Genomic DNA, 72,089 nt, shown 5'->3' on the forward strand with positions numbered 1-72,089 from the left:
GCCCTAATTTTTGGCCTAATGCGCCAAATGGATTGGCTTGTGTGACATGCATGCGCCATTTCATTTGACGTATTCACTTGTCTGGGGTCCCAAACAAAGACAGTTTAGTAAATACCCCAAAAACTTGGTTTTTTCTGTATTATTTTTATTAAACATGGTTATTTTAATTTTTTTTCACCGGTATATCTACATGTATTGCTTCTCCATGTCAATAATCAATAATTTTTAAATATATCGATTGATTCAACCTTTGTGTGTTACCTGCATTCCTATCATAATCATGATGTACTCTTTATATTTATATTCATCTCGCTTGGCTGATATTTTAAATGATTATATCTTATAGATTTTCAACTTTAGAGACAAGTCCATAAACAAATGGCTGAAGATGACTCAAGTAACAACTAATGTTTCCCACTACAAGAAAATGTAGGATTAACTACCAAAATTTTACTACCAATTATTTTCATGGTTAATCTCAAGTTACAAAACAACCATTTAACTTATAATAACAAACTACTTTATTTTACAATATAATAATAAATTACTCACTTAATATTTCATTTGTAAATATTATTATAGTTATTTTTTTAGTTAACACGTATTCATTCATTTTTTTTTATTTTTTTACTAGTTTTATTATTATTATTTTTATTATTATTATTATTATTATTATAATTATTATTATACATTTATATAATTTTACTAATTAGGTTTAATAGAATATTTCAATTTCACCCGAAACTCACCTAAAACCCCTTTTCTCTGAATTGCTTTTCCTTCTTCAACCTTCAACCAAAATCACTTTTCTCCATGAAACACTTTTTCTTCACCAAATAATCACTTTTTCTCTGAACAAATTATTGTTTCTCTGTCATCAAAACCGCTGCATCTCCTTCAACAATCCAAATCACTGCTTCTCAGTCATCGATTGATATCGCTTCTCCGTCATCGCTCCAAAATCCTGCTTCTCTTCATCAATCCAAAATCGTTGCTTCTCCTTCATAGATTGAAATCGCTCATGAAATTCTCAAAACCTACTAATTGAGGTAATTGTTTTTTTGTGAATAAAGTCTCACATAATCACTTATTCACTCTAGTAAAATTTATCTGAAGAATTTCTCCGATTCACACGGTTTCTGTCATAACAAATCTTTGTTGCAGAATCTCTTTTCGATCTTCACTACAACGGTGCATTTTCTCCGATCGACATTATTGATATTCCTTTTTACTAATTTTAAGGTATAGTTAATGTTGATTTTAAATTTTTCAGATGTAATTATCATTAATTTCTCCATATGAATGCTGTAATGTTAATAGATGTATATATTTCTCAGATTAGTATAATCATTAATGTTTATTTGACAAAATTTGGTACTCTGATATCCGCTATGCAATGTTATAGTGGTTTAAATTAAATATGTTGAATGATTCTCTATTGAATGATTAAGATATATATATATATATATATATATATATATATATATATATATATATATATATATATATATATATATATATATATATATATATATATATATATATATAAGTAATTAGTTTGTTTTAAGCAAATATTCACATTTAGTCCCACCAACTAGAAATATCAATCTTCTCTATTGAATGATTAAGATATATATGTAAGTAATTCGTTTATTTTCAGCAAATAGGTTTTTTATCATCTTCTGAAACAACAGTTTCGTAAAGCTTCATCAACACAAAAAAAAGGTATCTGATTTTCCAACAAAATCAAGTCCCTTGTAATGGTTCTGCTTAACCAAGCCTGTGTTAGAATAAAATCATCATTGTGTATCCTTCTAAATGACTTGGATGGCACGTAATCATGTTCATGTTTTGAAGTATCTGATTTCCATGAACTGTTTCTCAACAAAAGTTCCATGATGAACACTGCATCTAGCAAAATAGTTTCCACAAACTCCTCTTTAATAATACTAAATTTCTCCGCGTAACACTTTTGTATTACTTGTTCTTTGCTTTCAAGATAGAGTTTGTAGTTCTTCGTGGATTGTTGGTTGGTTGAAGATAGACGTTCCCAGAAGAAATGGTAGTATCTTATTTTGTGTTGTTGCATAGGTTGAAGTTCTTGTTCTCCAAGGTGAATGCGACCGATTGAGATAAGTTGAGGAGTGTAAGCTTCTAGTCTAACCTTTCTGAGATTGTGAGGAACATTGTAGATGGTACACTCAGCTAGACTTAACTCTTCTAGGTCTTTAACGTGGATGATCTTTTTCACCATTTCATGTTCAGGTTTTGATAAAGCAGCAGAAGTAGAAACATAGGCCATGTTGTTACAATTGTTATCTTTTGAAGTTATTCCTTATGATCATGGTGATGTTTTTTTTTGCAGGCATTGTTAGGCAGACCATTGAGGATAAATTTCTAATTTACGTTTTAAATGCTTGAAGGTTAAATCACAGACAGTTGAAGACACACACAGACAAGGCATACATTTATGGATCGTAGCTTTGATGTTAGAAGCATGGTTGTCAAGATCTCGATCTAGATCTTAAAATTTTAAGATTTTACGATCTCACTCACCCTCAACGATCCCGATCTTAAGTAGAATCACATGTTGTAATCAAATTGTAAAAATTTCCCTAATGTCTAGTAATTGGCCAAATATGTCCCTAATGTCTAACAAATTGTCCATGTGGTAGTAATAACATATAAAAACTCAATATACATGTCTAAAGAATTTGAAAAGAAGTCATTTTATCACTAATACACTTGTCTAGTAAAATATATCATGCAATTTTATGTTTTACGATCTTGTTACTCTCTCCCGATCTTACAAATATAATTAGGTAGGATCTTCCGATCTTAGCTACGATTTTATATTCTACGATCTTGCTATTCTCTCCGGATCTTATGTAAGATCTCGATCTTGACAACCTTGGTTAGAAGAACTAAGTCTGCCCCATTTGTTGATGTCACTAGTCATTCCAAAACCATGGAGGAAGATATCAAGAAAGCTGTGGATAAGGCAATGACCTCTTTTGTCCAAACACATTTGGCGCCCATGCAAAGGGAAGTACCTGAAAAAACTCATGGAGATACAAGGTGAAAGAATGTTTTAGAATGTTTTCCAATCTATTTTGAAAACCGGAGTTAATATGGAACCTAAGTTGTGATTTCTAAATTAGAAGTAAAATAGAATATTATTGTAATGTATAATGTTTTAGTGATGTTAAATATATTAAAAGCTTGATTTTAGAATATTATTGTGTTTAAGTGTTGTTAAATATATTAAAAAATAATAATTTGGTTATTTAATGACTAGTGTATTTTCATTTTAGTAATAAAGTATAAATTATATTATATTTAAAAATTAAATTAATTAATTTAAATAAATATCAACAATTTCAATACTTTTAAAAATTAATTTATACAAATAACTTTTTACAAATAGTATAATTAGTTTTTATTTAAATAATTATAAAAAGTATGAATTAGTCTAATTAAGATTTATTTAAAAAAGAAAATAAAAAATTGTTGTAAAATTGTTTTAAATATTTAGCTTGAGATTTGTTATGATATTTTCGTAGTCATACTGTAGCTGTTTAGTTGGGAAGTATAAATTGAACTTCGAAATTTTGCTACTGTTTTGTTGTGGTTTAGCTAGGAATAATTTAATATTAGTTTGAATTTTGCTAGAAATTTTTTGCCAAGATAATTAGCCACTCAATTCATGCTAGGGCATATATTGTAGTTAATCCCCAATAAATCTCCAACTATTTTTGTTTGATAGAGATTAGCTACGAATTAGCTAGTGTATTTGCCCTAGCTAATTTAAGATTTTCTTGTTGTGTCCCTCACTAAAGATTCAATGTGACTTGATAAAGAATTTCAATGTGATAGGCAGGTTACTTTAATCGTAATTGGCTTTATTGTTACATGAAAACAGTAATCAAGTCGATGCATATATGATATATCCAAGTAGACTGATCTTGAAGATGCAATTGGGAGAACCAATGGTTAATATATTTGAATCGGTAAGTCAGTTTTATTAGTATTTTAAAATTATGTTGCAGATTTCATAGTAGACTGAAGCACATACATAAAGAGTAAATTAAATCACAGGTTGGCTGGATCGTTCTTCGAATATTATTGGGCGTAAAATTAAAGGCAAGGAAAATAAAAACTAAATCTAACGTAAGGTTAGATCTATGAAAGGTTCACAACAATTTCTGGTGTATAAATTGTTATCAGAAAAGAAAGCAGTGAATAAAAATGCAGGAGAAAAATAAACGTTTGAAAAGTAATTTCGGCAGCACTTCGTTAGCAAAAATGGGGGCCTGGAGGACTGAAGTATCAGCCTCCTTTTATAGCTGAGGGTCTGCAAATTCGTTCCTTGAAAATAGGCACTTTTGACTTGGGACTCGGAGACGCACGTCTCCACATTTTTAGGTGGCCTTGGCAACAGACTTGAGACGTGCGTCTCAAGTGGAGAATTATTAGGAACGGTTGCAGACGCATGTCTCCTCTTCATGACATGGCATGGACGTGGAAAGTAGAGTGTGAGACGGACGTCTCCACTCTTTACTTGGTCTTCTTCAATGTGGGCCACGCGCTGAAGTGGTCGTGTCCAGCTCCTTCGTGGGCTGGGCTTGCATCTTTGCCCAATTGAGTCTTCTTTGCACCCCTTTATTTGTTTGGCACCACTCTTTTATAAATATGGATGTTTTTTGCTCTATTTCTTTTCCTTTTCACGAATAGCTTCAATACGAACGCAATACCTGAAACATCTTAAATACCCGCATAATATCATAATAAAATAATATAATTAAATGAAAATGCTAATAATATCTATGGATTTTAAGCTAAATATATGATATAAAATCGTGTTATCAATCCCAATATCCAAACCGATTAAAATTATATGGTTTGGTTTGGATTGGATTTGTAAATTTTTGCGATAAAGCCCAAATTGAACCGAACTAAGAAATAACGGGTTGGTTTGGGTTGGTTTGATCGGGTAGATAAACGATGCAAAAATATTTGAAAAAAAATAATTTATTTTTCAAAATTAATTTTTTATAATAATATAAATAAATAGTATTAATAGTGTTCAATTGTAGCACGTTTTCCCTAATAGATTAAAAATATCTAACTAGAACAATATCTAACATAAAGATTTTTGAATCTAAATATAATTACCTATAATTAATTACTTGAGTTAGTATGATAATGAGTTTATTTCATAACTCTATGCTCAATTACCACAATACATTAATACTTTTCTAATAACTAATTAAAATAACATAACTTATCCACATATAACATTTCACTTTTTCCTTGTTGAAGTTGAATGTTTGGTAGTAATTTTTATAATAATTAATTATGATTCGTTTGGGTTGGATTTCCGGGTAGAAAATTGAAAATCTGATGCCCGAACCAATTGTCATTGGATTTCATTGGTTTGGTTCGTTCCTTGCCCGAATTGAAATAATGTCCAACCCAAACGTTATGGAGTGGTTTGAATTGCGGTTTGGTTCGGAATCGTAATGTATCCACTTAAGAGGCTATGTGGCTAGGTTGATATGGATTTTATTAGAACGGTTTTTATGTGCAACCATGAAAAACTATTGTCACAATAAACCGCTCTCTTAAGTATACCAATCAAAACGGTTTTATATTAATGCATAGGAGCCGTTGCCGTTGGGAACTCTGCAAAAAGTTCGCAAATGATACCTTAAACAACGCTTATTTACACAGCATAGTCGTATGCTAAAAAACAGTTTTCATAGGCTAAGGCAACGCCTTGATTTACCACGGCTTGAAATCCGTTATTATAGCATAAGGAAACGGTTTTTTTCATGTTTTGCAACGGTTTTTTAGCGTTGCCGTTGGGCAAAAATGTTGTAGTGTAATTTCATGTAGAAACTTACTGTATCTCTAAGAATATACTTTTAGACTCATAACTTTTTATAACTTATTGTACACATTTATTGGATCTCAAATGACGTCCTCTTAGACTAATAATTTCTTGTAACTTTTTGTACAAATTTACTGTATCTCAAATAATATACTTGTAGACTATTAATTTTTTTTGAAACTTGTACAAATTTATTGTCTCTCGAATAATAGATTTTAGACTATTAATTTTTTGTTACTTGTAAATTCACCGTATCTTAGTATGTTTGAACTTCTTGTTATGGCAATGGGAAAGGTTTTGGAAGAAAACTTCCTATTGTCTACTTTTTATCACTACAAACAACATATAGACACGATACACGAGATAGACGAGTAAGACACGAGACCCGTAAGAGAGACACATTTATAACACCACAGCCGTGATTGAGTTGTGCAATACAGATAATAATATAAGGAAGAAGACTACAAGACATTATGTTTCTTGTATTTAAATTTAAAATACATAGAGTTGTTGCTCATAGTGTGTTATATCTTAGAAATTTTTGATAGGATGTTTAGACATCAGAAGTGACTTCTAGTCAGTGTGTCATAAACAGATGTACTTAAAAATAAGAGAAATCTGCTTGAATAAGAAGCACTCATGTAATCTCCAGAAGATGCCTTGAGCGACCAGTTGCGGTCAGAAGCTTAAGAAGACAATTGGCCGAGGTCATGGTGGAAATCTCTTGGAGACCAAGTGAAGGTCAGGAGTCCATGAGTCATTGGATGTTATATCTCGTGGAGATCACTGAATAGTCCATTGCAGTCCGTCAAAACAGGTAGCTTTGCAAGGAGTTAGTCACAACGCGTTGTTGTGCATGTTACTAGATTGATGAACGTTATATCCACAAGTGATCACTGAACGGTTTAGTCATCTAAGGGTTAGTCACTCGCGGGTAGCTTGTGCAGGGTTAGTTACAATAGTTGGCTATGCAGGATAGTGAAACACGGCGGGGATCGTGCAGATGTAATCAAGTTTGGTTATAGTGGATTAAGATCTTTGTTGAGAAGTAAATCACCTGAAGAAGGTGGACTGGAGGTAGCCTTATTCAAAATGTGAACCAGGATAAAAATGAATGTGTCTTTTACTTTCTGCACTATTCTTTTTAACTTAGAACAATCAAGCAAAAGCTCCTCATAATTGTACTAAGCAAGTTAGAAGTTCTGATGACACCAAGAAGTTGAAATGAACATCTTATTGGTTATGTAGTTCTACATCCTCATGCTTCCGCAACATCAAAGCATATTCCAATGGATGATAAAAACGAAAGAAAGAAAAGACGTTATTAAAGAAAGAGAATTTTAATTGATAAAGAACACAATTCAACCTCCCCTTTCTTGTTTTTTTCTTCACCTTCACCGGTATCTTAAACCACGTGATCATGATCAAGTGGCTGCAGTCCTAAGGATATGATGGGGTTCCTGTACAATATTTCCATATGAACTTAGATCTAATGTCCCATATTTTGCCGCATTGAAAAATGTTTAATATTATAATAAATAAAACAAAAAGGGAAAAAATTTCAGAAGTACTTCTCCCCATAAGTGCATACTCTTTCCACTATTATTTTCTATAACTTATTTTAATTTAAAATAAAATAATTATGTATTAGATATTTTTTATGTTATTTTACATTTATAAGTTACTAGAACCTCTAATTTTACCAAACACTTCAATTAACATATTAGTTATCCGTCTCAACCATCAGCCATAAATTATAAGCTATCAATCATCAGCCATCATCCATAATCTATAAGCTAATAGTTAGCTTGTCAGCCAACTGTTGTTTTTACTAAATAGACCCTAAGTTGTGTCATAAAGCACACATTAAGCATATCCAAATTAGTAACTGTTATAGAGATAAATTTTTAGGTATACACGTACTTGGGTACCAGTACTTTTAATACATATTAATTGAATTTTTAATTTATTTTAAAATAAAATAATATAAAATGTTACACGACAATGAATAATTTTATCGGATTGAATGAGAGTACTGATATCTAATTAAATTAAGGGTAATGCTAACAAGTGCCCCAGGGGCACTGGTTAAGAGATTAAAAAGGTAAGTTGAACATTATTTAATAAAGTAAAAAAATATGTTTTTACCTAAAATATATGTATTAAATGAACTGAAAATATAAATAATTAACTTTTTTAAAGAAGATTAGGTGTATTCAATGCATTGAATCTAAAATATTTTATTAATTTGGAATGTTTAACCAGTGTCCCTGGGTACTCGTTAGCATGACCCTTAAATTAAATGTACCGGAGTGTCCATCATATTTTTTTAAAACTTTTAAGAAAAAAAAACTTTTTTAAATCTTTAATATCCTAATGAATTTCAAAAAATAAAATGGTAGCCTTTTATTTTTTGATATTAAATGTAGTTGACACTTTGCAAATCCTCAGGTTTAATGACTCGGTATCACTATCCTTACGGCCAAGCAAGCAAGTTGTAAATGGTAAGCACCAATAACAAGGTTGCATCTATGCGTATTTTAATATTAGTTTGTTAGAGCATATAATATATATACACCTGCTTACTCCATTTTCACTCAACCACTCCTCCACTTCTCATTTTGTAAGAGTTAGGGTTTCACTTTTTATTTTAGTTTTTATTTTTTTTTGCAGTTGAAGCAGCTGTTGCTATCCGTGGGATTTCTATAGTTCGTCACACGTGCATCAACCCTGAAATTATAAGCTGTTTTTACTCTTTCAATAAAAATTTAAAAGGGAAATGCTAACCAGTGCCCTTAGGGCAATGATTAAAACTTTAAAAATAGTAAATTTATCTTAATAATCTGCGTATTTAATGCTTCAAAAATTGAAATGTTAAATTTTTTATAATATATATATTTTTTTAGAATGTTTAACCATTGCCGTGAGGACACTGATTAGCAAGACCCAAATTTAAAATATAAAAAAAAATATTAATTGTTATGATTTTAATAATTATTGAAATGTTAAACGCCCATTGTGAGTATTAATTTCACACATATTAAAGCTGAATTGTTATTTGTAAAATAGTAATAATAAAAGGATTTCTTTTATTTCGCTCTCAACAACAACTAATTTAATAGGTTAGATAGCATTTGATAATAGTTGAGTTAAAATTGAATTTTTTTTTTTTTGGAATCGGTTGAAATTGATATGGAGCTAAAACTGAATTTAAGTTAATATTGTTATTACTGCCGATGGGAATTCTTGAAGGTCTTTTAAAATTGTCTTTGAATGCATGTTATATATCTAACTTTATTAGACGCTTTGGTATCTTTCTTCTTTAAATAATATGTTTTGTGTAATCGTTATATTTGAAAAAAAATTGTATCATATTATTTGTCATTTTACATTACCAATATAATTTTATATTTAATTTTAAAATTGTACCCTCTAGTAAATACTATTAATTTATTGTTTTTCACTCAATATTAATGAAGATAATTTCATAAAATCATCATTCTCTCCCTTTTATTTATTACAACAAACCATTTAGGACGGAAGGATTATATACTATTAGACTAACTTTTTGTAACTTCTTATACAAATTGTAAAGATTAAAAATGGAATGAAATTGAATAATATTATTCTTGGAATGAATATCAGGCATTTTATAGTCTTTTACTTGAAGCAAAACAGAAAAGCCACGTTTCATGGCAATTTATTTGAAAATTCAAAAGTAACTAAACCTTGAAAATAGGGCATCATACGACTAAGGATTGATTGAGAACGTGAATAAACGGGAGGGGATGATATTCAAAATTAGATATTAATTTTTTATTCATGTTCTCATAAATATCAAATCTTATGGTGTTATATTTTTTAGGATTATATGTTTTTAAATTTTCAAGTAACTTGCCATGAAAAATGACTTTTCTGTTTTGCACTATAAAGTGTCTGATTTATTTCAAGAACAATACAATTCTTTTCCATTTTCACGATATTTCTCTTATAAACTTAACATTTCCTTCATTACTAGTTGATGTGGACCCTAGTGTGGATCAAGGCTAATGATGTGGGTGACTCACACTTATGGGAGAGAATGTTGGGTTGCAAGTGCTAAAGTCCCACTCCAACATCTCAAATTATGTACTTTTAGATTGATAACTTTTTGTAACTTGTACAAATTTGCTGTATCTCAAATAAATTAAAAGAAATAATATAAAATAAGCGTGATATTTATTATTATTAAATTTTATGGTAGAGTGGGCGAAGAGTTTTTGGAGTTCTTCGGAGGTAGACTTTTCTTTTTCTAACTCTATGGGGAGATAGGGGGGGGGGGGGGGGGGGGGGTTGATTAAAATTTGGAGGAAGGATGTGGTGGAGGTATTAAGTAGTTTTAAAAGAGAAGGTTTCTTGGGGATTCACGTTCGGTGGAAAAATCATTTGTACTATGTGGTGAATATTTATTCTCCTTGTGATTTGAGCAGGAAAAATTTTTGTGGAATGACTTGCTTGCTTGTAAGGAGTCGTTCAAAGATGGGGAGTGGATTATGGGAGGAGACTTTAACGCCATTGAGAATACTAGCGAAAGAAAGGGAAGGGGGTTGTTATGAACCATAGAGAGTTGGACCTTTTTTCGAAGTTCATCATAAAGAGTGAGTTGGTGGATATTCCTTGCAAAGGAAAAAAGTTCTCTTGGTTTAGTGGAGATGGTAAATCTATGAGTAGAATTGACTGTTTTCTTTTGTCGAGTAATGTGGTTGATAGGTGGAAGATTTCCGGCCAACTTATTGGAGATAGAGACATGTCGGATCATTGCCCGATTTGGTTAATGAAGGATAATTCTAATTGGGGTCCAAAGCCTTTTAGATTTTATAACGAATGGTTTTCTCTTGGTTCGTTTGTTCCTTTTGTGGAGAAAGAATGGAAAAGTTTGAAGGTGGAAGGGAGAGGGGATTTTGTTCTTTAGGAGAAACTTAGGCTTCTAAAAGACAAACTTAGAAGTTGGAATAAGGAAGTTTTTGGGAAGATCGATCTTGAAATGAAGGAAGGGGTCTGTGATATGAATAAGGCCGATGAGAGGTTAGTTTCCGGTTTTAATTCTCCTTCTTTGGATGAAAACCCCTTTCTTAGAAAGGAAGCTTGTAGTAAATTTTGGAAGAATTTGAGAATTAAGGAGAATATGATTCTTCAAAAGTCTAGATGTTCTTGGCTTAAAGAAGGAGATGCTAATAGTAGTTTTTTTCATAAGGTTATGAAGCAAAGGAGGAGCCATAATCAAATTGGTCCTATTCTCTCTTCGGGAGAAATGATAGATTCGGTGGATGGAGTTAAAGAAGGATGTTTAATCACTTTGAGAAGAAATTTGTTGAAAAGGAGGTGGTGAGACCTTTGTTGGAAGGTATTCTGTTTAATTGTATTAGTAGGGAGGAGGCGAATGGTCTTGAGAGACCTTTTCTTGAAAGGGAAATAAAGGAGGCGGTGTGGAAGTGTGGTGGGAATAAAAGTCCGGGTCCGGACGGTTATTCTTTCCTCTTTTTTAAGAAGTGTTGGCATTTCATTAAAGAATATTTCATTCGCTTTTTCAATTACTTTTTTGGTGGGAATTCCGTATCGAAGGCCATTACTTCTTCTTTTTTGACTTTAGTCCCGAAATCCCTTAATCCCATTTCCTTGGATGATTATAGACCTATTTGTTTGGTGGGTTGTTTATATAAGGTGGTGGCGAAGCTCTTGGCGGGGAGGCTTAAAGGAGTTCTTAATTCGATCATTTCCGCTTGTCAAAGTGCCTTTTTTCCCGGTAGACAATTGCTAGATGGTGTGTTAGTAGCAAACGAAGTGGTGGATTATGCAAAAAAATAAGATAGTAAGTGTATTCTCTTTAAAGTTGATTTCGAAAAGGCTTATGATAAGGTTAGTTGGAGTTTTTTACGTTATATGCTTAAAAGGTTGGGTTTTGGGGAAAAATTGATGAAATGGATGGAAGCTTTGATATTTACTAGTAATATGTCGGTGCTCGTAACTGGGAGTCCTAAGAAGGAGTTTAGTGTTTCTAGAGGTTTGAGACAAGGAGACCCTCTCTCTCCTTTCCTTTTTGTGATAGTTGCGGAAGGTGTAACGCCCCATAAATTTCTTTATTTAATTTAATTAATTTTTTAATTAAATATTAGAATTAATTGAATTATTTGAGAAATATGGATTAATGAGGCTAAAGGGCCAGTGTCGCGAGTAGCAATTGGGGGGTGTGTCAGTTGCAAAGCCTTTTACTAAACAAAGATTATATTTTTCATAAAATAGAAAAAAGGAAGATTTTGTGAAAAGAGAACCAAAAAGGAGAAAAGAAGGCTGAATGTGAAATTGGGAGAAGAGCAAGTGCGAAGAGCAAGAGTATCCAAGAATTCGACATCGAGGTAAGGGGGGATTCTTCTCATTAACCTCTATTATGAGTATTATGAATGATTCGATTGAATTCGTATGTTAGGATTCTGAATTGGATTATATGTCGGTGTTTGGGGTTTTGTAGAGTTTAAGTTCAATTTATGGTGTGTGATGCAATTGGACTATCGTGAATGATGATTGATGTTGGATATTGATGTTAGAACCTGTTTGAAGTATGTGTAAATGTGCATTTTTGTGCGGTGATAAGATTTTGGACGTTTTGGTATGATTGGGTTCGCACTTGGAATGAATGAAGTGCTGCAGAAAAGTGATTTTTCTTCTATATCAGTAATGTAACCGGTTACATGAGGGAGGTAACCGATTACATGGTCTCAAATAAGCGAAGAACTGCATTTCGCGATGATGTAACCGGTTACATCATTTAGGTAACCGGTTACCACTGGGCGAAATTGAAAAATAAAAGTTACTGTCAGTGATGTAACCGGTTACATCATTTAAGTAACCGGTTACCACTGAAGCTTTTTGAAAAATATTTATTTTAAATAACCTTAACTTTTAAACCGTTAATTCTTTCTGTGCGCCGTTTCGAGAACCCGTTAGATGAATTAATCCCCTGTTTTATGAATTATATTAGGGAGTTATAACTTAAAATCATTTTTCTTGGTTTTGAGAATTGGTATTTGGTGGTAGATTGAGTAACAGTACGAACATGCTATGCGGTGTTTTAGCTAGTATGATTGCTGAGGTGATAATATATTGTTGTGTTAAATGTATTATGTTGTGGTAAATATCAAATGGTTGTGATATTATTATGCTTGTGTGTTGTGAATAAATGATTATGAATCGTTGGTGGATGTTAATGATGCGCATGTCGTGGTTGATGCATGCATTTCATAATCATGTTGTGGGTTGTATCCCTTATGGTGGTGGGACAGCGGTAGCTAATTCCCATCGTGTGGAATTAGTGAGAGAAGTAGCCGAATCTTTATGGTGGTGGATTGGTGAGATGGGTTATCCAATGCTTGGTACCACATGCATTTAGTTGCATTGCATTAGGTTGTTGTGTATAATTATAACATGAATGAAAGTTGTCCAATGTTATAATTTGTGTGCATTGGTATGGATGATTGCATTGATGAATGTTGCTATGCTATCTGAATATAATTGATTTGGGTGAATAATGTATGGACGAAGTTGTATTGTTTATATTCCTATAACATTTGTTAATGCGAATGACACTCACCCTTACTGTTGTTATTTTTCAGTTTGAGGAGTAGCTTGTGTACTTGGTGAGGATTAGCTCGTCAAGTAGTTCGTTAGAGTCCGTTGGATCTGTGTCATGCTCTGGCCGTGTAACACTGGGGACGTTATTTTAGAATTGGCTGATAAACTCTTGTTTTGTTTACAGTTTATGGTTGAATCATGAGTCTCCGACTCCGGATGTTTGATTCTTTAGTTGTTAAGAATATTCCGCTGTGTTAACATGCTACCTGAATAATTTTTGGTTTATCGTTCCTTTTATGGCATGACATGAATATTTATTTATTTTATTGGAGTTGTAATACCCTTTTCATGTTTTACTCTGATTTTGGTGTTAATTTTCCGCGGGGTTTAGAAGGGTGTTACAGAAGGCCTTTCGGGTTTAATTAGAAAATCTATCGAAGTGAGGGAATTTCAGAGGTTTACTATTTAGGGTTCTTGTAGTGTTGATGTTCTCCAATTTGCAGATGACACTCTTATCGTCAGGAATGGAAATTGGAAACATTTTTGGGCGATAAAGGCGGTGCTTCGGGCTTTTGAATTAGTTTCCGGGCTTGGTATCAATTATCACAAAAACAAGTTGATTGGCATAAATACTAATAGGAGTTTTTTGGAGGCGGCATCCTTCCTTCTCACTTGTAAGGTGGAGAATCCTAACTTTTATTTTCTTGGTATTCCTATAGGTTTCAACCCGAGGAAGGATGCCACTTGGAACCCTCTTTTGTTAAAGATGAAGAATCGTTTTAAATGATGGACGAACCGCTCCTTGAATTTGGGAGGTAGAATCACTCTTTTAAAGTCCGTGCTTAGCTCTTTGACCATTTTCACTATGTCTTTTTATAGAATGCCTAAAAAAGTGGTCAAAAGGTTTAAAGCTTTGCAAAGTAAATTTTTGTGGGGAGGAATGGAGGAAAAGAGGAGGATTCATTGGGTGAAGTGGGAGGAAGTGACTTTACCTTTTGAGATGAGGGGTTTAGGAGTAAAAAATATCGAGTTGTTCAATTTGGCTCTTCTTAACAAGTGGAGGTGGCGGATCCTTCAAGGGAATGACGGTATGTGGTTAGACGTTTTGAAAGCTCGGTATGGAGACATATCTGCTTTTACTTTTTGTGGTGGTAAGGGTTCTAAAGGTATTTCCTCTTGCTCCTTTTGGTGGAAAGACTTGTTTAACGTTAGTTCTTCTTTTTCTTTGGATCCTATTGTCGAGTGTAGTAATTTCTCTATTAATAATGGATTTATTACACCATTTTGGGAATCAAAATGGTTGAATGGTACTCCTTTGCAAGAAGCTTTTCCGGTTTTGTATGAATTTTCTTTCTTGAAGAAAGTTTCGGTTGCGGCTATAGGAGGATGGTCGGATGGTGTTTGGATTTGGGGTGATTTTGGAGTTTCCGAGGCTCTTTTGACTAATCCCGTTATCGTGGAAGATTTATGCAATTTGAGGATGAGTTTGGAGGATTTTAAGGGGTGGAATCCCGAAAAAGACAAAGTGGTGTGGACCGGAAATTCCGAAAATTCCTTTTCGGTAGCTTCGTGTTATTCCTTCTACGATTCCATTAGATTTCCTTTTGGTCCTCCTAATATTCATGAAGGTGAGTTTGGTTTGATTTGGAAGTTGGAGGTCCCTTTTAAGATAAAGGCTTTTGGTTGGAGGTTGTTTCTAAAGAGATTACCAACAAAGGACCTTTTGAAGATTCGAGGTATGCATCTTCCTCTTGAGAATCTTTAATGTACTTTTTGTGGTAATTGTTTGGAAAGTAGGAATCATCTCTTTTTTAATTATGGGGTGGTAAAGAAAATTTGGGATGAAATAGCTTGTTGGGTGGGTAAAGGGGCTAGTGTTAGTGAAGAGTGTTTGTCGAATTTTATGGATTGACACTTATTTTTTAGTGTGAATATGGTGAAAGAAAGAAAATTGGGGATTATTTGGCTTGCTACTTCTTGGGCCATTTGGTTGGTTAGAAACGGTGTGTGTTTCCGGAATGAATTATGGAATGTTAACGACACCGTTTGGAACATTAAGCTTTTGGCATGGAGGTGGTCTTTTGTGGGAATATTACTCGATCCAATTACTCTTTTTACGAGTTTTGTAAGGAGCCGTTGTTCTTCCTCTCGTAATTGTAATTGGTATATAATTTTCTTTTGTCGATTTTATCCGTCTCTTTTGTAATCGGGTTGGAGAACCATTAGTTCTCCCTTTTATAATATCTTGATTACTAAAAAAAAAATTAAATTTTATATTGAAATAAAATAAATATAGCAAATTATATAATTGATCTCCGTTTTAGAGCTAAAAATTATTAAGTGTCTTAATAACTTTTATATTTAAGATAAATAATAAAAAAAATAATTAAAGGATAATATGTAGTAGATATAATTACAAAATTATTTTTAAATGTGCTGCTTTAAATTATTAAGAGATTTAACAACTTTTGTATTTTCGGTATTAAATGTGACTAAAAATATTTAAAAATTTCTATATAAAATAATTGTCTCATAAGATTTTTTTAAAAAGGTAGTAAGTATTATTTTTATATTATTATTTTTACAGTAATGTTCTAAGAAAAACACACATCTTTTTTAATCATTAATATCCTAACAAATTTCATAAAAAAATGATAATCTTTTTCTTTTTATATTAAATGTATTGGGTTTATTGACTCGGTATCACTATCCTTACGGTCAAGCAAGCAAGTTGTAAATGGTAAGCACCAATAACAAGGTTGCATCTATGCGTATTTGAATATTAGGTTGTTAGAGCATATAATATAAAAACTCTTGCTTACTCTTCTTCGTGTCCTCTATGATCCATTTTCCCAATTTATATATTAAATGACCAAGAGTTCACCAAGATTACAAAAGGAGGCTAACAATAAGCTAAAAGAGAAGAAAATTACTATCCAAATGAACTCTAACTTAAATATAGCAAATGGTTTTTCTAAATTCATAGAAATTATAATTGGATTGAGTAATTTTCCCGATAAAGGACCACCTTCAAATTAACGCTTTACAACTCCAAACGACATCCCTAGCATTCCAAACGTTATTCTTGAAAATAATCACATTCCTACACAACCACAAGCTCCAAACAATAGCCTTCCTTTATTTTTATGTTCAAACTCCGATAAGAAGAGCATCACTTGGCAACACTCTCTTTAAAATCTATCATATTATCAAATGTCAAACCCAACATTCGGCCATCTCCTTCCAAACCACCTCCACCTTACTACAATATAACAACGCATGACTCAAGAATTCCGAGAATTCGTCACAAAAAACACGATGAATATTTGAAGAAATATATGATTCATAATACCTCTACTCACCAACAAATCCTTAGAAGGATTCCTGTTAATAAAACAACGCCAATCGAATGCTCTCACTTTTAATGACATTTCCATTTTCGAAATAACAGAGAAAGCTCCGTCATAACGATTATTTGGACCGAAAGGGATGTACCTTTTTCTTAGCTCCGCGTAACACGAGGAAACCGAGAACACGCCATCACCGGATGGCTGCCAGACAGTCCTGTCGGACCCCGTTGCTGGATGAACCGTGGCTGGCAGCAAGTTCTTCAGCGCCAGTAAGTCTGCAGCGCACGAAACAGCAGCCGCCGGAGCGACACCGAGGTTGTTCCACCTCCAAGATCCGTTCTCCCAACCTCCCATGCAAGCTGTAAAAACTTTCTGCAATTTTGAAAAATTATATAGAACCCGAAAAACAGTCTTGAGAGTTCGCCATCCACCCAATTCGAGGAAGAAAAACCATCCCCCACTTGGAATTTACAGCAGCTAGAAAAAAGTCATCCGATATGTTTTTCCCCACCGAACAAACATCTGCCCACCAAACCGAGCTACCACCACTATACGTTATCTTTTTACCGGCATTAACAGCTCTTAATTTGACATCTTCTACTTAGCCTTCAATATGCGATACCATAAAGAATTGGTTGATTCTAATATTCTCCATCTCCATTTAAAAAGGAGAGACTTGTTAAAATCATCCCTTCTTTTTAATCCAAGACCTTCGTCAACCTCCGGCAAATAAACATCGTTTCAATTTAGCCGATGTGTTTTCCTTTTCCCTTCCGTTCCTCCCAACAAAAAATTACTTTGAATTTTCTTAATCTCCCTAACAACCTTCAAAGGAGCTTAGTAAAAGGATAACTCAAAACCGACTTTATAAGAGTTAATTTCCCGCCAAAACTAACCCACCTACCATTCCAAGAACATAACCGCCTGCTTATTCTATCCACCAAAGGTTTCCAAGTGCTAACTCTTCTCGAATTGGAATCGATCATAATTCCAAGAAATTTGAAATTTTGTGATTCCGTTCTACAAGCAAGGAACGAAGAAGCCACTTCCAAGTAATATGAACTAAGAGTTAGGGTTTCAGTTTTTACCTGTTTTTTTTTTTTTGGTTGGAGCAGCTGTAGGGATATGTCCATCTAGGTTTTCACATTTTTGTTTCACTGCTAAGTATATGCCAGAGATCAACGTCTAACCTTTGTTCATGGTCAAACTTCTTTATAAATTTCTTTTATCGTAAGATTTCTTATTTGGACATTGTCACTGACACACGAAAAGTACAACTGCAGTAATCTTGTTCTCTATTCTAATATTTTGTTCAATTTATACTTCAAATCTAAAACCTCTCTTTTACAATACTAATTCACTGTATCTCATATAATAGACTATTAGACTATTAATTTTTTGTTACTTGTTAACTTATTGTATCTTAGTATGCTTGAACTTCTTGTTATTGTAATGCGAAAGGTTTTGGAAAAAAACTTATTATAGTCTGCTTTTCGTGACATCATATAGACACGATTCGCGGGATAGAGGAGTTAGACACAAGACCTGTGAGAGAGAAACATTTGTAAAACCACAACCATGATTGAGTTGTGCAATTTAGATAATAATATGAGGTATAAAAGTGATTCAATTCAATGGAATTAAGTTCTATTCCTTCTTGCTCAACACTCTCAGCAACCATTTGTTCAAGCCATTATTTTTAAAATTATAGAAAAATCCAAAAGACTAAAATTAGTTCTTCAAATAAGTTAAAACTTAAAACATTTTAGCTGCTCATATTATAACCTCATGACACAAACCCGAGAGGGTTGGTCTAGCGGTAGAGCTTGGGCTTTAAGGGCGTGCTTTCCTTGAGGTCCTGAGTTCGAAGAAATCTGGGGCCAACTTTCACAATATATCATTCTAGTACGACTAAGAACTCGAAATAATAGCTATCCAAATACACCCCAACTTACTTTTGCTAATATTCTTGGATTTACAAAAAGAAAACAACCATATTGATTTTATTTAAGTTTTGACTTTTCATGTGACTTTACCTCCATTTATTCTTTGAAAATAAAACCAGTGGTGTAAAATAATTTTAAAAATAAATTATAAAGAAAATAAATAAATTTTTATTCTTTGTGTATTTCCCCTTCTTCTTTATGCATATCTATACACTTATTCTTTTTTATCATAGATATATTCTTTTGTGATATAATCAGTAGCGGATTTACTTAAAATATTCGGGGGTGTCATAAATATTAATTAAAATATTATAATTATTATTCTTTAGAATTATATATAATTTTATAAAAATAAATAAACAAAAATCAAACAGATATATTTATATATAAAAAATAACTAATTAGTTAATTTAATATATTTATAAATTTTGTAAGATTTTCTAATTTAAATATAAATCAAAAAAAATAATCAAATTTCTATAAAAACTTTCAATATGAGCCTATATTAGTCTAAATTAATAAGAAAAATTATAAATACTTATTTAACAAATTTATAGTTATAAATTGTTAGTTTAGATAAACTTGAAAATAAAAACCCAATAAATTAATAGCCACTGCCAACACCAGTCCCTTCTTCTCGAGCATCATTCAACATTCACCGTTAAACTCTCTCTCTCTCTCTTCTTAATTTTTTTTAGCTTTTGACTCATTTAATAAAAATATCCTATTATTTCTCACTATCTCACCCATATTTTCCGCATCCGCATTGTATGCCTACTCTATAGGGAGAAGAAAGAAAAAACCACACGACACAACAATTCCTCTGAATTTTCCTTATTTCCTTCCTAATCGTAACCACTCATTTTCTTTCATCTGCTCATTGCTCTTCATTCAATTTTTCAATCTCTCAACAAATGCTCTCATTTTTCTTTGATTCCAGTTTTATCATCTTTTCATTTTCAATCCCAATTATCACGAGTAAAAAAAATAAACTGTTGCGAGAGTATGAAAATATCAGCATTTTACTGTTCCAACTGATACATTTTTATGGGAACGTATCCACGTTGATCAGCCTTTGAATAAAAGGATCACTGATGATGTTTTTTATGGGAAGGTATTCATTTTTTTGATTAATCACATGCCGATGTCGATGCATTGGTAGAAAATGTCTAATATTATCTCATTATACCTATGAAATAATATGCTTTCAAAAACCAATCTCTTCCCCTTCCTCTTCTAGTCTTACACTAAGTAAAGATCCACCGCATTAACCTTTCTTTCCTCTCTCTTTCAAATTTCTCTATAGACTTTACAAATCAATTTGTGACCTTTATGTGTATGATTTCTCATTTTAACATTTTTGGCACCTTCACCGGCACCGAAAAGTACCGTGAATCCTCTTCTCTATTTTGATATTTTATTCTATTTAGGTTTCAAACATAAAACCTCTTCTTTAAAACCCTAATTTTAAATCCAAAATTGCTAATTCTTTTAAATTCATTCAAATTTTCAGATCTCTTGTGAAATGACATAAAACACAACGCTCTGAAACTCATGCCATTTGTGACAATGTATCCAGTTGTATCCGTGATGGATCACAGGTAGGGATGTTCAAATAAACCGGTTATTGGATTTATCCATATCCATATCCATAACCGGTTATTAAAAACCGGTTAATTATCAATATGGTTTTAACCAAATCCATATTTTGGATATATTATTAATATGGTTTTAACCAAATCCATATTTTGGATAACCATATCCAACATAAAAATTTAATTGGTCTATTATTTTTAAATCACAAAAAAATATAAATTTTAAAAATATTTTGCAGAAAGAAAATAAAAACATAAAAATGAAAAATCGAGTTTTTCAAAAGTTCGGAAAAATCGAATTTTCTGAAAATACCAAAAAAATGAGTTTTTTTGAAAAATTGAAAAATCGAGTTTTTTTGAAAAATTGAAAAATCGAGTTTTTTTTAAAATACGAAAAAATCGATTTTTTCGGAAATACGAATAAATTCAGTTTTTTGGAAATACGAAAAAATTGAGTTTTTCTAAAATAGATGATAAATCGAGTTTTTTTCGAAAAAAAAATGAAAAATTGAGTTTTCGGAAACACGAATAATTGAGTTTTTCAGAAATATGAAAGAACGAGTTTTTTTTTTTGAAAAAATGAAAAATCGAGTTTTTTTTGAAAAAACGAAATAATCGAGTTTTTTTGAAAAATCAAAAAAATCTAGTTTTTTCGGAAACCCAAAAAAATTGAGTTTTTTTTCGGAAACACGAAAAAAATCGAGTTTTTTTTCCGTAAAAACAAAAAATCGAGTATTTTGGAAAAACAAAAAATTCGAGTTTTTTTGAAAAATCGTGTCTTTAAAAAATATGAAAAGTCGATTTTCCAAAAAAAAATTATTTTAATAACTTCATTTTAAATTATATTTTTAAAATGAAATTTTTAAATTTAAAACCGGTTATTAAATCTGGTTATGGATATAACCGGTTTATAACCGGTTTTGAAAAAATAAATCCGATTATGACAATTGGTTTTAAAATCCGGTTATGCTAAATGGATAATATATGGATATGGACTGGTTATGGATAATAACCGTCCATGAGCACCCCTAATCACAGGTAACTAACCTCCACTTTACTTAAGTTTTGTTTCCAAAATAATTTCTTTTCTTTTTTTATACTTCTAATCATTGTTTGGTTTTTCATATAGCTGCTGCTTCCACCAATTTAGTTTTGGTTATTGAGCTTTGCAGCACTTACCCAAAAGGACTAAGGTCTGTTTTTTTCCTTCTTGACTAAAGGTGTATGTTGGAAAATTATGTCACTATTGTAATATTTCTGCTCTCTGTCACTCCGTCTTCTTTCCCTTTCATGTATGGTTTTAAATTGCGGACCGCATCATCGGTTGTTGCCGCAATATAACGGTTGCGGTAGTGTCCGCATCTGCATCAGATCGTAATGGCGGTGTGATCGTAAATCACATTTAAAACCGCATTATAACGCCGCAACGACCGCATCATACCACTGCAATGGTCGGATCAACCTGCATCAAACCGCGTGTGCCCGCAATAGATTATATATTGCTAGCAAAAATCATTTAATCTATCTTCCTTTCTATTTTTATCCTAGATTCAAGGTATGTTTTGAAATTAATGATTTTCAAAGTGATGGCGAATTATATATGGCTAAATATATTTTTAGCTTCTGTAAATAGGGTAATATTCAATTTTATTTCCTCAAAAAAATTCCTTCAAATAATAGTTCTTGTAATTTTTTCCGTCGAAACATTTTGTCCCTCGAGTTAATTTCCACAAACAGAGACTTAGGTGGAATTTGTTTCGTTGATGAATGGAACGAGTTTAGTGAAGAAGAAGAATGAAACGAGTTGCCGTGAAGAATAAACGAGTTGGGAAAAATTAATGGAAGTAGCCAATCGTTGAGTCATTTTAATGGGAGGGACCAATACTATATATGGAGAAGTTTACCAGAGTTGTTATTTAAAAGAAAATTTGACAACAATAGTTAGGATTATTACCATTAATACAGTATATTTAAATTTATTATATGAATTACTTAAATTTATTATATGAATTACTTAAATTTATAATATACTAATATTTATTATTTTATTCTCAATATATATTAAAAAATTTATTTATACATTATACATTCAATAAAAATTAATTGGCATGAGCACCCATGGGATGAAATACTGATTGTTATAAAATGTCATTTAATAGTAACCAATCTCTTCCTCTTCTACTTTCTCTCCGTGCAATATCATTCAACATTCAACATTATTTCTCACCGTTAAAATCTCTCTCTCTCTCTCTCTCTCTCTCTCTCTCTCTCTCTCTCTCTCTCTCTCTCTCTCTCTCTCTCTCTCTCTCTCTCTCTCTCTCTCTCTCTCTCTCATTTTTAGCTCTTGACTCAATTAATAAAATTTTCCTATTATTTCCCTCTTATTAATTCTCCTATTATAAGCAAGAAATATTAATTATTTTTAGCTCTTGACTCAGTTAATAAAATTTACCTACATTACTTTATTAGTATTTGTTGTTCCAATAAAACTAATTATTTTCAATGCCAATTTATGGAAAAGCCACCATACTGGTAGTAGGAAATCATGGCTCAAAACAGTTTCAAACTGCCTCAGTCATCTCCGTGTTATTCTGGCATAGGGCATATACCGGTTCAATACCCTTGCCTAATGGGATATATAAATGATGCAATATCAATGGTTCCTCTAGACGGCATCATCTTGATTTTCAATGGATTCTTGCTTTTTCTTTGTTGGATCAGTAATCCAATACCAATATTAGTTGCAATTTATTAAAACCCATCGATTTGTTGATTTCTGTATTCAGTTTGTTGTTTCTGTTCTTCGTATTTCCTTTGTTGTGTATGTGAATTTTTATTGACACAGAAAGAAAGAACGACAGGCTCAAAAATGAAGAGAGTGAGATATTCGTTAACACAGAGAAATCAGGAACGACGACATTGTGTAAGTATTGTCAACAATCAGGTGTGTGAGGTTGAATATCTTATTTGCTTACTATGGTTATTTTGATCAACAGTCATTTAACTTGCATCTTTATGATCATATTGATACCAACCATAAGAATGCTTGCAACAAACACATGTCATTTTATAGGTATAGGTGTTTCCGATATTGTTTTTTTTTAATAAGCAATTCATTATAAAGCTCGCACTAGGGGTGCAACCCTTACAAAGAGACGCTAAATAGCGTTTGAACAAGATAAAGGAAGTTTAAACCATTCATAGTAAGTGGCATTGAACTTAGGATAATCAAAAGACAACCATCTCCACGAAAGGAAGATGATATTGGAACAAACCACATCATAGCAAAAAACTTCCCCCTTGAAGATAATGGAGTTTCGCATAATCCGAATGCACCAAATGATAGCAATCCAAATTATGTTTATCTTCACCCTATGATTAACATTTTTCACCTTATCTTGTAAGACTCCGTAATCCAAAAATTCCACTCCGTTCAATACCTCCTTTATACCCACCCAACCATACATTTGGTTCCAAATTTCCTTCACCACATGACAATTAAAAAAGAGATGAGAAATCACTTCCGGATGGTTGCCACAAAACACACAATCTTTGTTAATGATGCTAGAAACTCCTCTTTTCAATAACTCATCTATGGAAGGAATTTTTCCAATGAAGAATCTCCAAGTAAAGACTTTAATTTTAGGAGGAATTTTTAGCTCCCACATCACTTTCAACAAATTGATCAAGTGGCTAGGCCACACAAAAGATTTGAAACCATTAACAATATTAGAAACACTTCTTACCGAAAACTCCTTTTCCGAATTGATGCGCCACATGAAGCTATCCTCCTCCAATTCTACCGGGGTATAAGCGTTTAAATCGTCACAAAAACGGGCCCAAGAGGGCAGCCCCCGGGCTGCCGCAAACGCTGTAGAAGTGGCTGCCCCATTTGCTAAGACCATGGCTGCCCCGGTCGGCAAAACGGCTGCTGTCCCGTGCGAAAGTGCAATGGCAGCTCCTCCATTAAATAAGGCCTCCAACGCCCAATGGCGCTTTCCGTTGTTCCATACCAACACATCCGCCACCGCACAATTTTTAATGGTTGACAAATCAAACACATCCGGATAACGCTCACGAAGAGATTGATCTCCCAACCACAAACTATGCCAAAAAAGAATATTTTTACCATTTTTACAACAAGACAAAAAACAACCGGTAAAACCGCTATCAACAAAATCATCTAACAAGTTATTGTTAGAAATGTCTCTCCACCAAATTGAATCGTCATTTCTACTCATGTCTCCATTAGGAACTTGCATCATGAGTTTATGACAATGATATCTCAACGAAATGAATCTACTCCATATAGCATTATCCTCTCTCAAAATTCTCCACTTCCATTTCAAAAGAAGAGCTTTGTTAACTTCCGCCACATCTCTCACACCAAGCCTACCCTTATCTTTCGGTCTACACACATACTTCCACTTCACCCAATGTATACACTTTTTAACCTCCCTCCCTTCCCATAAAAAGTCACTTTGAAGCCTTCTTAATTATCTCTTGTAACACCTTACCCGGAGCTTTAAAAAACGATAACGTGAAGGTTGGTATGGCATTTAAAACCGCATTTACAAGGGTAACTCTTCCCCCCAAAGAAATACATTTCACAATAAAACTGAAAAATATGATCTATTAACCAGAGAACAAAACCTATACATAAGTCAACAAAAGAACAAAACCTATACAAAGTCAACAAATGTTAAGATGAAAGAAAACAAAATTTGTTACCGCCATTATTTCAACCAAAAAAGAGAAAAAAATTTCAACAATAATAGGCTAATAGTAATAGTTCTGTGATCTATTCAGGACATGAGTTAAGAAGAAGGGTCCCCATTGGCTTCTTGATAATTCTATATCTCATTCCTCTTTATGGCACTGGCAATAGCCTGCAAAGGAATTTTGGAGGCAAGGCTGATTTCATATGTCTTGGAACGGAAGGAGAATAGAATTATCAAGTAGCCAGTTGGGGTGCTTCATATTATACTGAGGTAATAGTGTGTGGTTTTCATAACTTAATATATATATATAAATAAAATATATATATATTAGGTTATGAAAACCACGCACTGTTTGGCAGCATGTTGCCTCAGTATAATATGAAGCACCCTAATTGGCTACTTGATAATTCTCTTCTCCTTCCGTTCCAAGACATATGAAATCAGCCTTGCCTCCAAAATTCCTTTCCAGGCTATTGCTAATGCCTTAAAGAGGAATGAGATAGAGAATTATCAAGAAGCCAATGGGGACCCTTCTTCTTAACTCATGTCCTGAATAGATCACAGAACTATTACTATTAGTCTACTATTGTTGAAATTTTGTTCGCTTTTTTGGTTGAAATAATGGCTATAACAAATTTTGTTTTCTTTCATCTTAACATTTGTTGACTTATGCATAGGTTTTGTTGACTTATCACAAACTTTTTTGGTTTTCTTTCACCCCAAACATTTGAGAATCAAACTTTCATTTGAAAAAATATAATGTGAGTTTCCCAAGTTTTTTAAATATCAAGTTTCCATTATGCTTATCTTGGATACTCTGTTAACTCTGACAACAAAAATTCAAAACAATTCCCTAAGTTGCCTCTTGGCGTTATTGGTCTTGTGGTTTTCTATCTTAACTCTTAATTTATATTATCTTCCCCGAAATGTAGTGGGTTGTATAAGTTTGTGATCATTTCAAAAAATGTTGATGGCGGGGAAGAAGCCTTCTCGATGTCTTGTTGATCATGTTCTAGTTTTTGTTCATGGTCCTAATAAAACTCAAGTAGTTCTCATTTTCTTACATTTTCATTTATGTTCATGTCTTCTTTTTGATCCACTTATGTATAAATAATATCTATGATTAATGAGTTTAGGGTATGTTAGATGGAGGATTTTAAAGAGGATATGAAAGTTTTTTTTCTAGGTTAAGGAGGCTGTAAAATGTTCAAATTATGTTTGATTTAAGTTGAAATAAATATGATTACCAAAGTATAGACTTATTCCTCCAAAACTCTTTTGATTCTTACGGGCAATTGGTTTAGTTTCCTCTCTATATACATTCTCACAAAATGTGAAATATGTAAACTAAGAAAATCGTGATGGTAAGCTACAGAAACAGAATTTTAAAATATGTTTCAACTTTTCAAGAATTTCAGTCCTCTTTTCCATTTGAGTTGTGGACATCCTATGGCTGATACTTAGAAGTGTATTCTATTATATATTTAATTAGTTTCTTTTAGCAGAATTTGCACTAAATTTTCTTTTGATGAACATGTTCCTTAGTCATCATGAAACCGGTATATCTACATGTATTGCTTCTCCATGTCAATAATCAATAATTTTTAAATATATCGATTGATTCAACTTTTGTGTGTTACCTGCATTCCTATCATAAACATGATGTACTCTTTATCTTCATATTCATGTCGCTTGGCTGATATTTTAAATGATTATATCTTATAGATTTTCAACTTTAGAGACAAGTCCATAAACAAATGGCTGAAGATGACTCAAGTAACAACTAATGTTTCCCTCACTAAAGATTCATTGTGACTTGATAAAGAATTTCAATGTGATAGGCAGGTTACTTTACTCCTAATTGGCTTTATTGTTACGTGAAAACAGTAATCAAATCGATGCATATATGATATATCCAAGTAGAATGATCTTGAAGATGCAACTGGGAGAACCGATGGTTAATATATTTGAATCGGTAAGTCAGTTTTATTAGTATTTTAAAATTATGTTGCAGATTTCATAGTAGACTGAAGCACATGCATAAAGAGTAAATTAAATCACATGTACAATGAATGATTTCAAGTTTTATCTTCTCATAGTAAAAATAAAAACAATTATACATTGGAGAACTCTTAGTTCTCCCTTATATATGATTTACATATTATGTTGTCAAATTGTTTGGTCATCTTTTTTTTGTGTAAGCAAGAAATATATTAATGAGAGAACTAAGGGTTCTCCAACCTTGATACACAAAACCGGAACAAGTCCGACAAAAAAAAACAATATTACAAACCAATTACAATTACGATAAAAAAGACACCGGGTCTTTACAAAAATCGTAAAAGTTACAATTGGAATATGTAATATCTCCAAAAGAAGACCATCTCCACACTAAGATCTTGATTTTCCACACAATATCATTTACATTCCAAACCTCCTGACTAAAGCAAAAACTATTTCTAGTTAGCCAAATTATCCAACAAGTGGCCAACCATAACACCCCCAATTTACCTTCTTTGATTCTTCTCATACAACTCATGGTATACCATTCCTTAAAAAGTGGAATGCAATCTTCTTCCTTCCATCCCGAATAATCCACCCACTCACCAATGTCTTTCCAAACAAGTTTAATAACATTACATTTAATAAAAATATGGTCTCTATCTTCCAAATGTAATCCACAGAAAACACAAAATAAATTAGAAGCGGGCAAGGCAATACCTCTAACTTTCAATAAATCTTTGGTTGGTAGCCTATTCACAAAAAGTCTCCAAGCAAAGGCCTTTATTTTGAAAGGGACCTCCATCTTCCAAATCTTTTCCAACACATCATCATTCCTATTGATAGGACCAAAAGGAACACGCCGGCTAGCATACCGACTATAACAAGATGATACCGAAAAGCACTTATCCTTCTCACAATTCCAACACACGGAATCCTTCTCCGAACTACACCCCTCAAAAGTTTCTAAGTAATTCCGTAATGACATTAGCTTAGAAAATAATCCTACCTCAACCGCCTCTTCCTCCGAAATGCCCAAATCCCCCCATTTCCAAATACCATCATTCCACCCTCCCATAACCGCCACGGAAACATTTTTCAACAAAGAAATAGCATAAAGTTCCGGAAAAACATCCGACAAACAAGCATCATTTAACCAACAAGCCTCCCAAAACGGTGTGTTACACCCATTACCCACTTTAAAACAACAATTCTCAATAAAGGGATCTTTATGAAAAGGAGACGTTTTACTAACCTTTAGCAAGTCAGGCCACCAAAATGAGGACGAAGAATCCTTGATTAAATTCTCGCCACCGCAAAGTTGCACATTAAGATCACCGTAACGCGCCTTCAAAATATCCAACCACAAAGCCTCCCCCCCTTTAGCAATTCTCCACCTCCACTTATTTAAAAGAGCTAAATTGAAATCATTTAAATCCTTAATATTTAAACCTCCTTTTAAATAAGGCAAAGTCACACTCCTCCAACTAACCCAATGAATTTTCCGATTCTCGCTTACCCCTCCCCAAAGAAAATTGCTTTGCAATTTAGTAAATTCATTCACCACTTTAGCCGGCATCTTGAAAAAGGACATGGTAAATATAGCTAGAGAGCTCAAGATAGACTTTAATAGAGTTATTCTTCCTCCAAGATTCAAAAACCGGTTTTTCCAACCCAACAAGCGAAGCTTCATCTTTTCCAAAAGCGGATTCCAAGTGCTCTCCTTCCTTGGATTAAATCCAATAGGAATACCTAGAAAATAGAATTTTCCGCTTTCAAGTTTGCAAGAAAGATACAAAGATGCCGCTTCCAAAAAGTTGGATGAAACGTTAATCCCAATCAATTTGCTTTTATGAAAATTAATTCCAAGACCCGAAACCAATTCGAAAGCTCTCAACACAATCTTGACCGCCTTAACATGTTTCCACGAACCTTCCCCAACTAAGAGAGTATCATCCGCAAATTGGAGAATATCCACACAACACGACCGGTTGATCACAAAGTTCTCATACTCACCAATCTCGATGGATTTGCGAACCAATCTCGAAAGAGCCTCCGCCACCATAACAAAAAGAAAAGGCGATAAAGGATCACCTTGTCTTAAACCCCTCTTCACCATGAACTCTCTAGTAGGACTCCCGTTTACCACCACCGACATGTCACTTTTAAAAACCAATAATTCCATCCACCTCCTCCATTTTCCTCCAAAACCCATTTTCAAAAATAAGTGTCTCAAAAAATTCCAAGAAACTTTGTCGTAAGCCTTTTCAAAATCAACTTTAAAAAGGAGACAAGATTTACCTTCTTTATTAGCATAATCCACCACTTCATTAGCCACCATTACCCCATCGAGCAATTGCCTACCCGGAACGAATGCACTTTGGCACTTCGAAATAATTGAACTCAACACTAATTTCAATCTCCCCGCCAACATCTTCGCCATGAACTTGTACATGCACCCCACCAAACAAATTGGTCTATAATCATCCAAAGAAAGCGGATTCACGGTCTTCGGTATCAACGCCAAAAAAGAAGAAGTAACCGCCTTCGACAATTCTTTACCTTCAAAAAAGTGATCAAAATATCTCAAGAAATCTTCTTTCAAGAAAGACCAACATCTTTTGATAAAAAGAAAAGAATAACCATCCGGGCCCGGACTTTTAGTGCCCCCACAACTATTTAAAGCATCATTAATCTACTCTTCTTGAAAAGGTCTTTCAAGCCATATCTTGTCCGCCTCACTAATTCGATCAAAATTAATGCCTTCTAAAAACAACGTCGTCCCTTCCTCCTCTTCGAATTTTTTTGAAAAATGATTAGCCACAAAATCTTTAATGTCCTTTACCTTATCCAACCTCCCATCCGAAGTATTGATGGGGCCTAAATGATTGTGTCTTCTTTTCTCCTTCATGACTTTGTGAAAGTAACCGCTATTAGAATCTCCTTCTCTTAACCATTTCAAATTAGCTTTTTGCACTAACATGTTTTCTTTTATTCTCAATTTCATCCAAAAACGGCTCGTTGCTTCCTTCCTACCAAATAAAGTATCCGAGTTGAAATCCTCTCCCTCCAACTCCAACAACTCATCCCCCCGATTTATCTCATTCACCTCTTCTTGAATTTCCAAGTCGATTCTTCCAAAAACCTCCTTATTCCACCATTTAAGCCGACTTTTAAGAAGATGAAGTTTTTGTTTCAAGATGTAATCCCCTCTTCCTTCCACCATGAAGCTTTTCCACTCATTCTCTACAAAAGAGAAAAAAGAGTCATGAGAAAACCACTCATTATTGAATTTGAATGGTTTAGGACCCCAATCATTGTTGTCAACTTCTAACCAAATGGGACAATGGTCGGAAATATCTCTCTCCCCCACCAATTGCCCAACCACCCCCCAATCATTCAACACTTTCTCCGACACAAGAAATCTATCTAATCTACTCATTGATTTACCGTCGCCGCTATACCAAGAGAATTTTTTTCCGTTGCAAGGAACATCTACCAACAAATTTTTTTCTATAAAATCCGCAAATTCAATAGCCTCATTAGCATTAGATAAGACTCCTCTACCTTTCCTCTCTTCTCTTGACTTTATAGCATTAAAGTCACCGCCTATAATCCATTCCCCATCATTGAAATCTTCTTTCAAAGCCAACAACTTACTCCACAAAATTCTTTTTTTAACAATGTCACACGATGAATACACATTAACAAAGTAAAAGAAATTGTTATCCTTGTTCACTTTCACACCAATATACCCATCACCTTTAAAGCTCATAATAACCTCTAGCCCCTCCTCCTTCCACAAAGTAATCAAGCCACCCGATCTACCCGTAGAATTCGAATACGAAAACCCAATCCCTTTATCATTCCAAAACCCCTTCGCCACAAAGTCTTGCATTTTTGTTAACTTTGTCTCTTGGATGAAAAAAATATCCGCTTTGCTCTTAATCACCAAAGAACTAATTCTTCTTCTCTTAAGAGCATTCCCACCCCCTCAAATGTTTAGGGACCCTACAATCATGATAACAACTTGTTAAACTCCTTCGAGCCGTCAATTCGCAACGCCGCCTCATTTTCCAGAACATCAATCCTCTCAATGACATTTGAAACGCCCCCCTTCGATACCACCCCCAACTCAACCATGTCTTTCCATATTTTCGACCCGGCTTCCTTATCTAAATAACCCCACTGCCTACCGTTGTTCCTACAAATGTCACTGCTGCCACTAAAGTTACCATAACTGCCGGCAGAAGAAGCGCCAGAATTGCAAGGAAGCAATCCTCTGCTGCCTCCCATTGAAAGAGCACACCTCTGTTTAATCCCACCTGCTGAAACAGGAACTGCTGCCTTGCTTTTCGCCTTGGACAAGTTTTTCAATGTTCTACTGTGAAGAGATCCCCCACATTCTGACAAGTTTTTATAAATCACCTTCCTACTCCTTTTATTCTTACTAGTTTTAACCAATTTAACGGCGTCGTCGAAAGTTCCTTCCTGTTCAACCAATGGATTCAAACCAGCTTCTAAAAAGCCCCCGGTAATCTTTGGACAAGACGAAGAAAACACAGCATGACCAGCCCCTCGCTTCGAGACGACGTTGCCTTGTTGTAACACAGAATCGGAAAAGGAAGCCAAACTAACCCCGCCAACCGAATTGCCATCCTCGCTTGAAACTCCCGCTGGGTTCACGGGCTGGACTGAGAGTGCTACCAAAGCACGGCTGTCCTTTACATTAAGATTCAGATTCGGCACGAAAACGGACTGAGAACAATTCACACCACCACAAACAGCATCTCCTTCAGAGCTAGGAACTGCCTCTCCTCTGTCAACCGGTTCTGAAGGTGATATCGAGCTCTCCGAAACGAAAGAAGCAGTGGGTTCAGCTCGGTCTCTCTTCTCCGAGACAGACTTACCCAAAACCACCTCAGCCGGCAGCCTCACGTCCCCTACCACCTCCGGCTGAGAACCTCCCAAATACGCGTCTTTGCCGCCCCCCCTTATGACATTGCCCTTCAGACCCCCAGAGCAAGAAAACTCTTCAATATCGTCTTCCGAAGCGGCAACAAAATGAGACAGATTAGAACCAGAAAAAGTAGATACAGAACTTGAATTTTCTGAGACAGAAGAATCAGCAAGGTTAACTCTACCGGTTGTTTCCTCCGACAGTCTGATACGATATGCTATGCCGTCCACCAAAACCGAAATCCAATCCGGCAATCGAGTTTCGAAAGGAAGCGAAACTCTCACCCTGGCATAGTCGAAAAAAAGGCAACTGGCAGTGTGATCGTCCACAGATAAGAACTTGCCCAGGGAATTAGCTACTAAGATGAAGAAATCCATATTCCAGGCGTGAGCTGGGATACCACGAAAAATGATCCACACCGGTCTGAAAGAATCCATCACCCTCTCATCCCATTTGGAAACCGACTCAAAGCAATTAGTCCACCACAATTCCTTTTCCGAAATGAAATTATCAATCGTACCCTCCTCCGATTCTTCCAACAGACATAGAAAATCCCCCATCGGTGTTGCTTTTACGTTGTAATACCCCTCCATTTCAAATTTAGTTTGCAAACAATAAGTGAAACCGGGAATGTTAACTTTTCCAACAAATGCCTTATTGAGCCTCTGTCTAGCCTCGACGCAAGAAGAATAAGACACTGTTCCTGTAGAAACCTCTTCCTGCCGCTGATTATTATCCATCACCACATCAGCGAACGATCTGTTTCTGCTCCTAAAAGCATTGCTACCCGTAACCAATTGAGCCCTCTTGAAGCCATCTGCATCCCCAATAGCTTGTTCCCTGAATCTCCTCCTACCAACCGCATTGACCACATTACCATGGGCATGAGGAACAGAATGTTCAAACCTAGGCTCGTTAGCGTGGATCTTTCTCCCCCCAATCTGAACATTGTCCAGGGAAATCGCCAACAACCTCGAATCCAAAACCTCTTTGAACCTCGCAAACCCGAACCTCTTCCCAAACTTGTTTCTTCTGGGGGAGATTGCGACTTCGACCACCATACCAATGCATCCAAACAACCCAAACAGATCACAGGCTTTGATGGAGTCCGGAAACTCAGATATGTAGAAAGAAGAAATTGTCCCCATTCCCGCACTCTTTGCACCACCGTTGAATGGGAACACATCCCATCTCGCAGACCAAAATCTAAAAGATTTCTTCCTGACATCCACCCAACCATCCCCCCTCAAATAACCAGCTTGCCTCATCAGACCGAAACGGAACAGAACCAAAACCTAAAAAGAGTCCACAGCGAAAACAAAACGGCAAACCAGAGCTCTGAGCACAGCTACCAACGGACCCAAATTCCGCCCCTCCACCAAGGTCCCTGATCCTAAGATCAGGAGTTTAAACCAAAAATGGAGAACACAGAACTGGAAAGACCCTTGGCTACTGTAACCCGGAAGAAAAGAAAGCAAACAGATCTGACCTTTGTTTGGTCATCTATCAATTTCTTCTAGACTAGGAATTTTTATATAGAGACTATGTGAGTGGATGCGGATGACACATGCATTACTGCTACTAGTACATATTAAGTTTACATTTTATTCGAAACTTTGGTTTCAAATTCAGTATTATTAATTACCTTCAAAATCAAAATTTACAGAACTACTTTTCCTTGCAGCTTTCTTTCATAAGTTTGTTCATTATTTCTGAAATATAACCTTTGTATTTTTCGTAGAGGATTGAGAAATTTGTTGATGCTTTGAGAGACAAGATATGAAGAAAAAGTGAATGAATTCTTCAACTCCATATATAACATTTGTATTGGATTAGTTTTGGCAGCTATTACTATCTTGTTGGACTTAATTGTAAGCTGTCGCAGATTATTTCTATAGATATGTCGTACTCATGAATATTTACATGACTATTTTGGTAGTTGTTAGTGTTTAATTTTGTAATTTTAGGATGCATTAGTATTAAACAGAGGCAGGCAGTCATAATGCTTTCAAGTTTGTACCAAATTTGTTTTACTATGTTACTTAGTGCAATTTTAATTTTGAGAGATTTATTTAGATGACATTGTCTTGGTGTTTTTATGTATTTCTTTAGTTAGAGATGTTTACAAGACATTAGTTTTTCAGTATAAATATATTTCGGACTCGGTATATTTATAAGGACGCGACCTATAACGTGCACTACGCGCGTGATTGAGCACTGTGCTCTATCCGGCAAACATATAATTCAGCCGAGAACTGCATATAAGCAGGGGACGGGTACTTAACCGGAAGCCAGTTATGCATCCCATAAGTCTCAAGGCCGAGTAGTGTTAACCGATTGGGCATGGACGCATAACTCCTTAGGTGGTGGTTTAATTTCAAGCCATTATTGAGGCGGTTACAGACGTTATAAGCTATTAATAAGCGGTTACATGTCATTACGAGCGGTTACATAGTCATTAAACATGACTATTCAATAGGGGTTAGGACTTATACTATAAATAAACCTCAAAACCTCAAAGATCAACAACCTGATCCATCACCAAAACGACTTACTCAGATGGTCTCCCATACGAGGGATAAGCCAAACACTCTCTTGGAACACGGTGCCTAGTCCACCGCCTCCAAATCACTAAAGTCAGTCCCTACACCATCCGGTCCCTAAGGTTTCTTCACCTCCGAGGACATACACACTAAATCTAGTTTTTACACAAGAACAATATATATATATATATATATATATATATATATATATATATATATATATATATCTGTAATTTAAATATTCCTTAATATAAAACAATTTTCTATAAAATTTTAATTGAAATTAGTTTTAAAAATATCTAATATAATTTGAGATATATGAATTTAAAATTTGAAAATGATTTATTAAAACAGATAGAGTAAAATTTCATCTTAAATTTAAAGACATTTGTAATATTAATTAATACATTCTCTAGTCACTATAATAAATAGATTTAACTTTGTTGGTTCATTAAACAATTAAAGTATATGTATTATATGTAGACTAGATACATCAACAGATAAATGAATAAAAAAATTAAGTTTGCTTATAATAGGGATTCGGAGGTGTAAAATTAAAGAAACCTCCTCAAAGGAACCACTCCACTCATAAACTTTCCTTCAAATTCTCTCTACAACCACACAACCCCCTAAAATATGCGGTAACGACTCCTCCTCCAACAAACACAACACGCAAGATAAATCTCAACTATCCACCAAAATTGCCCTCTTATGCAATGTGTGCTTGGTTGAAATACTATTGTGAATAACTCGACAACTGAACAAAAGAATTTTTGACGGAGCTTTTATCTTTCAAAGATGATTGATTGCCTTAGAAATTTTCAAATTGAGACGAGGGCCAGAAATTTTAACCTTGAACCTGTCATAAAAAGAAATGACGGAGAAGATCCTATCTGGATTGTTACTCCACTTACAAACTCGTAAATGAAATAAAGGAAAGGAACTAGATGTAGGAACTTGAAAAGTAATTGTATGTAACATTCTTCATATAATATGTTAACTTAATATAATCAGCTAACATTGTCTATAATAGTAGTTAATATTTTCTTGTAATTTATGCTAGTTCCAACTTCAAGAAATGGTTTATAAGGAGGAAAGTGATACAGAAGCTTTTAAAGTAGTTCGTGGAAAGGAGTGTCCTGGCACGGTACGCTGTTATGGGAGAAACATAAACGAAAACTTCCTTAAAAGTGAAAGGCATAAATTAATGCTTTGAAACAAGCCCACGGTGAAGAGCTCTCTACATTAAGGGACGAGTTTCAAAATAAAATTGATAGATTGCAAAATGCTTTTAAGATTGTAATACGACAATGGAATTCTCAAATTAATATGGAGTTATTCGAAGATTTGTTAGGATTATCTCATGGAGATGCTAACAGTTCCCCAAAAGACATGTGACCGCAATTGCATTCATCTACATGAACTAATGCTCCATGGCATGAAAAGGTAACCATATATACCAATATTATTGATTTATATTATGTTAATTGTGTTAAATTATCTAAATTTTGGTTGTTAAGGTATGTAAAAATTGCTAAATATTGTTCCAAATTTTTCAATATATATATATATAACAAATATTTGTTATATATATATATATATATATATATGTGTGAGATATTGGATCGAACTCTAGTATGGCCGAAGGGTAGCTTCTTGGTTCGACAGGGTTAAGCATGATGTCGAAGGTTGTTCACATGCTTGTGTCGAAGATGCTAGGGTTGTTAGCATGTTAAATTAGGTTTTAGTGTTTAAACCCTAATTTGTTATGTTAGCTTGTTTATTAAGTTGGCTTGTGTAATGGGACTTGTGGAAAAAGCCCATTAGTTAGTATGTTAGGTTTTATTATAAATAGCATACTAGTCTCTCATCATTGCTAAGCTGCAAATCCTAATTTAGGGTGAGAGAGGTTATTTGTTATTCTTGTAAACTTGTAATCTTGTTTTAAGAGAAAGTAAAAGAATAGCAGTTATAACCAATTCGTGTGTTCTTCTTCTTCCTTGTCCTTTATTCTTCTTTGGTTTATACTTTGTTCTTGGCATTGAATTCACAACAAATTGGTGCGGTGAGCGTGGAGAAGATGCCTTCAACAAAGTATGAGATTGAAAATTTCACCGGAGTGAATGACTTTGGTCTGTGGCGCTTGAAGATGAAAGCCCTACTGGTTCAGCAGGGTTGTTTGGAAGCATTGAAGGGAGAGGCAGCCATGAATGTTGCATTAACGGCGGCGGAGAAGACAAATATGATCGAGAAAGCACACAGCGCAATTTTGTTGAGCCTTGGTGATAAGGTTCTTCGGCAGGTATCAAAAGAGACGACGGCATCAGGGTTATGGGTGAAACTTGAAAGTTTGTATATGACCAAATCGCTGATAAATCGACTCTACCTGAAGCAGGCTTTGTATTCATTCAAGATGGTTGAAGACAAAGTGTTGGCTGAGCAGTTGGATATGTTCAACAAGCTGATTCTTGATCTTGAAAATATCGATGTAAAGATTGATGATGAAGATCAAGCGCTGTTACTATTGTGCGCTTTGCCTCGATCACATGCTCACTTCAAAGAAACTCTCTTGTATGGAAGGGAGTCCCTGACGTTTGAAGAAGTTCAATCAGCCTTGTACTCTAAGGACTTGAATGAACGTAAGGAGCATAAACCTTCGACTATTGGCGAAGGTTTGGCCGTTAAAGGAAAACTCTTACGAAAGGATGGTAAGTTCGACAAGAAGAAAGGCAAAAGCCAGTCAAAGTCTTACAGTGGCGAAGCATCTGGCATTCGATGCTACCATTGTAAGAAGGAGGGTCACACAAAAAAGGTGTGCCCTGAACGCCTGAAATATCATGGAGGGAAGGATAATGGCAACGCTGCCATTGTTCAAGATGATTTCGAATCATCTGATGTTCTTGTGGTTTCAAGCAGTGACTCTAAGAAGGAGTGGATTATGGATTCAGGTTGCACTTGGCACATGACTCCAAACAAAGACTTGTTCGAGGAATTATGTGATCAAGATGGTGGATCAGTATTGCTGGGAAACAATAAGGCTTGCAAGATTGCAGGTATTGGATCTGTTAGATTCAAGCTCCATGATGAGTCAATAAGGTTGTTGACTGAAGTCAGGTATGTTCCTGATTTGAAGAGAAATCTGCTTTCTCTTGGTGAATTCGACAAGAAAGGATATGTTTTCCAAGGAGAGAAAAGTATCCTAAGAGTCATGAAGGGTTCGAAGGAAGTCTTGAGAGGCGTGAAGAAACAAGGCTTGTATACCCTTGAGGCTGAAGTTGTAAGTGGTTTGACAAATGTTGCATCCACGAAACCTTTGTCGAAGACAGAAATTTGGCACATGAGATTGGGCCATGTCAGTGAAAGGGGTCTGGTCGAATTAGGGAAACAAAATCTGCTTGGTGGAGACAAAGTCGAAAAGCTGAAATTTTGTGAACCCTGTGTACTTGGAAAATCTTGTAGAGTGAAGTTCAACAAAGGCAAACATAGAACACATGGATCCCTTGATTACATCCATGCTGATCTTTGGGGGCTTGCAAGGTGTGCATCACATTCTGGAGCGAGGTATTTCCTATCCATAGTAGATGATTATTCCAGGAAATTATGGGTATTCATCCAGAAGACTAAGGATGAAACTTTTGAGAATTTCAAAAGTTGGAAGACTTTGGTTGAAAATCAGACTGGCAGAAAGGTCAAGAGGTTGAGAACCGACAATGGCCTTGAATTTTGCAATGAGGCATTCGATAGTTTTTGTGCTGCCTCTGGTATTGGAAGGCACAAAACTACTGCAGGTACTCCACAACAAAATGGTTTGGCTGAAAGGTTTAATCGAACTATTTTGGAGAGAGTCAGATGCATGTTGACTAGTGCTGGACTAAAGAAGGTGTTCTGGGCTGAGGCTGTTTCAACAGCAACATATCTGATAAACAGATGTCCTTCGACAGCGTTAGATATGAAGACACCTGAAGAGGTTTGGTCAGGACATCCACCAGATCTCGACAAACTGAGAGTATTTGGCTGCATAGCCTATGCTCACATTAGGCAAGACAAGGTCGAACCTAGAGCTCTGAAATGCATGTTCATGGGATACCCTGAAGGAGTCAAAGCTTATAGGCTATGGTGCCTAGAGCCAGGTCACAGGAGGTGTATCACCAGTCGAGATGTAGTTTTCAATGAAGCTGAAATGGCTTTTTAGAAAACTGATGATGTTGGTCGAAGCACAGAAACATCTGACGAAGAGCTGGAACAGGTAGAGATTCCTGTTGAGGTGGAGCATGTTGATGCTGAAATGCATATCCCAGATGAAGTCGAAGAAGAAGCAGAAGATGCTGAAGTTGAGGAAACTGACGATGACTACCTATTGTCGAGAGATAGGTCGAAAAGAGTCATCAAACCACCTCAGAGACTTGGGTATGCAGATCTTATAGCTTATGCATTAATCTCTGCCAGTGAGGTTCTTGATGATGAACCTAGAGATTATAAGGAAGTTATGAGGAGTCAAAATAAGACTGAATGGCTGAAGGCCATGGATGATGAGATGAAATCTCTTCATGATAATCACACTTGGGAACTGATCAAGAAACCTGCTGGGGCAAGGTTAGTCAGCTGTAAATGGATTTTCAAAGTTAAGGAAGGAATTGAAGGAGTGACGTCGAAAAGATACAAGGCAAGGCTGGTCGCAAGGGGTTTCACTCAGAAAGAAGGTGTCGACTTCAATGATGTGTTCTCTCCAAACGTCAGGGACTCCCTTCCAATGATATATATATACTCACACTAGTACTTAGACCCGTGCGAGGCACGGGTAAATATTGTTTAAGAAAAAAATTTCATTTTAAAAATATTTATAACTTACAAATTCTACTTATAGTAAATTCACTATTATATATATAAAATGTCATTGTTATTAATGTTATACATAAAAAAGTTTATTTAACTAAATTTATTTGAAAATCATAAAATAATTTGAGCATTTCTAATTTTTTAATATTTTGTGTAAGTTTTAAAAAAAGAACTCGTTAAATAATTGGATTAACACTTGACTTTTTCCGTTTATAAAAATATTTATAACTTATTTCCGTTTATAAAAATAGTTGCATCATTAGTTTTTTTTCCCGTTTATAAAAATATTTATAATTTATTACAGTTTCTAATATTAATTGTATCGACATTAAACTTTTTCATGTTTATAAAAATATTTGTAACATATTTCAGTTTATATAAATGAGTTAATTAATTAATATTTTAAATGTTTCCCATAAAATTAAATATGAATATTATCAATTAAATAATAATTATAACTATAGTATAAGTCTTTAAATTGCACAAAAGAGTTTAATAAATATGTATTGACACTTAGAAAGCTTGCGGAAGAAGCAAATCAAAAGATAAAGAAACATCAAATATATTAGGAGGAAGGCGGGTCGCGCAACGTTGTTACGTATATTGGAGGATGACGGGTCGCACGTCGTTTGGATCATAAATATTATTTTTATTATATAAAAATATTTAGACAAAATCATAATCCATATTACTAAAAGTATAAGTTTTAAATCTTTGTATTATATCATGTTTACAATTTTAACAAACCTAAACAGCTCCCTGTTAAATTTCAGTTCTAAATGAATATTTACACTTGTATTTTGAAATTTCAGTTCCAAATGAATATTTTCTTTATCTTTTTTTGGAGAATTTCATAATATAAGGTTAACACTGCAAAATTTATTAAATTTTAAAAATTTTAAATTTTTGGTAATTTATTGAATAATTTTAAATAAAAATATAACAAATGTTTTAAATAATGTAAATAATAATAATAATAATTTTTAGTTTATATAAAATTTAGTATGATTGATAATAATATATAATAATAATAATTTAAAATCAAATTAATTGTTTATAATAACTTCTTAGAGAAATTTTTTAAATTCAACATATTCTCATCTTAAAATTAGGCGTAAATATGTTTTTATATTTGTTAATAAAAATTACAAGGTTGAATCTCACAAATTTAATGAACTTTAAAGTAAATTATAAACTTGGTTATTATTTAATTAATTGTCCTCTTCAACTTTATTTTAAGTTTCATATAACTTTGATATAAAATTTGCAATAGGAAAAATATGTATGTTATGAAAAAAGCTTGCCTTAATTACACTTCCTTGACCAGTAACATTGTCGGTGATATCAGCATCAAGAATCCTAGAGGGAGGAAAATATTAAGGTTGGGTGTAGATTGGAGATGAACGGACATAAAAACTGCATCAATTATACAAAATAACCACTCATCAATTATTATTTTAAACGGGAAAATATACAAAAAAATTGCAGTACAAAACACACAACTAATTTAACAGATAGCCAAATAAATTGCAACACAGAATACTAACCCTTTGAAGCTAGTGAGATGAAATCATCTTTTGTAACCTTGAATCGATTCAGTAGAGAGGAAAGAAGAGAGTCAAGCTTTTATATCAAACCTCCTCATTGAAAGATCCTTGGGTGGAGCTGTCCTGCATTTGTAAAACATTCCATCAGAAAATAGATTAAACAGGTTACCGACGGCGAAACGGGTGATGGTGGATTGGATTTACTTTGGTTTTTATTGAGTGGTTTCCCATGGAGATTTATCCGATGCGGAGAGAGATCAGGCTTTTGCGTCGGAACGTGATGGTGGCAGGTGTTGGCTCCGCTTGTTGAACTGTGGAGAGTGAACATCGGAGGGAGTATGTGGTTGTAGGATGAGGTTTATATTGCAGTGAGTTTACGGTTTTTTGGAGGTAGTGTTAAGGTGTTTAAATGCGGTTAGTGATGGGTGTGTTAGGTGTTTTGCAGTTTGTTGGTGTGAGATACAGTGGTAGGAAGAAAGGATATGGAGCGATTAGATAGTGAAAACGTTATAGGTCCAAGGTGGTATCAAGGTTTTTCATACGGAAGATGGTGAGCAAAGAATAAGGTTTATTGCAGTTGCAGGTGGGTTGTTTGGTTTTAATGGTGAGAGAGGAAGCAAAGAGGGGAGAGGGGAATTGAAGAAATGGGTGATTTAAGGAGTATGCCTCTTGTCTCGAGTTTCATCTAAATGCATTATGTCAAGAGAGAAATGAATGGTTCACATGAAAAATACAATAACCTTTCATTTCTCAATGTCATATTTACATAATTTAAAATTTTGACATAGATGAAAACTAATTGCAAAGAAAATCATGTGGTCACAAGAATACATCCATATCTTTCAAAATAAAAATTTGATGTAAATAATTAGTAAAATGATAATTGTTTTTTAAATAAAAGATTTCCTTATTTAGAAAGTTTGTAAAACTTGAGAATTGATATGAGTATGACACTTGTCAAAATTGCTTAAAAACTCATTTTGCTTTATTATATATATATATATATATATATATATATATATATATATATATATATATATATATATATATATATATATATATATATATAGTTGAGTCACATACCAAAACAATTGATAAGGTTAGTATTAGCAGTAGAGTTTATATATAATCATGTTGTAACCAGGGATGGACCCATAGTATCTACAGGGTATGCAAGCATCTCCGTTAATTTTTTTGGTCATAACATTTCTATTAATTTCATTCATAAAACATAGCTTACTAATTAATATAATACTTATAACTTAAATCAAAATGTTTTAACCAGATTGCAAAATTCTAATAACCGAACTAGGTACATGTTGATGACTTCAAAAGTCGTAATCAATGAACCACAAGTGAACTTATAATGTTTTGCTTTACTATTATTATATTATATATTCTTTTTATAATTGTTTTTATTGAGTTATTTTCTCTATTTTATTATTATTTTAAAATTTAAATTAATATTAATTATTATTTTAAAGATAATATTAAAAGAAGAAGATAATTAATTTCACAAAAATAATAAATTTTATTATTATTAGAGTTATTTTGATTAAATTTTAGTATGGGAGTCCATAGTCCTTAATATTTCTAAGGATATGTATCATATAGATATCAGGGCAATCAAAACCGCATTCCTTCATTGTATTTTAAATCAAAATATATCGATTGATTATAAAATACTATCTTAGTTTAAATCTTTATCAATATTTAAAAAAACTTTAAAATTTTATTGTTGAACTATAAAATATACAAAAATTCAAATAAAAAAATATTTTGTTAAAGAAGTCTTGCATTTCTTGACTTGGGGTCATGGCTCCGCCATTGATTGTAGCACTGTTACATTTGAACAAAGGCGTTCACGACTATGCTATTAAGGGTCTGTTATTACATAATTGAGTGTGTTTCGCTCGTTGTTTTAATTTGTGTTTGTGCAAGGTTTAATTTTAATGTCCTAATTGTCCTTTGTACCAAAAATATTTATGGTTGATGTATTTTATTTTGTTTTCTTGCGCAGCAACATATTAATAAAGGTGTTGAAAAGGACGATATAAATGATGAAATTCCAGAGGACGGCATAGATGATGGATTTCAAGAGGACGATATCAATAATATAGGGATGAGAATATGTCAGGTCGGCCTACAGGGTCCTATAGCCCAGCCTAATTAAGCCTTGTAGCATTGAAGCCTATTTAAAGCCAATGAAGTCTAATTAATTAAATAGGCCAGACTTAGGCTATTAAAAAAGCCAATGAAACCTCCTAGGGCAGCCTATATATATATATATATATATATATATATATATATATATATATATATATATATATATATATATATATATATATATATATATATATATATATATATATATATATATATATATATATATATATATATAGGGCATATCATATGAGAATGTTATATTTATATGAGAATGTGAGAATGAATCTGAACCATTGGATTTTAAAATAAATGGTGGAGATTATGAGTGGGTCTTTTTTTTCTCTCTCCTACATTTTGAAATAAATGATGTAGGAAAGAGAAAAAAATATTCACCCATAATCTCCACCATTTATTTTAAAATTCAATGGTTCAGATTCATTCTCATATTCTCATATTCTCATATAAATATGCCATTCTCATATGATATGCCCTATATATATATATATATATATATATATATATATATATATATATATATATATATATATATATATATATATATATATATATATATATATATATATATATATATATATATATATATATATATATATATATATATATATATATATATATATATTAGAAAATAGGCTAAATAAATCGACCTATAAATGCATATATAGGCTAGCCTATAAGGTTTCTTAATCACAATAGACTATTTGAAAACCTTAATGTGAAACAGACCTTTAAATAGGCCTTCAGGCCAGATCATATTTTTAAAAAGGCCAAACTAGACCTAAATTTTTTTTCTTAATAGGCCATAGGCCAGACTTTGATCTTTTAAATCTATCATAGGCCAAACTCAAACCTTTTAAAGCCTAATCTAGCCTATTCCCACATCTCAAATTATATAATTTTAAACTGATAACTTTTTTTGTAATTCTTGCACAAATTTATTGTATCTCAAATAATATACTTTTAGACTTATAACTTTTTGTAAATTATTGTACACATTTAATGTATTTCAAATAATATATTATTAGAAGAATAAGTTTTTCTAAATTTTTTACAAATTTACTGTACTTCAAATAATATACTTTTAGACTATTAATTTTTTTGACTTGTACAAATTTATTGTATCTCAAATAATATACTATTAGACTATTAAATTTTTGTTGCTTGTACAATATCCCCTCCCCTCCCCTCCATCTACTCCCAACTAAACGGACCCTTAGTGTATCTTAGTATGCTTAGACTTCTTGTTATGGTAATGTCAAAAGTTTTGGAAGAAAACTTCTTATTGTCTGCTCTTCGAATGATAGACAAGATAGACATGGGCTTGTGAGAGAGACACACATTTGTAAAACGAGAGCCATGTCTGAGTTGTATGCAATACAGACAATAATGAGGTATAAAAGTTATTGAATTCAATGGAGCTAAGTTCTATTGCTTCTTGCTCAGCACTTTCAGCAACCATTTGATAAATCCATTACTTTTAAAATAACAGAAAAATTCAAAAGACTAATATTAGTTCTTCAAACACTACAACACGGAACAGCTACCAGAGCGCTTTTTTTGGGCTTTAACAATGCTTTAAAGCGCTGCCAAAGCTAGCGCTGGCGTAGGTAACGAAAGCGCTTTTAAAAGCGCTCTGGTAGACCCCCCTATAAGAGCGCTTTCTCCAGAAAAAGCGCTCTGGTAGACCCTCCTATAAGAGCGCTTTTTCTGGAAAAAGCGCTCTGGTAGACCCCCCTATAAGAGCGCTTTTTCTGGAAAAAGCGCTCTGGTAGCCCCCCTATAAGAGCGCTTTTCCAAAAGCGTTTTCGTAGGTTGCGTTTTTTTTTTTCTTTTTTTTTTAATCTTAGGTAGTGCTTTTAGTAATAAAGCGCTTTAGTAGGTGGCCCTTTAAGAGCGTTTTTTAAAATCGCTGTCATTGCTAATTGAGGTATTTTAAAGTGCAACCTGTAATTTCAGCCTCCCAGTTCGACCTATAATATTTTCGACCTGTAAAATATTTTCAACCTATAATATTTTCGACCTGTAATATATTTTCGACGATATATTTTCAACCATAGGTAGGACTATATATATACTAATATAATACCATTATAATATCCAAAATTATATATATCCATCATTATGTCAAACAAACTAAATCTCTAACATCAACAATATTATACTTCAACTATTGGCAACAATATGAACAAAGTTAGTAACCATATATCCTAGAGTACTATAATATTCTCTCCGGAACTTACACAAATCCTACATAAATAGCTGATGAATATAAAATTGACACAAATCCTCTTTGATTTCTTCCAACTTAAGTCTCGTGTAAGAAGCAGTACGGAATTCGTCAAAGTACTACAGAATAAAAACATAATATGAATGATTTAGTTAAATGTAATAAATTATAAGAAGTTATCTAATTAAGTTATAAATCCATACCGTGATTGGAATCTCTAATTGATTCATTTGAAGGATTTATTTCATAAACCTCAAAACAAAGTTTCTGCAGTCTGAACTGTTTCGCTGTATCAGACACTACATAGAAAAACAAATAAGATTTTATAGTTGTCTTGTTTTATCAAGTAGCATAAATATTACAAGTAAAATTGTGAAAAATAATGTACCTGCACTTTGATCCAAGTAATGTTGATTGATTTAGTCCGGGATACCTCTGCGTCTCGTTGACTTCGGAACGCTTGTATTGATCTAACAAAAATATAAAAGAATATATTTAGATCAATCTCACAAATAATTAAATATATAAATGTACAAGAATATTTAGAACGATCCCACTTACAAATCAATCATTTCCTTCATAGCCGGATAATTGCTCCACTCACCATCTACCGAATTCAGAAAATATACCACTTCTCTTATCGGGTTGATAGCAAGCAACAACCAGTGTGCTCTATAAATTAAAACAATAGGTCATATGAAAATTTTGCTACGCAAAAGAAACAAAGATTAGATGAACCAAGAATGAGAAACTAACCCTACTGGTCGGGTATTATACGCCCAAAGAATCAGACTTTCTGTATTGCCGGAGGACATGAATCTATCGACTAAGCGCTGTCTAACTGATTCCGGTTCCGAAGCAATTGTCATTCCGCTGCAATGGGCAGAAGACACGAAACGGAATCTGTTTGACAATGCAGTGCCGCGCAACACTCAACCATGACAATATATGCAATTCACAAGTAAGATTCCAACACATCACGACAAACATCTCATCATCTCAACAATACAAACACAATTAGATGCAATTCAAATGCAACTTCAATGTGATTCAAACTTATGCAAATGCATGTGGTACCATTTGGAGTAAAACTCCCACGTCTGAAAATTTTCCATTGGGCACATCGTCGCTATTTGCCATTAAGGTCATCGTGTTTGTCATAGTTTTCAGGTCGTCGTGTTTGCCATAAGTTTCAGGCATGCATTATGCAATGGATGCGACTCAATGATGCACATCCATAAATACCACATAAATAATACGTCACAACATCGTCTAAATCACCATCGAACATTATCAGTATAATGTCGAACTTCAAATACAACAAAATCTTCATCAGTCATAAGAATGCATCACTTCACAATCACGTCACTATGTTGCATCATCATACATCAATACTTCACTTCATAAATACATCATAATAAATTCATCAATATTTAACCATAGGATCTACAACAACAACAAATTTCACATACTAGCAACAACTACAACAAATTCATCATGTTACAACAACAACAACAAAGAGTCTATCATATTAACAACAAACTGTCTTACCCCAAAATTTGCCCTCTTATAATTGTCTATGTCATTTTTCGAATGATTGATATGGTGCAGTCGGTAAGAATTTATGGATAAGAGTGTGCGATCAAGAGGTCTCGGGCTCGAATCCCACTTCTAACTTTTCTTCTTTTGTTTTTATAATGTTTTTTTTCTAACCTCTTTTCATTTATTTATTTAGAAAAAATCACAAAAAATATGATTCCTTATATTTTTAAGTTTATATTAATATTAGTTTTAGTTTATAGTTGTATTTATTTGTAAATTTATTTAGAGTTTTATTAGATTTAAAATAGGGAAAATATAATGGATCCAAGCCCACTCCTTACCCTAATTTTTATTATAAATACACAACTAACAACCCTATTTTATGGAGGCCACTTTTTTTCTACTCATTGTATATTTTCATCCAACTAACAAATGCTAACCTAACCTATTTCTGGTCCGAACCCTTGTAGGTAGCTAACGATATTTTTTTTTTTTGCACGAAGGAAAAACTAAAAAAACCTCATTAAAAGGCTTGTGAAATTCGTGAAACAGCGGGGGGGGGGGGGGGGGGGGGGGTCACTAATTTCAAGCAAAAAAAAGAAAAAAGGGGTTTGTTGATTGGAGTATTAGTCAATTCTCTTGAGTCAAATTTTTCTCCAAACTGCTTCACGTGAAAACTCACGCAAACATATCTGGACGTTCATGCTTTTTGCCTCAAATTTTTTTTTTAATTCGAATCCGATCATTCACACATCACAAGTCGATTTCGGATATAGGATCTTGTTTAGAATCGTATCTGCAATCCCCCTGTATCGTTTGATTCACATTTGAGTGAAGGATTTGCGTTTTGCCATACTTAGGGCTTCACGTTTTTGAAATTGGGAATTCCATCTAAGAAGGATTTAAGGCCGAATTGAGGGTTCTGTTGGATTCGGGAGGATATTTGTAATTGATCTGGGTTATCATTGTCAATTTGCAGCGCGTTCTTGCAGGTTTTGCCATGGCCGAATCAAAGGAGAAGGCGTGAAGGTGATGATGAACAGTAATGGCGCTTTGATTTTTTAAATTTTCTTAACGTCGTTTAATGGGTGATATAGATCTCGCGCCAAGTTAATAACAGCGAACGTAATTGGCTGGGTTGGTGGAGCGTGTATGCGTGTGAGAGACAGAACCTGGGTTCGAATCTCACCAAGGTCCTTTATTTTTTTAACAATTGCAAGTCTTGGCATGAACATGGATCCTGTGCGCAATCCTCACCCAAGACCACCATACGCCTCCAGTCATCAACCACTGGATCATCATGGAAGCAGAACCAACTCAGCAGGTTTGAAGGAGTACCATGAGGCTTCAAGGATCACTCATACAGGATCTGAACCAGGTTTTATTTATTTTTATTCTTTATTATTTATTTATTTTAGATTAAATATTAAGTAATTATGATTAAGTTAGTTAATTTATTTAATTAGGATTAACATATAAATTAGGATTAGAAAAATCAAATTACGATTAGGGTTAGGAGTATAACATTTTCCTCGATTATTCGATTATGTCGATTATTCGACTTAATTGATTTAATTAATTTTAATTAATATTAAATCACAAAAACCTAGAAAGGTTATATACATTAGGGTTTGTCCAATCCCACTGCCCATTTGGCAAAGAAAACATTAACCCTTAATTAATTCTCTTCTCGACCCGACTAAATCTATTAGTCGCATTAGACAAGAGATGAAAAAATATCAAATCTAAAATACATTCAATTTGCTGTCCGCGACGATCGAATCTATCGATCAGAGTAACTAGCAATGCCCATTAATCCGTTAACTATAATGATCAAATCTATTGATAATCGCATCTAACGGTGACATATCAAATCAGGGTTGTATGCCCAAATCTAAAACATTTAAAACACTTCAAATCAAACTACGAATTTTCATCCCTTCGATCAGGCAATTCAAAATGCCTTCCAGATCACAAATTCAAAACTATGAGAGGTCATTCAAAAAGCCTTCAAACACCTCCATAATCAATTCTAAGGCGTACAACCCTATGCCCGAACTATGTTGACTCTGATTCTCCATAAGGATATACGTAGGCACTTGGATAACCAAGTCGAGTCCCCCTTCCCTAAAACCTCCATTCAGTTCAAATCTCACTTTTCGCCTTATTCACTTCCTTAGCTATTAAACCTCAATAATTTAGCCATAAACCTTTACCTTAATACGAAACCTTAGGAAAGGGTTAAGGGTGCCTAACACCTTCCCTCGACCTGATTATAATAATCTTACCCGAATCTCTTAACTGCGTACGGTTTCCTATTCGCCCTTCAGAATAGGTGGCGACTCTAAAATTCTTAATTTTTTGGGCAGGTTGCTACAGCTGGCGACTCTGCTGGGGAAATACACTTTTGGTTAATTATTATGCTCCTAAGGCTTGAGAGGGTTTAGGTTTTGATCAATGGTTCAGGTTTTTTGGCGAAATTTTTAGGGTTTGGCTAATTCGCCATTTTAGGGTTTATGGTTTATTGTAGATATTTAAATTTTATTTATTTACTTGCAATTTCAATTATTTACAACAATTATATTCATTTACAATAATTTAATTAAATATTTGTTTACGTGAATATTTGCTATTTTACAGCACTTTTTGGGTTGTATATAAATTGTTGTTAAAACCTAAGCGTGAGAATTATATTTAAGACCAGAGGGGAATTACATCGCCTACGAGTCTTATTATAATTCCACTCAGAGTGGGTTGAATATCCGGAAATGTCTGATACGAGGCTTGACCTTGTTGAGGGCAGGACTTGGTATTTGGCGGATCTCTCTGGGAACCTACCTCTAAAACTCGAACCTCATGGATAAATGAGTTGTTCTAAAATCCAAAGAGACAAAAATTCTCGGCGTCTACGAACGACCCCATGAGACCTTCTAGAACATACCAATGGGAAGGGTAGGCACCCTAAGCCTTTATGTCGAACCTATGAACCTAGGGCTTATGTGCTTACGTGCTTATTATCACTATACCAAATTTGTCTTTTAGCAGCACCCCTACGAAAGCGCTTTTAGGAAAAAGCGCTGGTATAGGCTTCGCTAAAAACAAAATTAAAAAACACGCTAAAAAAGCGCTCTTATAGGGGGGGTATGAAAGCGCTTTTAAAAAGCGCTCTGGTAGGGGGGGTATGAGAGCGCTTTTCAAAAGCGCTCTGGTAGGGGGGGTACGAAAGCGCTTTTCAAAAGCGCTCTGGTAGGAGGGAGGAACGAAAGCGCTTTTCAAAAGCGCTCTGGTAGGGGGGTTTAATGAGAGCGCTTTTTAGTCAAAAGCGCTGGTATAGACCAGGCTATGAGAGCGCTTTCCAGAAGCGCTTTAGTAGCCTTTATTAATAAAATTAAAACCAAAAACACGGTTCTACTGTTTCTCACTTTCTCTCTTTCGTTTTCTCTGCACGCGAAACAGAAACCCTCACCGTCTTCTTCATCATCCTCCATCGCCCCTCCGTCCACCACCTTCGGTCCTCCCTCCACCACTATCGGTGCCGTCCACCACCATCGGTCCTCCGTCCACAACCATCGGTGCCGTCTACCACCGCGAAGTTCTTCTCCGATTCTCACGACATCTTTCAATTTCGGTAATCTTCACAAACTTTGAATTGAGTTTTGATCATTGGATTTGCTTGTCGTTAGTTCTTGCGAATTTGTTTGAATTATTTGTTTATTACTCGAGATGCAATAGATTTGTTATAATGGAAGTGTTCATAATCTTGCTTTTGTGCATACTAACTGTTTGTGGAATGGATTGAACCAAGTATGTATCAATACTGCCTTGCTTTATAAAAATGTATTGGAATTGCTTGCATCTCCCATAACTGAAAACAGAAGCAAATAAATTGAGTTATTTTATTTTAAAAATTTCTATTGTTATGCTTCAAAGAATTCTACTTCATACTCTGTACTAATTAGTGAACTGTTCAATTTTGTTTCATCATCGTCGCTCATGTGTTGATTGCAGCCAAAATATCTGAAAGTAAAGCAAATACAAGCTGAATAAATCAAGTACAGTAAAAATATACAACGAGTTTAAATGAAGTAGAACTAGAATGACAAAATATAAAACTTACAGTGAGTTTAAATGTGGCAGTGAGATAATGGATTCTGGAAGCTGTCCCGTTAGATCATTGTATGAAAATGTATCAATAGATTTTCAATAGTTTTGATCATTGGATTTGCTTGTCGTTAGTGCTCTAATTGTTTCACATGTAGAGATTAAGTAAGTGCTTATTGAGATAGGTGATTTTGTCTTGTTCTATTGCTACCATTTTCTTCTTGTCTTGTTCTATTGCTACCATTACCAAGGTTTTTTTCTCTCATCTTTCACAACTTGCTCAATTTACAAATTCTTGTTACTATATATGAATTTATGAAGAAACATTATTGGTATTTTTACGGTTTAATCAATGAAATTGTTTGTGTAAAAAATGAAAGACATGGTTGGGTATCTCCGAGAATCTTTCATCTATGGATAGTTATTCTTTTTTTGTTGCTTTTCAATTCAACTTGATTAGTTCTAGTGTATAGCTTGTGTGTAGACTTAGGAAATGAATGATATTCCAAAACACATTTTTATTTAATTTTAATTTTAATTATTTGTATAGTAAAATATATGGTATGCATTTTCATGTTTGTCTCTTTTATTTTTTATGATACATGCAAGAACTTATTAAGTACTTTTTTTATTTAATTTTTGTTTTAAGTTAAATTAATAAATAGCTAAACATATTTAAATAATTTTTGTAAATTCGAGTGTTTGTAGTTACTATAGCTAATTGATAATTGATTTCATATCATTTTAAATAATGGAGTTTTATATTGGGGTTTTTTTGATATTGTGTTAGCAGTGGTGTATTTAACTGCATCGTGTGTGTGTTTAATTTTACAGTTACTTTGAAGTCTCTGGTTTCTACTTGTACAACGCTGATTCAAACCTACCCATCTCCCACATCAAGTCTATAACTCAGGTTACTATCCCTTTCTTCTTGCTTATAGTTTGTTATATTCTGCTTATAGTTTATTGCTTATGGTTCTATTTAATATCAATTTAGTGTCTCTCAACCAGTTTTTTGGTTTGTGGACTTATATTACCTTGAAATAAGGTAATGTCTTCTTTAAGAAATCGGGTATTCTGATTAGGTATTCCGATTAGGTATTCTATTATGATGATAGCTATTTATTATCTTGACAGAATTCCTTATAGAAACGAAGAAGTACTTGTTTAGCTTAATTAAGACATGGATAAGATGGATGAATTCAAACCGATTGTCGAAAGAGTACGAGAAAGGGGTATGGGAATTTGTTGAGTTTGCGGTTGCGCACTCCAAAGACCCGCTTCGAATGCCGTGTCCTTGCTTGGGTTGCTGTTATGAGGGTAAGGTTGACGGGAAACAGTTGGGATCCCATTTACTACGGTTTGGAATTGATTGAAGTTATACATGTTGGACAATGCATGGTGAGAAAAGTAACAGGAATGCTGAGTCGAGGTGTAATAGGAAGTATGCTTCAAACGACGATTGCACAGACACATACGATTGCGATCGAGTCGAAGAGATTGCAGAAGCGCTTGAAGAAGATCTTGCGGATTGTCCCAAAATGTTTGAGAGGTTGGTAAGCGATGCAGAGAAACCGTTGTATGATGGTTGTTCAAAATTCACAAGATTGTCTGCGGTGTTAAAGTTGTACAACTTAAAGGCGGACAATGGATGGTCGGATAAAAGTTTCACAGAGTTATTAGCCCTTATGAAAGATATGCTACCAGAGGATAATGTTCTTCCCAATCGAACGTATGAAGCCAAAAAGATGTTGTCCTCTATTGGCATGAGCTATGATAAGATACATGCATGTCCAAACGATTGCGTTTTGTTTCGAAACGAGTATGCAGCGTTGAATGAGTGTCCTAAATGTGGTGCCCCTCGATATAAGAAAAAGTTGTCTCCTGCTAAAGTCTTATGGTATTTTCCTATAATTCCGAGATTTAGACGCATGTATCGTAGTGAGACCGATTCAAGACACCTGACTTGGCATGCAGATGAAAGAATTATTGATGGAAAGTTGCGACATCCGGCAGACTCACCACAATAAAGGTCAAAAGGCGTGTCCTGTTTGTGAAATGATCATAATGAGGGTATTTGGATCAATCCAACCGTCCGCGTTGTTAAGAGACGCGTAGAACGCAATCCTACCAAGAAAAGAAAGAGACGTTAGTGATAAAGGTAATAGTATACATATTCCGACTAATTTGTTTTATTCAATTTGTACCGATTGTTTTAATCAATAGTATAGTACTTATTCAATTTTGGTGCATATTCTCGTTTTGTACATAACTTTTGAACCATGTATCCGTTTGTCGACTTCTTTACATGTAACTATACTATTTTGACGATTCCGGAGCTGCTCATGCACTTATCTTTACATTTCGGGACTGTTTTTTTATCGGTTTTGCTTCTGCCCGTAATCAAAAGTCGGGCTTAGGGTCTGAATTTCGGAAAACCGACTTTATTTTTGAGTCCGTGGGGACGTTTTACCATAGCCATGTAAATTTCGTTCAATTCCGACAACTTTCTTTTTTGACGCTTATTTTGATTTGTACCGATTTCGTTTCCGATACACTTGTACATGCATGGTTTGACTTCCATTTGACTTGTATAGATTGTTAGCTTATTAATAGTGTACTAATGTGCTTTAGCTTGTTTGATACAGGTTAAATGGCTCCGGATAGAGATGCTCCACCTGAAAACTCACAAGAAAACTCACAAGAAAGAGATGCCCAAGAAAGAGATGCTCCGGATACAAATGCTCCACCTGATACTGAAGCAAAAGAAGTTGCACGAGGCATCACTATTATGAAGGGAATCGTTCGACATAGAGACCAAGGATTAGTATACCCTTTGGATTGGAATTCTGATAAACAAGCAATTGGTCCTAATTCTGCAAAGTTGACAAGCTATATTGGTACACTTGTTCGTATGCATATTCCGGTCTCCACACCTAAATGGACTCTGAAAAGCAAAGCGTTGGAAGAGAAAAAAGACGCGATTTGGAAGGAGCTTCAGGTATATATCATATATGGTTAATTGTTGTTATTATCTTGACGATAAATTGTTTAAATTACTTATACTAACACACTATGCGTATGTTTTTTTGCAGAGGACTTTTGAGATACCAGATGATCGTAAACGCTACATACTTAGTTTGGCCGGCAAAAGATATAGAGGGTGGAAAGCCTTTTTGACAAACACCTATCTTAAGGATAAAGATGGAAAATTTCTTGAAGAGGCACCGGGACGGCCAAAAAAGTATGAGATCTTCATTGGTGAAAATGATTGGGCTGAGTTTGTAAATCAAAGAGATGAAGATTTTCGGAAAAGGAGTGCCACGAATAGTGCGAGAGCATCCAAACCCGCGTATCCATACAAAAAAGGGCGTATGGGATATGCACGCTTGGAGGATAAACTTGTAAGTAAATAGAAATGTGTTTTAATTAATTGTCTAAATGTGTTTTATTTGACGATTTTATCATTTGTGTCAATGCATAGTTAGAGGAGACTAAAAGTGAGGAAACCTCACTTCCTGTACATGTGTTGTGGAGGGAAGCTCGTGTGGGCAAGAATCAAGCTGTCGATCCCGAAGTTCAGAGAGTTTTTACTGAATGTGTAAGTATAATACTGTGTCTTTAATTAAATCAAATGTTTTTAATATATAAATGATTTTTTAATGTAAATGAATTACAGGAGACCTTGTCGCAATCGGCATCCACCGGTGAGGGGAGCGTACTTAGTAGAGCACTAGATGCTCCTGAGTATCCCGGTCGGGTGAGGGGTAAGGGTCATGGTGTGACTCCAACCTCTTATTACAAGAGTCCTAGGAGAAGAAATCCTTCAAATGAAGAAGTGTTGCAAAAGTTGGCGGAATTGCAAGCACAAGTCTCTGAATTGCAAAGAGACAAAGAGGCGTATATGAGAGAAAAGTGCAACACTTCATCGGTGAAAGAAACTAGTGATAAGGCTAGTATCAACTATCAAAGGAAATTTCCCGAGGTAATTATAATTTTTTTCCTTTTAAATTGTTCTATTTTATTAATGATAATGACTTTATATTTACTATTGGTTTAGGGCATTTCATCTTGCCAACTATACTTATCGGAACCGAGTTATCGACTAGTTGGCAAGGGAAAAGTGCACAACACTTTGGGAGATTTACTTCACCATAGACCTCTCCCGGATGGACACCTGAAAGTATCGGTGGATGTTGTAGTAGATCATGATGCGATGCTACCGGTACCTGACATGGTCTCAGAGACGACATTGCTGCGAGATGCAATAGGATCATTTGTTGCATGGCCCTCGGAGATCATTACCATTAGTGATGAGGTATATTGAAAACGATTATGAATCATTTAGTTTTCGAATGTCAATTCTAAACCGTTTATTAATTATTTTGTACATTTTAATTTTAGACTGCTCATATGAAACCCACAGTTAAGGGTAAAGGGATTTTACAAGAGGAGGAGTCCGTTGCATCACTAAAAGAGGTACATTTAAAGTGTTAATAATTAATCTGAATCTAAATCTGCATGATTTTATATTTTACCTAACTTATATGATTTTTAGGCATCCGCTCGGGAGTCACAACAAGTGACGCAGCAAGTTCGTACCGTACCACCCACTGGTCCTCCGAAGCCAGCGGGAAAAAAAGGCGGTGCTTTTGTGCCTCGGTACCGGTCGACGCTCGCAATAATGGTTGATATGTCTGATTTGAAGGATGGTGCTTTACGTGAAATCGTTATGGATGAGAGTGTCTTCGGTATTGAATTCAAGTCACTTATTACACTTGATGACTTGGAGGAGATTTTTAAGCATGATCAACTAGGCGTCAATAACATGCACTCATACATCCGGTAATATTCCCTCATCCGATATATTATTTAATTAGTCCCACAATATAATTTATTTACACATTTAAATGAAAATAATCTAATGTTTATTATGTTTTTATTTAAGGTTGTTGTATGACAGAGTGTTGCGCGGGACTCCGTTGTCTAACAGATTCCGTTTCGTGTCTTCCGCCCACTGCAGCGGAATGGCAATTGCTTCGGAACGGGAATCAGTTAGACAGCGATTAGTCGATAGATTCATGTCCACCGGCAATACAGAATGTCTGCATCTTTGGGCGTATAATACCCGACCAGTAGGGTTAGTTTCTCATTCTTTGTTCATCTAATCTCTGTTTCTTTTGTGTATAGCAAAATTTTCATATAACCTATTGTTTTTATTTATAGAGCACACTGGTTGCTGCTTGCTATCAACCCTGTAAGGGAAGTCGTGTATTATCTGAATTCGGTAAATGGTGAATGGACCAATTATCCGGCCATGAACGACATCGTTGATTTGTAAGTGGGATCGTTCTAAATATATATTCGTGTATATTTATATATATATATTTACTTATTTGTGGGATTGATCTAAACATATGCTTTTATATATTTGTTAATTAGATCAATACAAGTGTTCCGAAGTCAACGGGACGCACAGGTATCCCGAACTAAATCTAGCAACATTACTTGGATCCAAGTGCAGGTACATTATTTTTCACAATGTTGCTTATAATATATTTATGCTACTTGATAAAACAATGCACAACTATAGAATCTTATTTGTTTTTCTATGTAGTGTCCGCAACAGCGAAACAGTTACGATTGCGGATACTTTGTATTGAGGTTTATGAAAGAAATCCTTCAGGCAAATCAATTAGAGATTCCGCTCACGGTATGAATTTATAACTTAAGATAATTTCATATAATTTATTACATTTAACTAAATGTATCATTCATATTTTGTTTTTGTTTTGTAGTACCTTGACGAATTCCGTGCCGCTGGATACCCAAAACTTAAGTTGGAAGAAATAAAAGAGGATTTGAGTCATTTTTATATTAAGCGCTTTTTCATGTAGGATTTGTGTCGAATTGAACTATAATATTATTGATGTTGTAATGATGTATATATATATATATATATATAATTTTGGATATTATAATGGTATTATATTAGTATATATATATTGTCTTACTGATGGCTGAAATAATATCGTCGAAAATAAATTACAGGTCGAAAATATTACAGGCTGAAAACATATTACAGGTCAAAAATATTACAGGTCGACTGGGAGGATTAAATTACAGGCTGCACATTAAAATACCTCATTTAGCTACTAAAGCGCTTTTTAAAAAGCGCTCTTAAAGGCCTACCTACTAAAGCGCTTCTTTTTAAAAGCGCTGCCAAAGATTAATAAAAAAGCAAAAAAAATAAAAAAAAAGCAACATACTAAAGCGCTTTTGTAAAAGCGCTCTTATAGGGGGGGCTATCAGAGCGCTTTTTCTGGAAAAAGCGCTCTTAAAGCCCACCCTATAAGAGCGCTTTTCCAAAAGCGCTTTAGTATGTTGCGTTTTTTTTTTTATTTTTTACTCTCACAGGGGGGCCTATCACAGCGCTTTTCTGGAAAAAGCGCACTTAAAGGGGGGCCTACCAGAGCGCTTTTTCCTGAAAAGCGCTCTTAAAGGGGGGCCTACAAGAGCTCTTTTTCCAGAAAAGCGCTCTTATAGGGGGGGCCTACCAGAGCGCTTTCAGAAGCGCTTTTGTTAGCTACGCCAGCGCCAGCTTTCACAGCGCTTTTAAGCGCTTTTAAAGGCTATAAAAAGCGCTTTCGTAGGTCTTTTATGGCGTAGTGTATATAAGTGCAATTTATATACTGCGAATGCCTTGCATTCTAATTTTCGCAGGTATTCCTACGCGTTCCCTAGCCTACAGGGACTCTATTTCTAAGACCATGTCCTTCCCACGAAGGACACCTTCATTTATGCACGTTGATTGGCCTCTCGATGGCCATGAGACCTAGTGACTGTCATGAACGGTCACTCCGCGCCTGTATCTACGCACTCCCTAGCCTGTAGGGACTTTCCTTATATATCCTTGTATTCTTACAACTACGTGTCCTTCCCACGAAGGACATCTTCGTTTACGCACGTCAATTGGCCTCTCGATGGCCATGCAATCTAGTGACTGTCTTGAATGATCACTTCGTGCCTACGTCTTCGCATTCCCTAGCCCTTAGGGATTCCATTTCTAAAATCGCGTCCTTCCCACGAGACATCTTCGTTTACGCACGTCGATTGGCCTCTCGATGGCCATGCGACCTAGTGACTGTCTTGAACTGTCACTATGTGCCTACATCTACGCGTTCCCTAGCATGTAGGGATTATATTTCTAAAATCGCATCCTTTGTACGAAGGACATCTTCGTTAGCATACGTTGATCAGCCTCACGATGGCCGTGAGACTTATTGACTGTCTCGAACGGTCACCCTGTGCTTGCTCCTACGAACTCCCTAGCCTGTAGGGATTTTCTTTTATGTCTATATGTTTTTTACAACTTCGTCCTTCCCCTGAAGGACACCCTCATTAACGCACGTCGATTTGCCTCTCGATGGCCATGAGAGCTGGTAACTGTCTTGAACGGTCAACCCGTGCTTGCTCCCGCGCACCCTCTAATTTGTAGAGTTTGGATTCACGTCTATACGTCTTTCATCCCTAGCCTAGAGGGATTTCACTTTATCCGATATCGTCCTTACATAGGTTGTGTTCCGCATAGAGAGCCTTCCCACGAGGGACAACTTCATTGGTACATGTCGAACGGCCTCTCGGTGGCCATGAGATTTGGTGACTATCTTGAGCGGTCACCAGCCGCTACCTTCTGCATACTCCTAAATTTAAGGGATGTCCATTAGTGTATCATAACATCTATCTTGCAAGGATTGCACTAGGGTCTAATGTCGCCTCTAAGGCTATCCCTAGGATGATACGTCACACGTCTGCATTGAATACAAGGAGTTACAACACAAGAGGTCTCTCGCATACGCATGCATTTGCATTTTCATGCATTCATACATTTACATATGCATCTTCTCCCGCGTCCACACTTACCGTGCTAGTCGATTTCCCGAGACTCGCAAAGAAAAATCCAAAGGATCATAAACTATGGATAAAGGAGGATCAATTAATGGGGATGATCTTGGTCATACAAATAAAAAAAGGATGCCTTTCACCATGCTTTCCACATGTCCATGCCTTTTCGCAATAGGATTACATAGAGGCTATCGTCGAGCAAGTATTAGTTCAACAAAGAAGTTCCCTCATAGATACACTCAATATTTATCTAGTCATAAAGGGGTTCATCTAGAACATATCAAATTTACAAGGATGCTCTATGATGACCTGGGGGAAAGGGTCAGTCCAACTGGGGCAATACCCTGAACAAAGATGCCTATTTACAATGGAGGAAAAGCGACATATGTTAACTCCCCATCAAGAGTCAAAAGGGTCATAGGTGTTCTTTGTCAATTTACAAACGCTAAAGGTTGAAAACAGTGTGATACTATCCTTAGGAAAAGAAAAAGAGATTCAGTCAAAGGAAACTCATGAAAGTTCCGATACGACGAAAACCCACTGCTGACAATTTATTCCCGACAGGTTTGAGGTGCCCAAGGAAAATTCGAGCTTGCCCTTACTTCTACAAGTATAAAGAGCTAAGAAGTAAAATAAGATCAATGGATGTACAAAGGAGATTGTCCCTAGGATCAATAGGTGTCTATCATGTCAGAATTTCGACCCCTATGATCGCTAAGTGTTACTCAGAATAAAAGTTGTACCTTCGGAGTAGCAGTTCTAATAGGATGACCACGCAGGTTTTGGAATCAATTCATTCGCTTCATTCACTCACTACTACGACATTTCATGCACACACTTCTAGGATTATTAACAAACTTAAGGGAGAATGACAAATACAAATAACTAAATCTCGCTAAAGATATGCTTTCAAGGTAAGACCGAACCGACGATGTACATGCATTATTTCAAATCCCAAACAATGGAGATATAAGGATGTTAATCCCTCGTTACCCCCCTCGAGCCAGGAGTTGGAGTTTATTTCTACTTTTCAAATAAACCTTGATTTCAACCAGGGGCAGGGTAGATATCGGTTAATTCAATGGTGTATTTTGGTTCCAAGCAAGGATTCAAGCACAAGGGTCAAACAAAGGTTGAAGCAAAGGTTCAAGCATAAGGACCGAGCAAAGGTTCAAGCATATTTTCTTCCTCGTGTTCATCCAATATTGAGGAAGCAATGGAGATAACATTCACAACATCTTCTTCCTCAATACATCATTCAAGATCGAGGAAGTATCAAAGTCGAAGCTTACAAAATCAAAATCAACATGGCAGTCACAACATTCAAAATCCAAGGATCAATATTTCAAAAGGGGTATTCAAAACAAAACAGGAGAAAAGCGCCCACTAAGTCAATATGAAAACAAAATGATTTAGGCAAAAATTAGGGCATCCCGATGGATCAAATTCAAAGGAATTGGTTCATGCAAAAATAAGGGATAAAAAAAGGCGAAATACAAGGGATAATCTTCTGACTGCTAAACCATCAAAGCTTCACATCAATGCTTGGATCTTCACTAAAGGCTTCTGCGCAACTGAAACGATTCTCTTACAAACAAAGCACATCCATTGGATTAAGAGAATTTTTAGGATTTGAAGAACATCGAGGAGAAAGGGTTGGGTTAAATAAATTTTGAGCCTTATATCCATTGTTTCTTAAAACATGAACCAGGCCAAGTTACAACATCCAAAAGTCCTAATTGAGGAAAGGTTAACCACGAAAGCATATTAAGTAGGATTTTTTTACACCGACTCCGAGGTTTGTTAAAACTATCCCTAAATCATTACGCTTCTTCAAGCATTCATTTCTAAAACATTCAGTCCTAATTCATAACGAACTTCGATTTCAAAACTTGCATACGCATCGCATTGGAGTTACTTCTCAAAGGGTACAACGCCATCTACGAATATCCGCTTAGCATCAAGGTGATCTCGAAATCGGTTAATCAAGGGCGATCACTTCCAATAAAGACTTTTGCATGGGGGAAACCACATCTAGAGGATTCTCCTAAACAGGGGCAAAATTTCAAGGATCGCAGGGGCATGCAATCGAACATCCTATTAACTAGGGGCACTCTTCCTAAGGTTCAATCGACTTGAGGCACACCTTAAAGCAATAACAAATAGGGGCATGTCAAACATGGGAAGAATTCAAATTCAAAAGGATAGAACACTATGGATAGTCCTCCATATCTTGGAGATCAAGGGCATACCCTTCAATCTAAACGTCAGAGCATATGACAAGGTTATTTCTTGGAGCACTCCCTTCATAGCTTGGAGATCATAGGCATCTTTTTCCACTAAACATTGGGGCATTGGAAATCAAATCCATAAGGTGAACAATTCAAAGGTTAAAGGTGTGGAGAACCCCGAAAGGTTAAAGGCATGGAGAACCTCGAAAGGTTAAAGGTATGAAGAACCTCAAAAGGTTAAAGGCTTGGAGCATTTAAAAAAAAAGCCAAACTGGGGCAATACGCACAACAAAAGGAAAAGGCGTTCGCACACTTTACAACCGCAAACTAATCTTTCTCCTAACTACTATCTCCAAAGTTGAAAAACAGGAATTGGGAAATCACGCTAGCATCCAACAACATTACGACATTAGCGAACTATATACGCTTTGGTTATCAACAACCTATCATCGGAGCATCATGCAAATACATATAAATCATGCATTACATACATTGGTTGATACATTACACCACACCTTTTCAGGTAGTCTTCTCTAAGACAGTCATCGTCATCTCCAAGAACCTTTTTAGGTAGTCTTCTTTAAGACAATCCTTTTCTAAGAACTTTTCTAGGTAGTCCTCTCTAAGACAATCATCGTTATTTCCATGAACCTTTTTAGGCAGTCTTCTTTAAGACATTCTCTTTCTAAGAACATTTCTAGTTGGTCTTTTTTAAGACATTCATTGTCCTTTCCAGGAACCTTTTTAGGCAATCACTTTAAAACATCTTTCAACCTTTCTAGGTAGTCTTCTTTAAGACGAATTGTCATTCTTTCTAGGAACCTCTTCAGGTAGTCTTCTTTAAGATATTATTTTTCTAAGAACCTTTCTAGGTAGTATTTTCGAATACATACATCGACCTTTCCAAAAACCTTCTTTAGGTAGTCTTTTTAAGACATCTTTCAGCCTTTCAGGTAGTCTTCTTTAAGACATTCCTCATCCTTTGCTAAGAGCCTTTCTAGGTGGTCTTCTCTAACACAAATTTCTATCCTTTCTAAGAACCTTTTCAGGTAGTCTTCTTTAAGACAAATTTTCATATCCATTCCAGAAACCTTTTCAGGTAGTCGTATAGAAGGCGTTATTTCGTTCCACTCGTTACATCAATCAACATATACATAAGCATAAGCATTGTCCACATACATAAACATTACCAAGCCGGCGTAAGCATAGTCATGGTGTAGGGGCAAACATGGATTAAACAAGTTCAATGGGTTTAAGGATATAAAATCTCGGGATTACATCAGCATTAGCATATGCATATCATCTGGTGCATTCACATACTACAAAAGTTTTCCGACCCTCGAGTTGTGAGTTCCAACCCTCGTGTTGTGATAGGTGTGTTTTCCGACCCTCGAGTCGTAAATTTCCAACCCTCGTGTTGTGATAGGTGTGCTTTCTGACCCTCGAGTCGTGAATATTTGGCATGCTATTTTCTCTCTCCCTCGAGTCGTGAGTCTCCATAGCAAACGATTATTTCTATGCAGGTACGCTTGTCAGAACCATGGCAGGTAATTCCTTTGGTGCAGGTAAACCTGTCCAAACCAGGGCAAGTGACTCCTATTGGTGCAGGTGAGCTCGTCAGAACTATGACAGGTAATCTTAATGGTGCAGGTGAAATTTGTCCGAACCAGAGCAAATGATCCAAATGGTGTAGGCGAAATTTGTCCGAGCGAGGGCAAATTATCCAAATGGTGCAGGTGAAATTTTTCCGAACCAGGACAAATGATCCAAATGGTGCAGGTGAAATTTGTCCGAACTAGGACAATTGATCCAAATGGTGTAGGTGGAATTTGTCCGAACCAGGGCAAATGATCCAAATGGTGCAGGTGAAATTTGTCCGAACAAGGGCAGATAATCATATTGGTGCAGGTGAACTTGCTAGAGCTATAGCAAGTGATTTTTTTGGGGTTCGCAAACTACGGAAACTTACTAGAACTATAGTAAGTGGGGTTCACAAACTACGAAAGCTTGCTAGCGCTATAGCAAGTGATCCTTTTGAGTTTATCACGTTAGTCCCTCGGCAGTGATCTACTTCGAAAGAACAAAGGGGTTTACAAAGGGTTTCTTCAATGGGGTTTATCATGTTAAGTCCCTCGGCAGTGATCTACTTCGAAAAAACAAAGGGGTTTTACAAAGGGGTTTGCAAAGGGTTTCTTCAATGGGGTTTATCACATTAGTCCCTCGGCAGTGATCTACTTTGAAAAAAACAAAGGGGTTTTACAAAGGGTTTTTCAACAAGATTTTCAAAGGGTTCCTCAATTGGGTTTATCACGTTAGTCCCTCGGCAGTGATATTCTCCAATACATCATCAATGACAAACAAAGGTTTTATTTTTCTTTTTCAAAGTTACTAACATACTTCAACTGGCAATCATGCATCATTCAACTAACATACCTCATTCATACATTATGCATATACATACATGGCTCTCATTTATTTTGAGAAACTCACTACATCATGCATCGCATGCATCATGACATTGCATAAAATATAAGGTTGCCTTTTCAGGCCATGCTACGATCAAAACATAGTGGTTCCCTCCGAAAGAATCTGCTTCACATTCAAAAGAAAGGGGTATTTACTTTGGGTGGAATCTTTAAGCCCATCTCCCCCGGAATTCTTTCCCAACAAATGCAAATTTCAGGGCATTTAAGTGTCCAATCATCTTCTACCTTTAGATCACGATAGGAAGACGTGCCTATCTGACTCTTCAGGTTTAAGAAGATTGAACAGGGTCAACTGTCATACCCCAAAATTCGCCCTCTTATAATTGTCTATGTCATTTTTCGAATGATTGATATGGTGCAGTCGGTAAGAATTTAAGGATAAGAGTGTGCGATCGAGAGATCCCGGGCTCGAATCCCACTTATAACTTTTCTTCTTTTGTTTTTATAATGTTTTTTTTCTAACCTCTTTTCATTTATTTATTTAGAAAAAATCACAAAAAATATGTATCCTTATATTTTTAAGCTTATATTAATATTAGATTTAGTTTATAGCTGTATTTATTTGTAAATTTATTTATAGTTTTATTAGATTTAAAATAGGGAAAATATAATGGATCCAAGCCCACTCCTTACACTAATTTTTATTATAAATACACAACTAACAACCCTATTTTATGGAGGCCAATTTTTTTCTATTCATTGTATATTTTCATCCAACTAACAAATGCTAACCTAACCTATTTTTGGTCCGAACCCTTATTTTCGAGTCTTGTAGGTAGCTAGCGATTTTTTTTTGCAGGAAGGAAAAACAAAAAAAAAAACTTATTAAAAGGCTTGTGAAATTCGTGAAACAGGGGGGGTTCACTAATTTCGATAAAAAAAAGAAAAAAGGGGTTTGTAGATTGGAGTATTAGTTAATTCTCTTGAGTCAAATCTTTCTCCAAACTGCTTCAACATATCTGGACGTTCATGCTTTTTGCCTCAAAATTTTTTTTATCCGAATCCGATCATTCACACATCACAAGTCGATTTCGGATATATGATCTTTTTTAGAATCGTATCTGCAATCCCCCTGTACCGTTTGATTCATGTTTGAGTGCAGGATTTGCATTTTGCCATACTTAGGGATTTCTGTTTTTTAAATCGGGAATTCCATCTAAGAAGGATTTAAGGCCGAATTGAGGGTTCTGTTGGATTCAGGAGGAAATTTGTAATTGATCTGGGTTATCATTGTCCATTTGCAGCGCGTTCTTGCAGGTTTTTCCATGGTCGAATCAAAGGAGAAGGCGTGAAGGTGATGATGAACAGTAATGGCGCTTTGTTTTTTTTAAATTTTCTTAACGTCGTTTGATGGGTGGTATAGATCTCGGGCCAAGTTAATAACAGCGAACGTAATTGGCTGGGTTGGTGGAGCGTGTATGCGTGTGAGAGACAGAACCTGGGTTCGAACTCACCAAGGTCCTTTATTTTTTTAACAAGTGCAAGTCTTGGCATGAACATGGATCCTGTGCGCAATCCTCACACAAAACCACCATACGCCTCTAGTCATCAACCACTGGATCATCATGGAAGCAGAACCAATGCAGCAGGTTTGAAGGAGTACCATGAGACTTCAAGGACCACTCATACAGGATCTGAACCAGGTTTTATTTATTTTTATTCTTTATTATTTATTTATTTTAGATTAAATATTAAGTAATTATGATTAAGTTAGTTAATTTATTTAATTAGGATTAGCATATAAATTAGGATTAGAAAAATCAAATTAGGATTAGGGTTAGGAGTATAACATTTTCCCCGATTATTCGATTATGTCGATTATTCGACTTAATTGATTTAATTAATTTTCATTAATATTAAATCACAAAAACCTAGAAAGGTTATATACATTAAGGTTTGTCCAATCTCACTGCCCATTTGGTAAAGAAAACATTAACCCTTAATTAATTCTCGTATCGACCAGACTAAATCTATTAGTCGCATTAGACAAGAGATGAAAAAATATCAAATCTAAAATACATTCAATTTGCTGCCCGTGACGATCGAATCTATCGATCAGAGTCACCAGCAATGCCCATTAATCCGTTAACTATAATGATCAAATCTATTGATCATCGCATCTAACAGTGACATATCAAATCAAGGTTGTACGCCCAAATCTAAAACATTTAAAACACTTCAAATCAAACTACGAATTTTCATCCCTTCGATCAAGCAATTCAAAATGCCTTTCAGATCACAAATTCAAAACTATGATAGGCCATTCAAAAAGCCTTCAAACACCTCCATAATCAATTCTAAGGCGTACAACCCTGTGCCCGAACTATATTGACTCTGATTCTCCATAAGGAGATACGTAGGCACTTGGATAACCAAGGCGAGTCCCCCTTCCCCAAAACCTCCATTCAGTTCAAATCTCACTTTTTGCCCTATTCACTTCCTTAGCTATTAAACCTCAAAAATTTAGCCATAAACCTTTACCTTAATACGAAACCTTAGGAAAGGGTTGAGGGTGCCTAACACGTTCCCTCGACCTGATTATAATAATCTTACATGAATCACTTAACTGTGTAGGGTTTCCTATTCGCCCTTCAGAATATGTGGCGACTCTAAAAGTCTTAATTTTTAGGGCAGGTTGCTACACAAACATCAACGATTCATCTTCTTAACAACAACATCAACACATTCATCATGAATATCATATCACATATCATACCAACAATATTCTTATCAATCAACACCAATTCACATATTACATAAATACGATTCGAGTAACATGTTATCACTCATATATAAATCATACTCATAGTATTCACCAATTCAACATCTCATTATACATGTTGTAAACAATTAACAATATATTTGTGCACATCCTCATCAATTCATTATGGTATACAATATGAATATATCACAACGTATCATATCAACACATGTTATTCACATTTCATCAAGTCATAACACATATTCACATACATACAACCACATCATAATTAAGTCATCAAGTAATCAATATCCACAAGAACATTAAAATATCACATATTCATTCACACACATCATGAATATTACACCACATAACATGTCATCACAATGTTATTCACAAATTATCAAGTTACAACGCACATATACATAATTACATGTTAACAACATCATAATTTACTCATCATGTGTTAACCATTTTACTTCTATCATATACATAATTTCATTAGCTTCCCAACGCTTCGAGCGGTGCATAAAACGGAGTTACAGATCAAAAGTTACATCCTTTAAAAATTTGAACAAGTTTTGCACAAACAGGTCTGCTTAGCGGCCTTCAAGCGGCTAGGGATGGTAGCGAACCTTTGCTGAGCTCTGCTTAGCGGGCCATCAGCGCGCTTCAAGTGGGCTAGAGCTGTGCTTAACGAGCTCGCGAATTTTTTCAAATTTACCTTAGCAAAAGCCTCATCTTCAAAGGAGTCATTCCTCTCTTCATGCCATAGCTTTCTTCTTTCTTCCCTTCTTTCAACTCTTTCTCTTCTTTTTCCACAAAATAAGTTGTGAGACCAAACCTCGAAAACTCTAACTCTTACTACTCATTCTCACTAATGGGCTTAACCCATAATCCATCCATTGTGTTATATTCCTTCCACTTAGGCCCAATTCATAATATCTCTCTAATTACTCAATTCAGCCAAATAACACACATAAATAAATAACCACACAACATAACCGAATATTATTTCCAATAATATTCCACATCTACCATTGATCCAAAACTTAAATATACCGACTCGCGAATTCATAATCCTCTGACTAATTCGACCACAACTTAACTGCACAAATCCATACATTAATCCAAATTACGCCTTTAGATTAATACTGATAAATCCCGACTTCGACTAATTCCAACATATAAATCCTTGATCAACTTAATTAAATAATTAATTAAATTCGGGGCGTTACAGAAAATCCTTCAAAGTGTGAAGGAACTAGATGTACCATTGGTTTATAAGAGGAATTAGTATAATTTCTTTTTATGCATTTTATTTTATTTATTTTATTATCCTTAGAACATAAAGTATTCATAACTTCCAGTAAAATAACTGATTAATTTTTTTTGTACTAAAACAACAAAAATTGGGCAATCTTAATTCACCCCACTCGTAGGTTGTGTTTTATAATTATATTAATTGTCCACTTTGGAGTCCTTTGATGGGGGTTGTAATTTCCAAGTTGCTTAGAATCTAGGCTCAATGCACTATAAGTATCTCAACCCTGAAGTTGGGTAGACGGTCTCATACTCAAACAAAAACTAAATACACTGAGCTTTTCCCCTCTTATAGGAGCTAGCTCTCAACCTTACAACATAACCTAAATACTATGACAACTCTTAATCACGCGATATTGTCATGTTTTTTACTTTTACCAAGTATAAATTACAATTAAATTTAGATAGTAGAAATTTAAAATCTACCAAAATAATTTTGTTCACATTTAAATTGAATTACAAAATTAATTGAATTACCAGTGGTGATTGGCGTTGGACTTGGCAGGGAGAACCACGGTTCGATCCCCCGCAACTGCGATCGGAAGGGGGATGGAACCACTTGATGCCAGAACTCGCCCCCGAACCGGACTAAACCGGTGCTATAAAGCTTTCTCCCATATATAGAGATATTTATAAATAACTTACAAAATTAATTAACTTTTTTAACTACCAAAAAGTTATAAGAGTATTTGCAAATGCCAAATTTACAAATGGTAGGCAGTGAGGGTTATGAAACTCAATCAATCAAAAATACAAAAGCAAAAGTGGAATCAGAGTCGCCACTAATATATTCATCCCATCGTGGGAAAGGAATATCAGAAACCTAACTCGAGACAAGGACAAGGTCTTTCGACCAGAGAACAGGGCACAGGAGTCGGTTACGCAAGGGGAAGGTGCTAGCACCCCTCACGCCCATCGTACTCGATGGTATCCACCTATGTTTGTTTCTATCTAAAGGGTGTCTCTACGTCTAAAACCTAAATGCGAATGAATGCAAAAGAAATACGGGGAAAAGAATGAATTATTTACAAGTGTGCTCGCTTAGGCCCCGCGACCCAATGCCTACGTATCCCTTTTAAGGAATCAGAGCGACCGTAGTTCGGCTCCATATTTTCCATTTGTTTTGTGTTTTTTAGTTGAACAACGGTTAAGGTCACAATCCACGATGCTCGACCTTTGGAGACTTATACACCTAATTTTGGAATGGACTTAACTTGTTCTTAGGCGCCTAACAAGGCAAAAGAATGAACTTGGTTTTATGTTTTTTATGTAACTACATGATGAACAAAACCCAATACAAGGTTTCGCACCACTTCGTCACTTTGTTTTAATTCAAGCCTTTATTAAGTGTTTTAAATGTTTTTGGTTGGGTATTTTTTAAGGGAATTTACTTTGCGATTCGAATCACATAAAAATGTATAATGATCGAGAAGCAGATTAGGGAATGAATCCCACTCACTTCCATCCCATTATATAATGTTCAAAAAACAGATTAGGGAATGAATCCCACTCATTTCTATCCCATTAATTAATGTTCGAGAAACAGATTAGGGAATGAATCCCACTCATTTCTCTCCCATTAAGTAGTGACCGAGAAACAGATTAGGGAATGAATCCCACTAGTGATTGAGAAACAGATTAGGGAATGAATCCCACTCATTTCTCTATCACTTTCTTAATGTGATTCGCATCTCTATTTATTAATGTTTTAATGTTGAAAAAGAAAAAGAATGAACAAAAGAGAACTAACCTATTCTCTAATATAAGTTATTCTACTCTACAAGTGGCCCTAAGGTTAAGGATAACTATCCTAACCTATCTCAATTCCTCTTAACAAAGAAGGAAGAGTCTAAGGGAACATGGCAAAAGAATGGAGTTACAACTCCGACAAGATAAGAAGAGAGCCCTAGGGCAGTAGTAAACCAAGGAAATAAGTGTCCTAAATCAAACACAAAAGCCATATGGCACTACACGAAAATATTCACAAAGAGTTACCAAAGTATCGCATAAATCGTCACTTAACAATTAGCGAACAAACATCCATTAATCAAAACAATCATAGGAGTGAAGTTAGAAAGATGTATTTACATGGTAGAAGTCAGTAGCTAATGACCTCTAATAGGTGTCTAAACAATCATGGAATCAAGTCACAAAGTTTCATACAAAATTATAGGTCATTCGGACAAGTTATGGTGCAATCGTTAACCAAAGGTAAGTTATTTACAAGTAAAAAAGGAAGGTTCAAGTAAAATAGAAGAAATGTTTTAAAAATTCTAATTCCAGGTCTTAGGACCTCTACACATCTCTAGTTACATATACAAAAAGAAACTAAGTCCATTGCATAAATGCAAAGCAAATTATAGGTCAAATTCACATGGTTATCCGTTTAGGAACGTACATAAATCGGGTATAGAAAATCTAACGAAAACCTAACCAAAACATAGAATTAAACTTTTATTTTTTTCACACAATATGGTATATGAGTCTACTGATATCACACAAAAGATGGCAATTAGATTCAATCCCTAAGGCCCCTAATCAAATTAGTTTGCAAAACCTATCAAAACATGAAACATTATGAACATATTCAACAAAATGGCCCAACAAAAATAGTAAATCAAACCACAAAAATCCACAAAAATTATGACAATTACCTAAACACAAAATTCAATCTAAAACATATTTTTGCACATTTTTTATCTCAATAGAACCTGGATTACTAAACAAAAACTAGAGAAGAAACAATTTGCAAAAGGAGAAAAATCTAACAACACAGGGGGGTGCAGAAGCAAAAATGAAATGCATTGGATTTACATTAGGGCGCGTTTTGGGCCTTGTCCTGGGGTGGAAACAACAATTCGGACTAGCCCAGATTTTGATACAGTTTTGCTTGATCCAATTTCCACTTTATTCAGATTTTATTATTGAACATTATTGTAGATTAATCCCTAATCAAAATCAAATAATCAGACTTTATGAAATTAATTCCTAATCAAAATCAAATAATCAGACTTTATGAAATTAATAATCAAAAGGGGCTAGGGTTAAATCATGTGTGACCTTTCGAGTTTTTTGAACAAGTCTTCTTCCTCCTCTCTCAAAACGGCGACGGTGACTTAACTCCGATCGCATTCGTCCACCGCCTCCACTAACCACGACGGAACGACCTCCATCTTCACTTCGATTCCCCTTCTCTCATTGCTCATCTCTCGCTGCGGCCTCAGATCCTTTCTCTATCTCGTCTTCAGTCGTTTCACGGCGACGGCGGAGCTCTCCGGCGAGCTCGCGCCCACTCTGTCTTAGTCTTGCTCATCTTCCTTTAGAATCAAGAACATCCTACACAGTGAACGAATTTCAATTTCTCCGATACGACATAACTCGAAGTCCGGTATGCTCTTTCCTCACTTATTGCTACAGATTTTCTTTCTTTCCTCTTACTTTTGTGTTTTTCTGTGTTCTTCTTCTCCTTTCTATTCAGACTCGCGATGATGATGAATGTTGTGGCTGTAGTGATGATGAAGAACAGATGAACAAGACTAAAGTAATGATGATGATGATGATGCGAAGAAGATGAAGATTATTGAAGATTGGTGTGTCAAGATTGATCGTTACTGAAAGTTCCTCTTTCGGTTATGCTCTTTTCTTTTTCTGTTACATCATTCTGGCGATTGAATTGGAGAGGTGAAGAAGATTGAGTCGAGAGAGGGAAGAGTGAATTCTGAAGATTCGAGAAGATGAAGTTTGGAGATGATTTTGTGAATACGGCTGAAATCGCAGTAGAATGGTGTGAAGATTTTCAGATTTTTGGTGTATGAATTCCAGAGAGAATGGAGAATTTGAAGATTGAGGTGTGATTTTCTGTCAATTAAGATATAGAATCGTGATGAGTTTCTTGTGTGACTGTTTTATGTTAGAGTCTTTTCTGTGTTTTCGAGGATGAAGAATATCGAGAGAAGATTGGTGATGATTGAAAGAGATTGGTGAAGATTGGGTTCAGAAGGGGGGCTCCTCTGTAGATTCTGTTATCGGTTCAGTTATAGGTGAGTTTTTTTCCTATTATTGTGTTATCGAAAGTTCTGTTATGAATTGCTTTTTTGCCTTTTCTTTGGTTCTGCAGAATTTCGGTTTAATGGAGTGCTAATCTCAATCGGGATTTGGGCAAGTGTTGGTTTATATTATGCTAGTTGCGGACCGGTTTATTGAAATGAAGTCGAACCATGTGTTTTTGGTATTGATGCAGGTCGGTTTCCCTTGGTTTTGCTGCAGGTTCAGATTGGTTTAAGTTTTGAGTATTGGACATTCAGTTTCTTTTGTCATGATGCAAGACTGTATGTTCATACTGATATTGGGAATTGTCAAAGTAGAATGCTAATCTCTTTATCCATCCTTATC

The 72,089-nt window shown here is 34.9% G+C and overlaps 2 protein-coding genes, 1 long non-coding RNA gene and 1 pseudogene across 3 annotated transcripts; 1 reads left to right on the forward strand and 3 right to left on the reverse strand.

Annotated features, from left to right (window-relative positions):
* Window positions 1-1,656: 1,656 nt before the first annotated feature.
* Window positions 1,657-2,302, reverse strand: LOC131636103 (UPF0481 protein At3g47200-like; annotated as a pseudogene).
* Window positions 2,303-19,739: 17,437 nt separating this feature from the next.
* LOC131636114 (uncharacterized) lies at window positions 19,740-21,679 on the forward strand. The gene is made up of 3 exons (XR_009293962.1): window positions 19,740-19,908; window positions 20,308-20,395; window positions 21,519-21,679. It is a non-coding gene; the product is annotated as an uncharacterized LOC131636114 (long non-coding RNA).
* A 1,868-nt stretch (window positions 21,680-23,547) lies between these two features.
* LOC131636104 (uncharacterized) lies at window positions 23,548-24,654 on the reverse strand. Its single transcript, XM_058906755.1, has one exon. The coding sequence runs from the start codon at window positions 24,652-24,654 to the stop codon at window positions 23,548-23,550; it is 1,107 nt and encodes a 368-aa protein (XP_058762738.1).
* A 5,152-nt stretch (window positions 24,655-29,806) lies between these two features.
* Window positions 29,807-31,009, reverse strand: LOC131636105 (uncharacterized). The gene has a single exon (XM_058906756.1). It carries the CDS (start codon window positions 31,007-31,009, stop codon window positions 29,807-29,809), a length of 1,203 nt encoding a protein of 400 aa, XP_058762739.1.
* Between the last annotated feature and the right edge of the window lie 41,080 nt (window positions 31,010-72,089).

Source organism: Vicia villosa, unplaced genomic scaffold (assembly GCF_029867415.1).
Source record: "Vicia villosa cultivar HV-30 ecotype Madison, WI unplaced genomic scaffold, Vvil1.0 ctg.001633F_1_1, whole genome shotgun sequence".
Taxonomy (NCBI): Eukaryota; Viridiplantae; Streptophyta; class Magnoliopsida; order Fabales; family Fabaceae; genus Vicia; species Vicia villosa.

Coding starts and splice junctions, on each gene's coding strand:
- LOC131636105 (XM_058906756.1), bottom strand. CDS start 31,009: ATGCAAGACTTTGTGGCGAAGGGGTTTTGGAATGATAAAGGGATTGGG.
- LOC131636104 (XM_058906755.1), bottom strand. CDS start 24,654: ATGATGCAAGTTCCTAATGGAGACATGAGTAGAAATGACGATTCAATT.